This window comes from Humulus lupulus, chromosome 2, assembly GCF_963169125.1.
Source record: "Humulus lupulus chromosome 2, drHumLupu1.1, whole genome shotgun sequence".
Taxonomy (NCBI): Eukaryota; Viridiplantae; Streptophyta; class Magnoliopsida; order Rosales; family Cannabaceae; genus Humulus; species Humulus lupulus.
Window position 1 is genome coordinate 278,191,322 of NC_084794.1, and position 72,089 is coordinate 278,263,410.

General features: G+C 37.3%; 1 protein-coding gene, 2 long non-coding RNA genes and 1 other non-coding gene across 4 annotated transcripts; 2 read left to right on the forward strand and 2 right to left on the reverse strand.

Annotated features, from left to right (window-relative positions):
• Positions 1–5,753: 5,753 nt before the first annotated feature.
• On the reverse strand, positions 5,754–5,860 carry LOC133820571 (small nucleolar RNA R71). The gene has a single exon (XR_009886976.1). It is a non-coding gene; the product is annotated as a small nucleolar RNA R71 (small nucleolar RNA).
• Positions 5,861–13,285: 7,425 nt separating this feature from the next.
• LOC133815541 (uncharacterized) lies at positions 13,286–27,627 on the reverse strand. Its single transcript, XM_062248372.1, has 5 exons — positions 27,317–27,627; positions 16,874–17,150; positions 16,354–16,785; positions 15,926–16,273; positions 13,286–13,351 (listed from the first exon to the last, which is right to left on the reverse strand). The coding sequence occupies exons 1-5, from the start codon at positions 27,625–27,627 to the stop codon at positions 13,286–13,288; spliced, it is 1,434 nt and encodes a 477-aa protein (XP_062104356.1).
• Positions 27,628–37,000: 9,373 nt separating this feature from the next.
• LOC133816710 (uncharacterized) lies at positions 37,001–38,283 on the forward strand. Its single transcript, XR_009885425.1, has 2 exons — positions 37,001–37,283; positions 37,971–38,283. It is a non-coding gene; the product is annotated as an uncharacterized LOC133816710 (long non-coding RNA).
• A 52-nt stretch (positions 38,284–38,335) lies between these two features.
• LOC133816711 (uncharacterized) lies at positions 38,336–41,038 on the forward strand. Its single transcript, XR_009885426.1, has 2 exons — positions 38,336–38,413; positions 40,748–41,038. It is a non-coding gene; the product is annotated as an uncharacterized LOC133816711 (long non-coding RNA).
• Positions 41,039–72,089: the final 31,051 nt, after the last annotated feature.

Sequence of the window (72,089 nt, forward strand, 5' to 3'; positions counted from 1 at the left end):
AAATTGTTAATTTAATCCTATAAGATTTCTAAATCTACTTCTTCACATGCATATATATATATATTGAATCAAAGACATGAATAGAAAATTACCTGAAGTCCTTCCTTGCTGCTATCTTTTTGTATGGAAAAATTCCTTGAGATCTCACACCAAGATCTTCCAAAATGTTCGCAGCACACAAAGAACGAGTGTGGGCTCGCTATACAAAATAATAGGCAAAATCTATTTATCAGATGTTCTCAACACATGAGATCTGATAAAGTTTTGGACCTAAGTTTGTGAAGAACAGTGACCTCTGCTTGTATCACTGTTCTCTTTTTCTTAGAGAGATTTCACGATATTTTTCTATCATTGAAAAGTTACGTTCTAAAAAACTGATATCCTATATTTAATATATCCAATATATTAAAAATAAAATATTAGTTATTTTAAAAAATTTTGAAAATAACTAATCAGTTATCAGATTATGATTAAATAATAATATTTTAATCATATTACAATATCTCATTATTTATTTAATAGTTAAATAACTAAAATTTTGGAACCAAGAAACTACTCGGAGTCTCTTATGCGTGTAGCACAGTGACTGTGCTCTGTGCTACACATGTACCACATGCCAGGGATGGCATGTGATTTTTCCTAATTTTTATTATTATTTAAATACCAAAAATCCCAAAAATAAATTAATTATATTTTTGTTAAATCAAATAATTAATTAATTAATTACACATAATTATACAATAATTATGTTTGATGCATAGAAAAATATTTTACTTATCAAATAAGTCCTTCTGCCCATTTTTGTATTTACCTTTGCCAGTGTTTGTTTGAGCCATTTCGGGGACCATGGACTTATAACATTAAGTTTCAATAAATTGAAACTAAATAATTAACCTCTTTAATTATAATAGTTAATTTATTAATTCTGATATTTCTCCACTATAAATTCAGAATTGCACTCTTTATGTTATAGATATACTTTTACTGAAATCTTTTCTTAAGTCGTCCATTAATATAACCATCTTACAATAGTTCAACCCTCTAATTAATTAGTTCATAAATTAGAATGGAAGAATTACCATTTTACCTTTCTAATTTACTTCTTATTCCTTAAGTACCATTAATTCACTAGTGAATAATTAATCTAGAATCTAATTATAGATTTGAGCTCAAAATCATTCAGTTCCAGAATTAACCCTTATGGGAACTAATATACGACCTGTTAGGAAAGATTAGATTCCGTGTTGTTGATACATGTTCCCAGCCATCCATGATATTAAATCTCCAAAACAAAAGTCATTAGCCTCATTCTATGAAGAGACCTTAAAGAATGAATCAAAAGATTTAATAAACATGAACAAGAGTTCATGAACACTCAGGATTTAGGTTGATCTATAAATGATCATCATTTATGATATGAATTACAAGTCTTTATTGTTAAATGGATTTTGGATAAAGATTTTTATTCATATCGGTCAATGTCATATATAATCATATTATATAAAGCACCTTTACCGAGATGTCCTACCACATCAATAATCCGAATCTAGATTATTTGTATCAACATGATACTCAGCAAACTGTACTTACAACCCCAATTAAAGAATTCCATAACTTTAATTTGTTGTTGTTGACTATTTTTATTCATTCATGTGATCTTAATTCTCTCGTACTAATACAAGATCACATCCTCAATAATGAATATGGAATTTTTCTGATATTTACAAAATTATTCAAACAATAATTTAATAATCTAAATATAACAATAATAATAAACCATTGTATTTATTTATTCACAGAAATAACAAATTTATTTTACATGCTTTTAGGACACACTCCTAACACAATGTTTTTATCTTGTTCATTTTTAAGTTCTTCAATGATTTTCTCTAATTTCTTCAAACGTTCATCTTCATTCTCTTCACGTTTGGATGATAACTGGGTTGACATCTTCTTTCTGGGTATAGGACCAAAACCTAGTAACCAACCATATTTTTCTTCACCTAAAACTTGCTTGTATATAGCATCCTCATCCACTACTAGTAACAATCCATCTTCAAATTGAATGAGTTTCTCTTTTCGTAACTCTACCATTTCCTTCTACAGTAACAACAAAATAATAGTGTAATAGTTTTAGAAAATTTAGAAGGTAAAAATTCACAACATTTAAAAGTCAAACATACATATTTGTCCTCGGCTATTCTGTGGGTCCATTCATTCTTAATTGTACAATGAATTTTTCAAAACATTTCAATCTCTCCAAACTTCATTGTTTCTTGTTGTTCTTTTTCATCCATTGTTTGTTTTGATTTCTGTAATACATTTAAATCATTTATAACATTAATTATAATAAAATTACAATGATATTATGTCAAAAATATGTTTACCTCCTCATGTAAATACTGAATAAATGACTTAGTTCCACCAGAATGCATAATTTAAACGCTTGATCTATTTTTTGACCTTGCAATTGACTTTTTCTACAAAATACTTTTCATGTAAGTTTTAGGAATTAAAAATTACGAAATGTATGTACAAATTCAAGAAAGATATAATACCTTCCATTCTTCATTAGAGAAGCATTCATTGCACATCCATTCCCAATCTTCATCTCTTAGCACCAACTTCACAAGACGATTTTCTAAAGGATTTTTACCTTCTTTGATGATATTTTTGTATTGTGTATGACAATTGTTACGATAGTATTTATAGCGCTCTGAACAATAGTGATTGCAAATAGTTTCTAGATATGGATCTTTTTTAAAATCCATTTCGAATGTGACCTATAAAAAGAATTTAATAAAATAAATAAATTATTCAAAATTATAAAATAAATTTTTTTTATGTAAAAATAATATTATAAAATACATATACAAACATAAACATACCATGATATGAGCATATATAACTTTCTTATCTTCTGGGGGAATTTTGGCCCAGTCACTATACTGAAGTGGACCATGATCGCGTACTTTTACACCAACAGTGTTTGCAAATGTACTAGCACGTAACCCATGAACTCGAAGTTCACCTTTTTTATAGGAAATATTTAACTTACTTGTATCATCCTTTAATAAACGTCTAACACCATCTCCATGAGTAGAGCCACGAGTTCTCTTCTTTGATTCTGTACAATAATTATAATATTACTTGTAATCAAAACTATTTTCATAAATTTTTAATGTATATATTATCATAAGCCATGCATGAAGGCTTTGTACCTTCTAAGGATTCTCGTGTTCCAACATTTAGTGGTATTGCTGATTCATCATTTGGAGAACATGACAAAGGAGAAGGAGACTATGTAGACGAGGAAGAGTTAATATGCGTCCTTTTACAACCAAAAAACCTTCTACTAGTTAATGGTGGATTGAGAGACTTCTTATTTGGCATGATTAAAGAGTTGAGAATATGTAATTAGTATTAGCACATAATAAATTTGCATAATAAAAAATTTACAAAAAAATAATAATAATAACACACTTTATGATTGTAGAGTCCCAGAACTTTACTTAGCTAGTTAGATAGTAGTAGTAGTAGTAGTAGTAGTAGTAGTAGTAGTAGTAGTAGTAGTAATAGTAGTAGTAGTAGTAGTAGTAGAAGTAGTAGTAGTAGTAGTAGTAGTAGTAGTAGTAGTAGTAGTAGTAGTAGTAATAGCTAGTAGTAGTTATAGTATGTTTATTACTGTGGATTTTGGCTCAAGCCGGGACTTAGTTGATCACTCGTAGCAACACTTATAGATTTTATAAGTTTAACGTATAGTTTAAGAATATTAATTATAACATAAGGTTTGATTAATATAGTTGATTATTGTTAGGTTTATTTCTAGGTTGTTTTTGAGTCTAGTTTAAGGTTTATTTTTATTGTGTTTTATGTTTTGTTGTTCGGTTTTACGCTTGTTTTTGTTTCTTTGTTAGTTTCAGGTTTTAAATGAAGACACTTTTGCCTTTTGGAGTAAACTTGGTGTTTTGCGGGTTTCTTGGTGCTGGAATTATCCAATTTGGTGGAAAGGAACCGTGGGATCAAATCTCTTGGCTCGGTGCAAGTCGGAAGTTTCAAAATAATTTAGCTTTTGAAGTTTCAGAGTCAAAGGTCGCGACCTTCCCATGAAGGTCGCGGCTATGCAAAAGATATAGAAGCAGCGTTCTAGAAATTATTCAAGAGCCGCGACCTCGCGCCGCTTGATTAAAACAGGAAATTTCCTATTTTGACCTAAAATCGTGATGAGCTAGGTTGGGGTGGATTAATTCGACTTGGAAAAATTCAGAACAGAGGGAGACGACGGCTGAGAGTGGAGAATACCATTGGAGGATCCATTCTTGAGTTTTTCATCATCTATCTTCAATTTTTATGTTTGTAATTGAATTCTATGATTGCTAGAATGCATATTATGGGCTAATTTCTCCTTTAGGGCTATTATGTGAATCTTTTGGAAACCCTTTTTATGGATTAATGCAGAATTCTTCTTCTTCTTCATCTCTTTCAAGTCCTTACAATCCGTGTCACTTGTGCAATTATTGATTGATCACCTCTAATTGTTATTTCATGAATCATATTGAAATCTGAAAAGTGAAATTTGATATGCTTTGATTGTTTGGATGCAAATTCAATTTAGAACGAAAGTATCTAAATTGTTGGCCTATTTTTCTGAGTTGCGTGTTTAATGCCTTCTTCATGATTCAACTTACCATAGAAATATAGGAAGTTGTCATCTAGATTGAATTCTATAAATCTTAACTAGATTATGAATTGTTTTTGCAACTTGTTCTTGAATAGGGAAAAGGGGATATAATTCTTGCATTAGGAAATAAAAGTGTGGAAAATAGATGATCATAATTGTCCTAATTTCATTTTCTCTGTTATTTTTGTTTAAATTTTCATTGTGCTTCGTTAGTATTCTTCTTTGTTTGAAATCTCTGAAATTGTTTAATCAAATAGAATTAAAAAGATTGATTGATTGGTAATTGATAAATCAGTCCTTGAGGACGATACTTGGTTTTTACCATTTTATTACGAATTGCGACTGTGTGCACTTGCATAGCATATAAATATCGCAACAAGTTTTTGGCGCTGTTGCCGGGGACTGAAAATAATTATCAATATCAGTCTAATTAATTTTTATTCTAATTTGATTTTAATCTCTATTGTTTCTAATCTGTTTAGTTGCTTAATCTATCTATCTTAGGTGAACTGTGTTATATGCGTAGCAGAAGAGGAGTAGACAATCTTGTTCCTTTGAATCCTGAGATTGAAAAGTCCTGCAAGCAAAACAGAAGAACAAGAGGGAGGCCCATAAATCTATGAAGATGGCACTGAATGAAGGGGATGGCAGGAATGCTTTAATTCCTAGAATTGTATAAGGGGGTCAAGCTCAGAACAATGCTGAGAGGAGCCTGAGAGATTATGTACTGCCCACTTTGACGGGAGTACAAAACAGTATAAGCCCACCAGCTGTAGAGGCCAACAATTTTGAAATCAAGCCAGCTATTCTACAAATGGTGCAATCCTCTGTGCAATTTAATGGGTTGCCTTCTGAAGATCCTCACACCCATTTGTCTAATTTTCTGGAATTGTGTGGAACCTTCAGATACAATGGGGTGAGTGATGATGCAATTAAACTTAGGCTTTTCCCATTTTCTCTGAGGGATAGGGCTAAAAGTTGGCTGAACTCGTTGCAACCAAACTTTATTATCACCTGGCAAGATCTAGCTCAGAAGTTTTTGTTAAAATTCTTCCCTCCGTCCAAAGCTGCTAAATTAAGGGGAGAGATCAATAACTTTTGCCAGGATGATGGAGAGTCATTGTATGAAGCTTGGGAACGGTTTAAGGAACTCTTGAGAAGATGTCCTCATCATGGCATTGAACAGTGGATGCTAGTACAGAATTTTTACAATGGTTTATGTCCTACAACCAGAACTATTATTGATGCTGCAGCGGGTTGTACTTTTATGAGCAAGAGTGCAACTGGTGCTTATGAGCCGCTAGAGGACATGGCCACAAACAATCATCAGTGGTCAGAAGAAAGATCATCAGGAGTCAGAAAGGTAGCTGGGGTGCATGAGCTGGATGCAATCACTGCTCTAACAACACAAGTAGCCTCCTTGACAAAACAGTTACAACAGAGCACTGTATCTGCTAATGCGGTTCAAATGGCAGCCAGGTGTGAAATCTGTGGTGGTCCTCACTTTTTTGATCAGTGTCCTACCAATATTAATAATAACATTCCGATGGATCAAGCTCAGGTTCAAGCGGTGGGAAACTTTCAAAGGTCAGTAAATAATCCATTTGCCAATACTTACAATCCTGGGTGGTGAAATCATCCTAATTTTTCTTGGAGGAATAATCAGGGCCAGCAACCTCAGTTTCAGGGTCAATTTCAGAATAATATGCCTCAGCCACCAATGCATCAAGGCTCTTCATCACAACAGCCTATGCCTTAACAGTCAATGAATCAAGCTCCACCTGAAAGGCCTAATGAATTGCAAGCTGCATTATTAACTCTCACCAACACTCAAACACAGTTTATGACAAAAACTCGCTCTTCCATCAGGAATCTTGAGATGCAAGTTGGTCAATTGGCAAATATGTTACAAAGTAGGCCTCAAGGAAATTTTCCAAGTAATACAGAGTTGAATCCTAAAGAGCAGTGCAATGCAATCTCTTTGAGGAGTGGGAAGAAGTTGGAAGAGCCAGTCAAGAAGTCTACACCTGCACCAAAAGTTGAAGTTGAGAATGAGGGTAAGGTAGAAGAAGAGGTTATTGAAGACCTTGAGAAGAATCAGTCACCAGTGAGTTATGAGCACCACATCAAGATTCCATATCCTCAGCGACTTCAAAAGAAGACACTTGACAAACAATTTTCGAAGTTTCTAGATATTTTTTGAAAACTTCACATTAACATACCTTTTGCCGAGGCACTTGAGAAAATGCCAAGTTATGTGAAGTTTATGAAGGAAATACTGTCCAAGAAGAGGAAGATGGAAGATTATGAGACAGTGGCACTCACTGAAGAGTGCAGCGCCATTCTGCAAAGGAAGCTTCCTCAGAAACTAAGAGATCATGGGAGTTTCACAATACCCTGCACTATTGGGAATTTTGAGAGCATGAATTCTCCATGTGATTTGGGGGCAAGCATTAATCTAATGCCACTTTCTGTGTTCAGAAGATTGAAGCTTGGGGAAGCAAGACCTACAACAGTGACTCTTCAGTTGGCAAACAGATCAATAGCACATCCTCGGGGTATTATTGAAGATGTTTTGGTAAAAGTGGACAAGTTCATCTTCCCAGCAGACTTTATTGCACTTGATATGGAGGAGGATGCCAACGTCCCAATCATTCTTGGAAGACCATTCTTAGCCACAGGACGAGCTTTAATCGACGTACAAAAGGGGGAGTTAAGGTTGCGAGTCCAAAATGAGGAAATAAGTTTTAATGTTCTTACAGCAACTGAAATTCCTACCTGTTGTAGAGTTGACGTGGTGAATAATTGTCAAGATTCAATTGGTAAAAAGAAGAATAAGACCAAAGAACGATTTCGAACAGTTCGACGTCGTATGAAAAGATTATTGTGTGGCATGTTTGAAGGTTTCGATGACATTGGGGATAGTTTCAATATTCTCAATAGTAGAAGGGAATCCCCCTCGTATGACACGATGGCTCTCAAGGATGCAAGGGGTGGACTTGACCCAAGTTAAAGGTGTAGAGAGTTCAGCGTCCGGCTAAAAGACGTTAAAGATAGCACTTTGAGGAGGCATTTCTCAGTTTTAATTTTTATTTTTGTATTTGTTTGGTTTGGAACAATGTTTAGGAAATTTGTTTTAGTTGTCATTTTTATTTTAATGTATTGTATGAACCGTGAAAATCATGAAAAAAAAAAAAAAAGAGGGTTGTTGAAGTCAGGTCTGGAGTAAGAGCTGCGACCTTCTCTAGAGAGTCGCGGCCCTTACCATTTTACGAGACGGTGATTTCGGAAAAAAAATTTAAGAGCCACGACCTTCCCTAGAGAGTCGCGGCGCTTGAGACTCTTCCTGATTTTAAAGGGTCGTGACCCAATGACCCAAAATCCCACCTTCTTCTCCGGCTAACCCTCTTCCACACCTCCCCCATACCTCCATAACCACCATAAACCCTCCTCCTAACCCTCTTCCACCCATATCTATCCAAAACCTCCATTTTTTTTCCTCTTTTTCTCTCCATATTTAAAGAATCAACCATACAATCCCTAATTTCATCCCCAATCCGAAAATACTCAATTATTGGCCTTGGATTTTCAATGTTCTTCATGCAAGTGGGATATAGGCGTTTGGGCTTCCAATTTCATCGTTAAGGGTATGTGATTCTTGCTTTTTCTTGTGAAATATTTGCGAGATTGGAATTAATTTCTGAAATTTTGGCGGCGTTTTGCTATTGGGTTGTGGAAAAGTTGATTGTTGGGTGTGATTTCTTGAAATTTCTTGGCTGCCAAAGGCTTGTGGTTGATTTCCATTGCTTGTTGAGTGTTTTTGATATTTTGGGAAGTCAAGCATTTAAGGGGAGGTGCTGCCCGATTTTCTAGTGATTAAATGTCTTCAAGGAGAGCTCAAACTAGGGCCGCTTCTCGCCCATCCTCTTCAAGGCAGCCACCACCGGATTGTGATGTTGATAAATTTAAAAATAAGGACGCTGCCTTGTACTACAAAAAGTTGTTTGGGAGGTCGGTGTAGAGTCCACGAACTTTACTTAGCTAAGATAGATAGTAGTATGATAGTATTTATAGCATTATCTTTGTTACTGTGGATTTTTGGTTCAGACCGGGAATTATTTGGACACTCATAGTAGTACTTATAGATTTTCTAAGTTTAATCTATAGTTTAAGAATATTACGTATAACCTAAGGTTTGATTAAAGTGACTGATATTAAGGATTATATTTATTATATTATAAGGTTTAGACATCAACCAATAGGATTTTAAACACATGTTATGAATGGTGATTAAGGATTAAGTATTTTTGGGGATTAAATCTAATAAGGAGTAAAGTTTGAATGTTATAGGGTCAGTCAGCAGCTTTGAGTACGTTGAGGGCTTAGTCAAGGCTGTTTACTCCACTCAAACTTAGCTAAAAATGTGTAATTTCGTGTTTAAATATTCAGCGTGTGCCGATATATCGCAGCTATAGGGGGCGATATATCGCAGCACGTAGATACGGAAAACACGAAACGATGCACGGTCGCCTCGGGCATACTGGCCCAGGCGATATATCGCCTACAGGGGGCGATATATCGCCTCCTTCAGCATAAATTCAAACTCTTTTGAATTCATTTCCTTTCAGCCATTCAAACTCCTTCAACAGTCCAGCATCTTTTGAACGAGTCTTCAGCCTCTGCTGAACGATTATTCAAATGATTTTCACCTAAAAGGCCATTATTTTTATTCAAGTAAAATCAAGATATTTTCATTCCCAAACTCTATAAATAGGACCTAGTACCCAGCCATTATTGACCATTTGCTCTAAGTTCAGAAGCTGCTAGTGTTAAGTGAGTGTGAGAGTGTAAACACCTAGTTTGGGGAAAAACTATAAGCTTAAACATCATAAGCTTATCAAACACTTTGGGAAGGGAGTTCTATAGTATTTCGGTGGAGGTTAGATTGATCTTGCAAATCTTTGAGGTAAACCCGAAACTTTGTTTCATTTATTTCATGTTATTTCCTTTCTCAAAACCTTCTACTCAGTCCCCTAACCTCATTCTTATTTTGGTTAGGGAATCCAAGTTCTTAAGCATATAAGTCGGTAAGTATGTTTTTTATGGTTTTGTCTTTCCATCCTTTTTATTTCTTCTTCTTCTTTCAACTCACTCTTTCTTATGGTTTTAGGAGTGTTCCAAAAAGTCCCAACTCAGTCCATTATATCCCGGTAACTTTGGTAAGGAAAATAGGCTAGAATCAATATGTTATGTGCTTGTGTTATCTATATGTTTTATGTTATTAAATGTGTTATGATATGTATGTATGTTTGTAGGCTTGGGCATATGACCCATATGGCTAACAAGACCCCAAATGGGTTATGGGCATATGACCTACTTAGCTAGTAGGACCCCACTAACTCCATGGGCATATGCTTGTTTAGTCTATGGGACCCCAAGAATAATGGCCATTATAATAAGTGTATGTTATATGTATTATGTTAAGTCTTTATGTTTCTTATGAAATTATGTATATGATTAAGTGTTAGATTTTTCCTTGCTGGGCATTAGGCTCATTCCTTTCTGTTTATGTGCAGGAAATAAGCTTTAGAGGTGGAAAGATTCGTGACGCTTAGAGGATGTGTATCGATGGTGAATGGAGTCAAGGGGTCGAGCGTTATTCGATTCGAGGATGTAGTCTTGTTTATGTTTTTATGGTTTTAAATGTATTTTCCGCATTTTCTATGTAACTCTTTTTAGTTTTTAAGTTATTTTTGTTTTAAAGACAATGGGTACCCATATCCTACTTATTTTATGAAAGTAAACTTTGTTTCTACAAGTTTCTGATAAATTATGGTATTTTCGCAAAAATGTAAGTTTTATGTATAGTTTCGTTAACGGTCCAAAAAGTCTAGAGTAGTGGGTCATTACAGTCGGTAATTCCCGAACGAGGCATTGAATTTCAAGAGGAGCCTTTTGTGGATCCCACTATGGAAGCTATTCGGGTTGAGATCATTCGAAGAGGTTGGGAAAATTTTGTACACAAGAAGCCAACCAAGCCAAATTTGTCCTTGTTGTACGAATTTTATGCCAATTTCACTCAAAGGGGTGATTCGGAAAAGGTATTTGTACGTGGCGTAGAGGTACCTTTTTCGTCGGAAGAAATTAATGCATTATATGGGTTGCCAAATTTTCGGTTGTTTATTGATGAAGACCTGAATATGTTGATTAATGAAGACAAGCTCACTTGGTGGGAAATAGCTGATACAGTTGCATATGAAGGGGCGCAGTGGATCATGGCTGGATCTTATGAGAAGAGTTTATGGAGATGACAATTGGCTCCTTATGCTAGAGCTTGGGCCCATTTTGTGAGTGCAAAGTTGTTTCCTAACTCTCATATGTCTGATTTTTGTCGGGAGCGCCTTCGATGTGTGTATGGTATCATGAAACAAATCAACATTGATGTGGGATGTTTGGTACACCAGAGCAGAGCTGATTTGTCTCGTTTGACAACATCTTCTGGTCTGGGGCATGGTTCCGTGATTACTGATTTATGCCGCAAGTACAATGTTCCTGAGAATCAATATGATGCCCCCGGAAAAATCCAAGGCCCAATAACACAGAATTATGTGAGCAAGTTTCCGAAGCCCATTCCTCATCCTTTGCCTGCTGAAGCTCGCCCAAAAAGGGCCAGACGCACTCCAGATGTTGTGCAAGATGAAGAAGAAGCTGTCAATATGGAGTTGGGTGCGCAAGGAGAAGCAGGAGGTAGTGCACCAGCGGCTCCTGTGTCTGGTGAGAGTAGTGGACCTGATCCTTACATTCGTTATCTCATTGCTCAGAATCAGTATATGATTGATGCCTAGCGAGGCCTTAGTGACCATCACAATAAATTCATGGAGATGAGGCATGAGGATGAGCGTATTCAAGTGGATCAGTTGAATGATCTCATCCAGCGGCTTGTGGTGAGTCAGGATGTGGAGAACTTTTTCCCATATCCTACGTAGTACTCTCCATACCAGTGGCCACCACCGCCACCTCCTCCGCCATACTGATGTGGCGTCAGGTAAGTTCTCTTCCTTTGTTCTTTTCTTTATCACATTGGGGACAATGTGCATCTTAAGTTTGGGGGGGAGCTTATTTTTTTTATTTTTTATTTTGTGTGTTGTTTAGTTTAGTATTTTAGTTTCTTGTGTTATTTTCTGTTGTTTGTTTAGTGTAACTGTTAAGCCATCATTCTTGTCTGTTGTTGCTTTGTCTTTTCTCGTGAAAAGGAAATTGAATTCAACTGTGTGCTTGGTTCAATTGTTTTAGAGTTTAATTTAAAGGTTTTGTGGGAAATTTTTAGTATGTTTTGAAAATGCAACATTTTGGATTTTATTATATATGTTTGACTAGGGTTGGTGGTATGACAATTTAAATTTGATAGAACTTGCATTATTTGGCCTTTGAGGCGAAATCCTTGATGTCATGTGTTTTGAAAAGTGATTTAGGCAATTTTATTGGATCGATTGTGCTTTTCAAGCCAACCTTGATTTAATTTTCCCTAGATACCCTCTTTGAGCCTAAAAGTCTACCTTTTATTGTTAAACACTTGTTTTGAGCTTAACCGAATACTTTATTATTTTTCAGTTCCTAGATTTGTACCATGAGCTTATAAAATATAAGAGGGGATTGATTTATAATGGGTGTTACTCTTGTGTATTGGTGTTGGCAATAGAAAAATTCAAGAAAAGATTGAGAAAGAAGAAAAAAAAGAAAAAGAAAAGAGATTTGAGAGAAACTACTTTTCTTTTGATGTTCCCATTAAAATTCATAAGTTTGGGGGAAATGTAGTATATAAAAAAAAATCTAGTGTTTAAATTTCTCGATCTTTGGAAATAAAGAGGATCTTTGGGTTGTGTTAAATTATGTTGTGAATATCAAGATTGGGTGTAAAGTTTATATGCTTATGGTAATTGTGAGCCTAAATGACAATTTCATCTACCCTTGCCTAAGCCTAACGCTATAACCCGTGAAAGTCCTTTTGATTTCAAAACACGTGTTATTGACATTAGTGGAGAAGGTCAAGTAATGCAAGCATATTGAAAAATTGGTTTGTGGAATTGTCTGGAATGAGTTGAGCATATATGATAGAGTCCAAGTGTTGTAGTCATTTTCGTGATATATTATTGATTTCCCTAATTGAACTTTACAAATTGAACTTTAATGTAATTGAGCTGAAGTTCTGGTTATTATTATTGCAATTGAGATTTCATGAGTTTTGGCAAAGCAGTGTAGATGGTAATGATGGTTTAGCTTGTTCGTTTTGTGTTTGTTTCTTTTTGTTAGTTTAACTTGGTCTTTACTCGAGGGCGAGTAAAGGTTAAGTTTGGGGGAATTTGTTAGGTTTATTTCTAGGTTGTTTTTGAGTCTAGTTTAAGGTTTATTTTTATTGATTTTATGTTTTGTTGTTCGGTTTTACGCTTGTTTTTGTTTCTTTGTTAGTTTTAGGTTTTAAATGAAGACACTTTCGCTTTTTGGAGTAAACTTGGTGTTTTGCGGGTTTCTTGGTGCTAGAATTATCCAATTTGGCGGAAAGGAACCGTGGGATCAAATTTCTTGGCTCGGTGCAAGTCAGAAGTTTCAAAATAATTTAGCTTTTGAAGTTTCAGAGTCAAAGGTCGCGACCTTCCCATGAAGGTCGCGGCTCTGCAAAAGATACAGAAGCAGCGTTCTAGAAATTAGTCAAGAGCCGCGACCTCGCACTACAACAAAATAGATGTTTTATGACTTTAATTGTGAGACATTGGAAGTCTACAATGTCTCCCACTTAGTGAGACGTTGTTGCTAGGGTCATTGTAGGTATATATCCCACGTCTCCCGTTGGGAGACGTGCCTCACTTCCCACGTCTCCCACTGGGAGAGGTAGAAAGTCAAACGTTGACTTTCCACCTCTCCCATTGGGAGACGTGGGAAGTCACTCACCTCTCCCAATGGGAGACGTGGGAAGTCCCTAGGAGACATCCCACGTCTCCCATTGGGAGAGGTGAGTGACTTCCCACGTCTCCCAATGGGAGAGGTGGAAAGTCAAATGTTGACTTTCCACCTCTCCCATTGGGAGACGTGGGAAGTCTCCCACCTCTCCCATTGGGAGACATTGAAAGTCTCCCACCTCTCCTAATGGGAGACATTGAAACTCTCCCACATTTAAAAAAAATAAATTAAATAAATTTATAATTAATATTATTAATTTAAATTGAATAATTAATATTAATTAATTTAATATTATTAAATTAATTTAATAATTAATTAAATTGAAATAATATTAATTTAAATTTAAATTATTTTAATCTAAATTTAAATTAATTTAATAATCAATTAAATTGGAAGAAAAAAATATATTTGTTAGATATATACAAGAAATACAATATTTGTTAGAAATATTCAAAATGAACAAATATTGCATTGTGTATGAAGAAAGAGTTAAAAAATTAAAAAAAAAAAACTATCAACGAGGTCGGTAACTTTGGATTATCGGCAACATATATGTCGCCCATTCTTGTCGCAACTCATCAATTTGTGCCTCTGTATATGATGTGCTTGTTAGCTGCAAGAAATATAAAGTAAAATATATTAATTAATTATTTGATTACATTTATAGTTTCAAAAATAATTTGTAAATTTTAATTAATAATACCGTTCTCAAGTAATGCCCAGGACTCGCATGCTCAATCAAATCCTTCAACATCCTCATTAAGTAGTATCCACATGCCACATTGTCCGGTTGGTGTGGACACTAATTATTTAAAAATATGAGTAATTTATTATTAAATTGAAACTTTTAAAAAAATGCATACATATTATTCTACTTAATTATTATAAATGTTCAAAAATTTCTGCTAAAGTTACTTACCTGAGGTTGCTTAATGCGTAGAGTATCAGGGATCTCGACATCAGGAAGATTCATAGAGAAAAAAAGATTGAAAGCGTTGACGATCACTGATACAATCTCCTCACGGTTATTTAGCTCTGAATTCACTGGATCACAACAATAAACATGATATGCATATGGTGCCAAAATAAGCAACATCCAATGTTCACTGTATAAGAAAAACAAAAAAATTATAGCTCAAATGTTAAACAAAGAAATTATTAATATGGGTCGGAAAAATGACAAGCTTTAAACTTACCCATGGTTCCAAGGGACAAGCATAACTTGTTCTTTTGATTTTACGTCATTGCAACGTCTGAACAGATTCTGAACACGATCGTCGAATGAACTCCCTTGAGTGGCGACGATATTAGGATTGACAAATAAAAACTTATTTTGGCGACCTTGTTGTACCACATATCTGTAAATGAACCTAATACAAAAATATGAAAAATTGTTATATGAATGAATAAATCAAATTAGAAAATTAAATGAACAAACTTATTTGTCAGATATATACCTCATGTAGCTGACGAGTACTGCTTGTCCAATCTTCTCCTTTCGAGCAAACTGAAGTATGTCATCCTTAAATATATAACAGTGAGACATATCCTGATCAAAAACTTCAGACTCTATGTCTAGATTGACACACTCGCCATCATCCCAATGAGATACGATATTCTGTAATCGTTCCAATGGAGTTTGGGCCAATTGTGTTGGAGGAGTTTGTTGTCGTCTTCTTTCTCGAGGTTGTTGTGTTGATGGAGCTCTTGGTCGTTGTGATCTGGTCCTACTTGTAGAGGGAGTCTGTATACAATTATATCAACAATTAAAAAAATTACAAACAAATATAGAATTGTAAAGATAATTATGTAAAAACATGGCATCACCTCATGAGTTACATCTTCAGATATAATGACAAAATCCTTAGGCCACGCTATTGGCGTCCCAATGGCCTGAGCAACTATGTACATGTCCAAATCAGGATATGCAAAAGGGAGAGGACAGGTTGGCTTAAGAACACTCGTAATCATAACTTGGAAGTTGTTGCCTGCCTCTCTTTCAATGAGTGTACCTGATGCAACAATGTTTGAAACCGAACCAATTGCTAATTGGCATGCTCGGCCCTGCATAAGAAACATATTATATACAAATAATCATGTTGAAGCAGTAAAGAAATTTATTTGGTTTCAGAATATTCAAGAAAGTTTAATTACCTCATGCAAAAGCGGTTGTAGTGCAACAATGTGGTGTTCTGCTTGAGGCACTACTGGGTCCGGAGTATAGTAGGACGCCTGCGCTGGTGGCACTGGTGGGTCGGGCACATAGTATGATGATGGCACTGGTGGGACTCCAACGTTAGATCCTGACCCGCTCTGTTGGGCCAATAATTTTCTCAAGAGCTCATCTTGTTGTTGACGGCGCTCTTCTAGGCGTTGTGCTTGTTGACGATGCTCTTCTTCTTGTTTTCGAAATCTTTCTTCAAATTCCTTTCTAATGTCGTCATTCGAAGAAGAGGCTTTTGATTTATTTTTCGTTGAGGTAGGTGTTGGAGTATTCCAATATACTGAGCGGGACACACCGTGTCCTCCAGCCCTAACACGTCCTCGAGGCTCAGGAGTGCCCAACGCCCTCGTCAGCACATCATCAGGGCCATCAGGTGCCCATTTACCCTCAGCTTGGAGTTGCCGGTAATGATCCTGTGAAACAATATTCACAAAAAGTTATATATATAAGCTAATAATTTGACATATCAACATTATTAAATATGAGCACTTACAATATTTTTTTGAATCTCAGAGGCCTCTCCAATTAGCTCTCCTTTTGCATTCCGACGACCCATGCTCCATAAATCTGCCCTATCAAGTTCAGTCAGACTTTTCCCACTTTGTTCCATTAACATCTCTTCAATACGCACATAGCCTCCTCTAGAGAGGTTGTGATTGTATTTATTCAGTGCTCGATAATTTTGCATCTCCTCTCTCTTTCTTTGCCACTCGGGAGTTAATCTTGAGTTCACAAACGCTAACCATTCATCCGGAGTTATGACATTCTCAAATCCAAATGGCAAAGCTGGCGGGAACTCATTTGGGTATTTTTTCAAAGCGTCGTAAACGTGTACCCTAGTAAGATTAGTCTTCCAATTTCGGAAGTACTTTCCCGCATCCTTCAACATCTGTTGCTTTTGTTTGGGGTCCAAATCATAAGTTTTCTGCAAGTTTGAAAGTAATAAGAAGCATATTATCAAAATAATATATATTTTAAAAACATTAAATGAAATATAATTAATAAAAATATACCTTCATTGTGTCCCATATTTTATTTTTATCCACCACACTAACATCTTTCCAACTGTTAATGTTGATGGACACAGTTGCTCGAACAACTGATCCAAGCTGTGATGAAACATTACTTCTAGATCCACCCACTAGTTGACCATACTCATTGTATTCAACAGGAGTAAGATGTCCTTCACTCCTTTTTTTGGTGTTTCTAGACATCCATGTACGTCCTCTCACAGATTTATTTTCTTGCTCCACTGACTGAGAATTAGGGCGTTGCTCTCCCTCATCAGAACTACCACCAAAAGGATCAGCCTCCATTTGTGAAACATAAATATCATTATCATAACAATTTTGGACACTCATAATCAAAAGATGAAACACATTGTGATAACAACTAAGAATTTCACATATCATAAACATATGAAACCTATTAAATGGTACCTCAAGACCCATTATCATCAACCCACAATCCTTCACCATTTTCACGGAAACAAATACAATCATCATCAACTTCGTCATTATCTTCTATTGCGGTGAATGTGACAAGTTCTTCTCCGAGAGGTATATCATGTAAATCACCATCTTTAATGTTCCATTCTCTTGTTTGCGTTGGAAGAACAATTGACCATTGGTTGTCTGAAGGATCATTCACATAAAATACTTGTTTCGCTTGTGAAGCTAATATAAATCGATCAGATTTGTGCCCAATTCGATTTAGATTAACTAATGTGAAACCAAAATCTTCATATATTATGCCGCTGTCACTTTTCACCCAATCACAAAAGAAAATAGGTACTCGAGTTGTGATATAATCTAACTCCCAAATTTCATTAACTACTCCATAAAAAGTCATATCACATTCAACTGGATTTTTATCTTTTGCACTAGAGACTTGCACAGTTTTAGCAACAAGGCTAACACCACTGTTTTGTGTGTTTATGTTGTTATCGCGCTCCCTAGTGTTAAATATAGTACCGTTAATCATGTATGATGGAAACTTGATGACATTAACTGAAGGTCCTCGAGAAATCCACTTAACAATGTCTGAAACCTTATTTGATGTGTTTTGTAATTCTGACACAACCTATCAAATCAACATACCAAAAACAACAAAAAATGTCACCTTGTAATTAAGTACTAATTAATGACAACTTTCAATAATCAACACAATTTACCTTTTGTTCTATCCAACTACTAAAAGTTCGATAATGTTCGTCTTGTAACCATTTTGAGTTCCTTGACTTGGATGGAAATTTGGTCTTTATCCAATTAAAATGTTCCCTTCAATTATAAATATGTTGTTAAACAATTGAATATACGAAATTACACAACTTAAACTTAATGTATTATATGAGTATCACTCACTCGATATAAGGTTGAATTTCACTTATATTCTGCAACACAAGACGATGCGCTTCATCTAGAAGATCTCGACTTACTGTGCATACAACGCTACCACGACGACTCTGAATCTCAACATTTTCAACATCATTTAACCCAATTTTCTGTACACCAGTCATGTATTCAGAACAAAATTCAACTGCCTCTTCTGCAAAATAACATTCGACGATGCATCCTTCTGGCCGACTTCTATTCCTAACATACCCCTTAAGAATCTTCATATATTGCTCAAATGGATACATCCATCTTAAATAAACTGGGCCACAATATCTTAGTTCTCTAACCAAGTGAACTGTCAAATGGATCATTAAATCAAAAAATGCCGGCGGGAAATATTTCTCCAACTCACACAATACCTCAACAATTTCATCTCTTAACTTAGGTAACTTTAGCGGATCAATCACCTTACAACACAGTGACTTGAAAAACAAGCATAACCTTGTGATTACATCTCGAACTCTCCTAGGCAACACAGATCGAATGGCCACTGGTAGCAAATGTTGCATTAGAATATGACAATCGTGAGATTTCATGCCAGTCAGAATACAACTTTTCATGTCTACCAATGACCTTATATTTGAGGAATATCCGTCTGGAACTTTTATATTAAACAAACATCTGCAAATTTCCATTCTTTCCTCTTTAGTAAGAGTGTAAGCTGCAGGAGGTAAATATGTTCGTCTCTTATCTGGTTTTGGAGTCAATTCATCCCTTATACCCATTGCAACCAAGTCTTGTCTAGCCTTAATTCCATCCTTAGTTTTCCCAGGAATATTCAACAAAGTGCCAATCAAACTATCACATACATTTTTCTCTATGTGCATAACATCTAAATTATGACGTATAAGTAAGAAAGGCCAATATTCAAGTTCAAAGAAAACAGATTTCTTTTTATAACACCCTTTTGGCTCTTCCACAACCTTGGCCTTGCGACTACGTTTCATCTTTGTAGGTGTACGAACTTTGGGCTTCCCTAACTTGAACACAATTTTAGACATCTTCTCAAGTACTTGGATCCCATTCAATGGCTCAGGAGCCTCTTCAAACTCTTGTTTACCATTGAATGCCTTCTTCCAAGTCCGAAGTTTATGCGTATTAGGCAAGAACTTCCTATGTCCCATATAACATATTTTCCGAGAGTGTTTCAAGTATTCAGAACATGTTTTTTCTTGACAAACGAGGCAAGCTTTATATCCTTTCACACTAAACCCAGATAAATTTCCATAAGCAGGAAAGTCATTAATTGTCCACAATAAGACCGCTCTAAGATTAAATTCTTCCTGCCTATATGCATCATAAACCTTAACCCCTTCATCCCACAAAGTTTTCAAGTCATCTATAAGAGGAGCTAGATAGACGTCAATATCATTACCAGGTTGTTTAGGTCCTGATATCAACAAGGTCAAAATTGTAAACTTTCTCTTCATACACAACCATGGGGGTAGATTGTAAATAACAAGCATAACAGGCCAACAACTATACTTACTGCTAAGGGATGCGTGTGGATTAAACCCATCAGTCGAAAGACCTAGACGAATATTACGAGATTCATTTCCAAAAGAAGGCCACTTCAAATCAACTCTCTTCCAAGCAAGGGTGTCAGCTGGATGTCTTAATTTACCATCCTTTATTCTTTCATTAGCATGCCACGACAAACTTTTAGCATGTTCGGCATTTCTAAACAATCGGATGAAACGAGGAATTGGCGGAAGGTACCACAAAACTTTGGCAGGTACTCCTTCCTTGACATCGTCACCATTTCTTTTCATTTGCCATCGTGACTCACCACAAGTAGGACACGATTTTGCGTCTGCAAAACTATTTCGATACAATATGCAATCATTAGGACATGCATGAATTTTTTCGTACTGCATGCCTAATGAGCATAATGTCTTCTTTGCCTCATAAAATGAAATTGGAATTTCATTAACTTCAGGCAATAACTCCTTCAAGAAACCAAATAACTCAGTAATGCTTTTATCACTCCAGCCATGTTTAGCTTTTAGATTGTACAACCTAAGCAGCGCAGATAATTTTGTAAATCTTGTACAACCAGGGTAAATTGGTTTCTCGGCATCATTAAGGAGTGTCTCAAACTTATTTGGGTCTACTCCTGATCCATAATGTGCGTCGTCAATCATTTCATCTAATGGATCCCAGTTCTCCTCCAATATATTCCTCCTCACTCCTTTTGGTCTACTTGGCAGAGTTGGAGCAATCGGAGCTATCTCCCCATGGTAATACCAAATTGTGTAACTCTTGTCGATCCCATTGAAATATAAGTGTTCTTTAATATTTTTAAGATCCATCTTTTTAACATTTCCACACTTAAGACATGGACAATAAGTAAAATTTGGGTCTTTCACATTTTCCGAACAAAACCTTAAGAACAAATCGACCCCGTTCCTAAATTTCGCAGATAACCTATTCGCTGACATCCACTGTTTATCCATATATTCTCTTATGTCTATGGAAAAGAAAAGAAACAACACTAAATAAGCACGTGATAAAGTTGTATGTCTATATAAAACTATTTTTTTATTATCCTAGATAAAATCGGGCACCATTTCCCCTATAATAGTGACCTAACCATCTGCATGTGAATATCAAAACAAACAATTCAAACAACATACAATAAGTTTCTTCCTTATAGAATGTCTATATAAAACTAATTGTTTATTATCCTAGATAAAATCGGGCAGCATTTCCCCTATAATAGTGACCTAACCATCTGCATGTGAATAGCAAAACAAACAATTCAAACAACACACAATAAGTTTATTCCTTATAGCTCCGCAGCACACAGTAAAATTTATCAGAACCTACTTCACTAATACACACAAGTTCTCAGCCTTCCGTTATCACCGCAGCACACAATTTTAATCTCAGAACCTACTTCACTATGGATGAATATTTAAGATATTCAAACTCCTCTAACATTTGTTTAATAATATTAAAAGTAGAAGTAAGAGAATATATATGTACCTCTTGCAATCTTTAATCCAAAAGCTAGCAAAGTTACTTCACTTAGTAATCAAATTCGCTATTAAATCCACAAACCAATAAAATTAAATTAATAAATAATAAATAAAACATCACTAAATATCTAGCAATATATAACGTATTATTGTAATTTTAGAAACTTAATTACCTCAAATGTGTGATTGATATTGGAATTTTGATGCAAAATACTCTCTAAAATCTCACCACAAAAATCACAACCTATGAAATTAAATTAATTAATATGTTAAACATTACTAAACAAATATCACTAAATATCTAATAATAGTAAATGATATTGGTAAACAAATAAAAAAAATCTCAATGTGCCGCTAATTATAACCTCAACAAAAAATCAATATAAAATTTCATAACCTAAAAACTTAATAATAAACAAAAACATAAAAATTTTAATATATTTCTATTTTATAAATTATTTAAAAAATTTATTTTAACATAACTATATATATAACAAAATAGTTACAATTTAAAAAAAAATTCAAATATACAAAAATATATCTAAATTTCGAAATAAAAATTGATAAAAATTTAAAAAAATCATGAACATATATACTCTAATGAAATATATACAATGTGATAGGTTAAATTAAAAAAAAACTATAAAATCATAAATCCCTAAAAACTTCCATTGAAAAACCACAAAAACATACAATGTATATAAAAAAATGCATAAAAATGTAAAACTAACACAAAATCATGTATATTACTCATCCTAATGCAAAACCTATGATTTATTTGCAAAATAATTAACTAAAAATCAAGAAAATAAAAAAAAACTTACCTTAAAACCCTAAAAACGCAGCCCCAAATCGCCCAATTCTTCTATGGTTTGTGCTCTCGGGTTCGTGTGAGGAAGAAGAAGGCTGATTTGGTAGTGATTTATAAGAGGAGACATCCAACGTCTCCCACTCGGAGACGTGGGACACGTGGCACGTCTCCCAGTGGGAGACGTTGGATGTACTCCCATGCACATCCAACGTCTCCCACTGGGAGACGTGCCACGTGTCCCACGTCTCCTAGTGGGAGACGTTGGATGTACCCATAAATCACTACCAGCCTATTTCCAACGTCTTCCACTATTTTTAATGTCTTCCAATTGTAACCATTAATATGCACTTTCAATGTCTTACACCATTAGCCATTTAAAATCCCTTCTAATTTTTAATGTCTTACACCAATGGTGTAAGACATTGTAGGGAGTCATTGAAAGTAGAATTTGTTGTAGTGTCGCAGCACTTGATTAAAACAGGAAATTTCCTATTTTGACCTAAAATCGTGATGAGCTAGGTTTGGGTGGATTAATTCGATTTGGAAAAATTCAGAACAGAGGGAGACGACGGATGAGAGTGGAGAATACCATTGGAGGATCCATTCTTGAGTTTTTCATCATCTATCTTCAATTTTTATGTTTGTAATTGAATTCTATGATTGCTAGAATGCATATTATGGGCTAATTTCTCCTTTAGGGCTATTATGTAAATCTTTTGGAAACCATTTTTATGGATTAATGCAGAATTCTTCTTCTTCTTCATCTCTTTCAAGTCCTTACAATCTGTGTCACTTGTGCAATTATTGATTGATCACCTCTAATTGTTATTTCATGAATCAAATTGAAATCTGAAAAGTGAAATTTGATATGCTTTGATTGTTTGGATGAAAATTCAATTTAGAACGAAAGTATCTAAATTGTTTGCCTATTTTTCTGAGTTGCGTGTTTAATGCCTTCTTCATGATTCAACTTACCATAGAAATATAGGAAGTTGTCATTTAGATTGAATTTTATAAATCTTAACCAGATTATGAATTGTTTTTGCAACTTGTTCTTGAATAGGGAAAAGGGGATATAATTCTTGCATTAGGAAATAAAAGGGTGGAAAATAGATGATCATAATTGTCCTAATTTCATTTTCTCTGTTATTTTTGTTTAAATTTTCATTGTGCTTCGTTAGTATTCTTCTTTGTTTGAAATCTCTGAAATTGTTTAATCAAATAGAATTAAAAAGATTGATTGATTGGTAATTGATAAATCAGTCCTTGAGGACGATACTTGGTTTTTACCATTTTATTACGAATTGCGACTGTGTGCACTTGCATAGCATATAAATATCGCAACAATTATAAAGATGTTATTTATTATACTATAAGGTTAGAACTAATAAGATAATGACACTTGTTGTGTACATGTTTATTAAGAAATTAAGCATTTTGATGAATAGTTTTATAAGAGAAATATTTGAAAACCCCATAACCTACCAGCAACTTTAAAATCGTTTTTTGACCCAGTCAAAGCAATTTTCCCAATTCAAATTAAGCTGAAAAAGTGCAATTATGTGTATAATATTTCAGCGTATGCTAATATACCGTAGCTCTAGGGGCGATATATTGCCACATGGGGAATACGAAAAACACGTGAACTTCGCACAAATGCCTTGACGAGCCTCGGGATATAGGCCCAGGCAATATATCGCCCATCGAGCTTGTAGTGCACCAAAACTTTTTTTTAGATTATTTAAATTTTGTGATTTATTTTATTTAAATATTAAGTGTGATGAATTGTTTTAATTAAATGTTTATTTTATTTTATTTAGTTGTTGTTTGTTTTATTTGATTGTTTGTTTAATTGTTAGAATTGTTTGGTATAATCTTTTGAATTTAAATTTGTTAATTGTTTGTTTGGTTAATTAATTTAATAAGTGAATAATTGTGTAACATGTTTATTTTCCTATTAGTGTTACATTTTAATAAGTGTGACAATTGAGGTAATTATGGGAGTTATGGTTGAATGCACTAAGGTGCATGGTAGATAGAGATGCACCCTAGTGATTTAGTATGTGCTAGTGCATGGTAGCATGGTACACATGTGTAGATTTTCTACACACTCTTTTCTTTATTGGATTTATTTTAGTTAAATAAAAAAAAAAGGGAAAGGAAGGTGCTTGGACGTGTAGTGTGTAGTGGGAAAGGGATTGATCTTTCCATTTATTTTTCTAAGGCAATAAAATCAAATATTGGATGAAACTATCTATTTCAGGATAGGATGTGTTGACCCAGATTTTGGCCAACTGACACGGAGTCAAAATACGCTTGACGTGGATAAAACGTTGAAAAGAATGTGATGACGAAAATAATAAAGACACAAGATTTTATAGTGGTTCGGCCCCAGGATATGGTAATAACCTACGCCCACTTGAATTGTTATTGAAATAAGATCCAGAGGGGTGATCAAAGAACTGGGGTCCAATGAGTTTCACTAACCTCTAAAGAAGAAAATACAATTATTCTAGTGTAATCTCTCTCTAATTTCAAATGACCTTTTTGGCTCAAAAGAAAAAGATCGGATCCCTCTTCGCTGAGCCCTCTTCTTATATTTATAAGCTCAGGGAAGATTTACATTGATTTGTTATAGATATTCTTTCCTAAATAATCGGATACTCAGGAAATCATGGGAGATAATTTTGGATTCCATCATAACTGCCTAATATTTCCTCCGCATATATTGTTCGTATGACCAGTCTGGTCGTATGAAGAAACCGATCGCATGATACTGGATGTCTTCCTGGTCGATAGTTGAACATAGATTCTGAAAGGTGTCAGCCACGTGTAATTAATGCCTGCCATGTCATTCATTTCTTATTTTAGGGATAACATTTGCCCCCCAAGTTTGTTTAGTGTGACCAGCAATAAAGAAACTTAAAGGAACAACCGTTCACATTCCCATGATATCTGTCAGAATCCCCGTGCATTTTCGAAATCTGTGACATAATTATGTCTAATCAAGCCTTCTCAGTTTCCAAGAAGGCAATTTGACGGCTTATACACTTCCCCACGTTTCAAAAGTGGGAGGTGATGATTACTGCCTTTTGGCCATCCCTTCGATCCCTATAAGTAGGCTTTTCTTCCCCTTTAAGAAATTTTTACTCACCATCTTTGCCAAAATTTGCAAGAACTTGCACCAGAGTTTAGAGCTTCAAAAACCAGTCTGACGCTTAGCTAAAGGTCTTCCGGTTCAAGTTTTCATCTTCTTCCGAATCTCCATCTTCGCCCAGGTAAGAACTTCGTTCCTTAAACTTTCTGCTACGCCATGCATGTCGTTTTTATGCTCTGCGACTTCTGTGCTCTTGAATAGGGTTTTAAGGGTTTTTTGGTATAAACCGCCTATCGCTTGGTAAGAGTGCGTTTTTATTCTTTGTATAGGTCAGGACTATAGTTTGATAGTTAGGATCTCTGGTTTGGGACGTTAGGTTGACGAAAGATTCAACCTTTAAGCAAGGTGAAAAAATCAAAAAAATTTCCCGCCCTTCAGGAGTCAAAAAAGTTCTCTTTTCAGAAAACAGTTTACTTTCCTTTTTGTTTTTATCTGTTTTTCAAACTACCCACGTTGAAATTAGTGTAGGATTAGGATGCTGCTGGTTATCTAGGCACAAGCAACGTTATCCCAATCTTCCACACTACTTCGCATATTCTTTGATCTCCTCCATAGTCTGTTTGCAGTTCATATGCAAGACCCTTGGGGGGGGGGGAGAAAAACCTATTGAAGACGAACTCTTGGCCCAAATGCTCGAATGCGAAGAGAATCCACACACACTGATTCCAAAAATCCCCTTTTCACGTCCTAACCCAAATCCTCCACTAGTTCCCAACAAGAAAATGGCCAGAACTAAAACCAATGCTAGAAAAAGACATAACCTTAACTCTCCAAGTCAGCCTTCTGTTGATTCCCCCTCAACCAGTGATCGAGGTGTATTCCCTCCTGAAACCGAAGTTCAGAGGCGTGCCCGTCCTCGTCATGCCGACCAGCCGGCTGTCGAGTGGCACGTCGTTTCCCCAAGTTCGGTGACTATTCATATGGTCGCTAACTATTTAAACAAATACAATCTGACAGGGGTGACCCTGGTCAGACCTTCCATCGACCAACGAGCCAACCTGCCAGGGGGGGCTTATAGTGCCTGGTCGAGGTACCATATCGAGGCGGGCGCCACCCTGCCTCTTCATTCGTTCTTTCAAGGGGTGGCAAACTACTTTGGGGTGGCCCCTTTTCAAATCACCCCAAATGGGTATAGGATGCTGACCGCGCTCGATATCCTCTATAAGCTCAAGAAATGGCCAGCTCCTTCTCCTCATGAGGTCAATTTTCTGTTCGACCTTAAGTCCAACCCCAACCAGGATGGTATGGGGTTCTTTCATTTCTGCCACCAGGAGACCGGACACACCTTTCTGTCCGATACCACTCATATCTCCAACGTGGGGAAGTACCATCAAGAGTACTTCCTTACGCCTGACATTGCCGTGGAAAATCTGGCCTTCACTTGAGGAGGTAAAGAGAATAATAATCCTTGAACCAGTAGTTTTCGTACTTTGATCTTTTCTTGTCATAATACTTCGTTGTTCCAATGTGTTCCAGGTCACGTCCGACCCCCACTCCAGGAATGGAGTCGAGGGCAACACTCTTAGCCAGCATGCCAAGTGCTGTTAAGAGTGTTAAGAACTTAATTAATGAGGCTAACCTTAGGTTGGCTGGCCTTCGGGGCTCCCAACCTGCGACTAACGAACCCGCGGCGGGTGGTGTCAATGCCGATGTGGAACCTGAGCAGGGACCCGAGCAATAACCTCAGGCATCCCCTCCTCGGAGGAGGCCAACTGGGGTTACAATCAGGGAATCTGTTGTTTCCCATCGAGCAGTGGAATCATCGGTCCCCAAGGGCAAGGGGAAACAAAAGGCTGCTGAGCCTACCGAACTATCTGACGACTTGTCGGATGTAAACGGTACATCATTCTCGTTTTTGAATAATCTGCCAATCCCTTCTCATCTATTTGATGGGGATGGCAACTTTAGAAATGCCCCTTCTTTAAATTCAGATTTCTTCCAGGAACTAGGTAGTCCAGTAGATAATGTTATGACCAGTAGGTGTAGCTCGGGTACCTTACTTTTGTAATCCTTCTACTCTAATCTCTGTTTTCTCTCGACCCTTTAATCTCATTGTTTGAATTGTTTCTCTTTGTGGAGGTATGGACTCCGGGGACTTCTTTGACCACTACCAAGTTGCCGCTGACTCTTCTGTCCAGAAGTAGGACAGTAAAAGGGCTCGAGGGGAAAGTAGCAAGACCCCTTCAAAGAAGTCTCGGACAGAAGATGCTCCTGCCACAACCCCTTCCAAGGAGGACTTACCACCTCCACCCACCTTTGAGCAGACAACCCCCGCGCCCGTCAATCCATGGCCCTCCTCAAAGGCCACAGACAAAGAGACTTTGGGCCACTCATCCGAAGGCTCCTTGTCCAGCCACATACCTTGCATGGCCAGGGAGAGAATATATCGGCTCTCGAAGCACAAACGCATCCAGACCGCCATCAATGACACTGCCACAATGGACATCGACCAGATCATTAACAGAGGGTTGAATGAGATAGCCAGCGTAAGTCGTCTTTTTCTGCTTTGTCGTTTATGCTAGACTTCCCTTCCTAACTCTCATTTTTTCTTTAGGGGTTTTTGTCTTTGACTGCTAGTTGGCGCCGTGCTGGGGCAATGGTCTCTCGAGAGAATAACTTCGACTCCAGGCTTGCCCAGGCTAAGCAAGTGCTTGAGGTTGATAACAACAAGCTGCTCGTGGAGAACCAGGAGTTGTCTAAGCTGAATGAGCAACTTTGCGAGGACCAAGCCACTCTCACCCAGGAGCTTCTGGAGAGTCAAGGGTCGTTGAAGAAAGCCAACGAGGAGCGGAATAAATGGAGGGAAAATGCTGTACTCAACACCCAAGAGTGTAAGCAGCTCAATCTTGATCTGATCGCCAGCAAAGATGAGGCGAGGAGGCTCGAGGGACGAGTGCAGGAACTTGAGGGGCGTGTTCAAGAGCTTGAAGGGCGCACTCAGGAGCTTGAGGAGGATGTGGCCAGAAATCTGAAGAAGTACAAGGAAGCCACCTTCCTCAGTTTCTATGATTTCTGGAAGCACAACCGAGGGGCCAAAATTAACTTTCTCTCCGAGCGGTTGCAAAGAACGCTGATGGCGCAGTGCACTGCTCGGTTGGAGGCAGAGGAGAGAGCTAAGGCCAAGGCCCCTGCTGCTGATGCTAAGGTTGATCCTCCGACTGACAAGAGCGCTCCTAATCCAGAAGACTCTCCTGCTCCCCAGTAATTTTCTTTTAATTTTTCACAGTTTTTATGGCCCACGGGCCTACTTGTAAAGATAATTTATCTTTCATTGCTGTGAGGGCAGCTTTTTACTTATACTTGAACGATTACATCCGAGCAGTACTGCTCGCGGTGTAAAAGGTTTTTTTTCCTTTTAATTTCATATTTACATCCGAGCACTAATGCTCGCGGTGTAAACGATTGCCTTGCTGATATTACAATAGTTCTTTTATTATAATACCTGTTCACATGACTGAACTTAGCATAGTACTTTGGTTTGATTTTTCAAAACATAAATTTTTAAAAATGCTCTAAGTACCGTAGCATGCTTTCACTTATTTTGTTCATGTGTTTACATACCTTATGGTACGCTTTGCTATCGATGTACCTTATATGCCCCCCAAGTGATCGAGGAGCTTTAGGTCCTTGGTCACTTGCCTTGACCATGACCTGTTCGAACATTGCTGCTCGTAATAGAATTCAACACTTGTAATACAGCAAAACAACACACGTAATGAACAAATACTTGTAAAAATAAATTTACAAAGGTTGGCAAGAATGACTGGCTGCGCACAGTCCCTTATAATCTCGTATTAAAATGGACTAAACATGTCTGTACGAGGGATCTTAAAAAAGATCTTACACTTATAAGCGATTAGCCATACAACGTGGCTAACCCTTTTTTGAAACTTGTAAAAAGTAAGAATTAATACAAGCTAGTCCTTTAAGAAGGACTGTTCATTAGTAGTACTTGCGCAGGTGTTCGCCATTCTAGTAACGTGGAACGAGATCTCCATTTAAGCGTGCAAGTTTATAGGTGCCCGGGTGAAGGACTTCTTTGATCTGGTACATTCCTTCCCAGTTTGGTCCGAGTACTCCAGCAGTGGGGTCATGGGTATTCAAGAAAACTCGTCATAGCCCTAGATCTCCGACGTTGAATTTTCTTTCTTTTACTTTTGAATTAAAGTACCGGGCGACTTTTTGCTGGTACGCAGCTACTCGGAGTTGGGCTTTCTCTTGTTTTTCTTCTATTGAGTCAAGGGACTCCATCATCAATTGGCTATTTTGGCCCTGGTCGTATGTAATTCGTCGATGCGAGGGCGGATCTAACTCGACTGGAAACATGGCTTCATATCCGTATGTTAAGGAAAACGGAATATGACCTGTCGCTGTTCGGTGAGAAGTTCTATACGACCATAGGACTTTCAGGTAGCTTTTCTGGCCACGCTCCCTTAGAATCTTCAAGTCTTTTCTTCAGGGTGTCCTTAATCATTTTATTTACTGCTTCGACCTGCCCGTTCGCTTGTGGATGAGCAACTGAAGAACAGCTTTTGATAATCCTATGTCTTTTGCAGAAGTCGGTGAACAGATCACTATCAAATTGGGTGCCATTGTTTGAGACGATTTTTCGAGGCAAACCATATCGGCAAATGATGTTCTTGATGACAAAGTCAAGAACTTTCTTGGTCGTTATGGTAGCGAGTGGTTCAACTTCGGCCCATTTGGTGAAGTAGTCAACTGCTACGACTGCATACTTTACTCCACCTTTCCCTGTTGGAAATGATCCAACTCCGAAGGAACATTTGAGAGGATTTAGTTTCATCTGGTACTTGTTCAATACATTGAAACATTCCTGCAAATCCTTCACATGTCCTTCCGCTTTTTTCGACTTTACCAGCATGTCTTCCACGTATACCTCCTTGTTTACGCCGATCAACTCTTTAAACATGTGGTTAACTAGTTGCTGGTAAGTCGCACCTGTGTTTTTCAATCCGAAGGGAATTACTTTATAACAGTATAATCCCGCATCAGTCCGAAAGCTGGTGTGATCCTCGTCAGAGGGATGCATGCTAATCTGATTGTAGCCCGAATATGCATCCATGAAATAGAGAATCTCGTGTCCTGCAGTAGCATCGACCAACTAGTCGATCCTTGGGAGTGGGAAACAATCCTTCGGGCAGGCTTTATTGAGGTCTATAAAATCCACACAGGTTCGCCACTTGTCGTTAGGCTTGGGAACCAGTACTGGATTGGAGACCCACGATGGATAAAACGCCACCCTGATGAACCCATTCTCCTTTAATCTCTCCACTTCTTCTTTTAAGGCTCTCGACCGATCCTTATCGAGAAGCCTTCTTTTCTGTTGCACGGGCCGAAAACTCTTGTCTACATTCAGGACATGGCTTATGACTGCAGGATCTATCCTAGCCATGTCTTTGTGCGACCAGTCAAAGACTTCCTGATTCTTCCGCAAAAATTCCACCAGTGCATGTTTCGTAGTGGGTTCTAAGTTTTTCCCGACCTTTACGACTTTGGTCGAGTCCTTCTCGTCAAGTTGGACCTCTTCCAGGTCCTCGACGGGTCTAACATTTTCCTCAAAATCCCCAAAGCGAGGATCTAAATCTCTATCCTCACTTTGGGCAACACCCTATTTGGTGATTCCTTCACCGGATGGGGCTTGCGTATCAATTTCCATCTACAACCTTTCAGAGGGAGTGCTTTTTGATGTTCCCTTCTTCGCCTTTGTGACCGAGGCGTTGTACCACTCCCTGGCCTTCCTCTGGTTTCCCAACACGCGTCCTACCCCTGCGTCTGTCGAGAATTTCATGGCTATGTGCCATATGGAGGTGACGGCCTGTAGGTCTACCAGTATAGGTCTTCCAATGACGGCATTGTACGACGAGGGACAATCGACCGCTATGAAAGTAGCGAGTAATGTCCTGGTAGCAGGGGTTGTACCTGCTGTCACTGGAAGTCTGATTGACCCTGTGGGGGCGAGTCCCTCACCGGAGAAGCCGTATATTGTTTGGTTGCAAGGCTCCAAGTCCTTAACGGACAACTTCATGCGTTCCAGAGAAGACTTGTACAGGATGTTCATTGAACTTCCTGTATCGACTAGCACTCTCTTCACCATCATATTGGCCATTTGGATGTCTACGACTAGTGGATCGGAGTGTGGGAACCGGACATGCTGGGCATCGCTATCAGAGAAGGCTATCTCGCCTTCTTCTGATCGAGCCTTTTTCAGCGCGCGGTCCTCCACAGCCATCATCTCAATGTCCTGGTCATGGCACAGGTTCCGAGCATATCGTTCCCTAGCCATGCCGCTATTTCTTGCGAGGTGCGGGCCTCCGCAGATGGTTAAGAGGGTGCCGGCTACGGGATCGGGTTGCAAAGGTGGCGAGCGTTGGCGTGTGGGCGCTTGCTCGTTGCCACCTGGAGCTTCTCGTTGGGAATTTCCCGAGGCCCGTAGATATCTTTTCAAGTGTTCTTGTCTGATAAGGAACTCGATCTCATCCTTCAATTGGTTGCACTCATTGGTGTCATGCCCGTAGTCGTTGTGATAACGACAGAACTTGGTGGTGTCTCTCCTAGAAATGTCCTTACGAATGGGGGCAGGCTTCTTGTAAGGCACACTGGAACTCGTGGCCTGATATACCTCTCCCCGAGATTCAATAAGGGAAGTATAGTTAGTGAACCGGGGTTCATAACGATTACCCTTGGTCCTTTTATTGTCAGAGGTGGAAGGCTCATTGTGTGGCCGTTTTCCACCATTCTTGCCATTGCCGTTGTCGATGCCGTTGCCATTGGGTTTCGACCCTTTGGCGGGTTCGGCCGTCTCCTTATCTCTGCCTGGGGGTTTTCCTTCATTAGCAATAGCGTCTTCGAGCTTGATATAACGATCAGCTCGATCTAGAAATTCCTGGGTCGTCCTAACCCCATGCTTTCTGAGGCTCTCCCAGAGAGGGGTACGACGTTTAACTCCTGCCGTTATGGCCATCATTTTGCCTTTATCACCCATCATTTTTGCTCCGGCGGCTGCTCGCATAAAATGCTGAACATAGTCTTTCAACGATTCTCCATTTTGCTGGCGTATCTCGACCAGCTGATTTGCCTCGGTAGGGTGCACGCGACTCGCATAGAATTGTCCGTAAAAATCCTTCATGAACATTTCCCAGGAAATTATACTTGTAGGATGGAATTTAAAAAGCACTCCTGTGCAGCGTCATAAAGTGTTGCAGGGAAGATCCTGCACCGTGCCTCTTCGGAATCCTTCTGAATGTCCATTTGTATCTCAAATTTGTTGACATGAGATACCGGGTCACCATACCCATCAAAGTTTGGAAGCATAGGCATCTTAAACTTACTAGGAGATTCCGCCATGGCTATCCTCTGGATGAAAGGAGTACCTTTTCTCCTATCATGGTCGATATAAGATGTTCTTCCCCCAACCAGCTACTGCACTGCCTGGTTTAGGGCATCTATCTAGGCATGCACAGCGCTAGGGATTGCCCTGGCCTCTGGTGCTGGGGGGACGTACTCGTCGTGCCGCTTGCGGCGATCATTGAGTATATCTCTTAAATCTTCATCTCTTTTCCGCTGCTCGCTAGCTCTGAGCCGGTTGAAGACATTATTTTGTCTGGGCTGCCCCTCAGCGTCCCGTCTGTCGGGTTGGTCGCCCTGAAGTGGCTGGCTTCTGCCTCCACCTCTTTCTTCATCCCTCCGACTAGCATTCCCTCTACCCGAGTTGAATTCATTATAACCATGGCCATCTCTAAATCTTCATTGGCTATGGTGGGATCGGCTATTCCCTCGATGGCCCTCCCGGGCTGGAACCTCCCGAGTGTTAGAGGGTGGTCTGCGTTGGTCGTTAGGTCCCCATGCATTATCATGCCGTAGAGGGCCTCGGACCGTAGAGCCTAACTCTGAATTCCTCCTGTTACCAGGAGGATGATGTCCTCTGTTAAGAAGATTTGGCTCATCGGTCCTACGGCGTCTAGGACTACGAGGCTGCTGCTCGTTCCTATTCTGCCTCTGCTACGAGGGATTGCGGCGAACAGCTTGGGATGGAGGCTGCTCCTCAGGGTCCATCAGCGGGACATCGTAATGGGACACCTGTGGCTGCTCGGGCCTTTGTGGGCTTGAGGGCTGGACAGGCGGGCTAGGATTGGGACCCCTGTGGGGTGGCCCATTTGCGAGTTGATCAGGCTGCGAGGCAGGTGCAGCCTGATTCCTGGCCTATTGCAAAGCTGCCTCGAGGGCTGCCATGGCCTCCCTCTGGCGACGATCCATCTCCGCCTGCCTTTCACTCAGCTCCAGGCGCTGCTGCTCAATTTCTTGTTGTTGTCGCGCCATGGTTTCGACAGCACCTTCCTGGCTGGCCCTCAGATTGGCCAGCTTTTCATGCAGCGCCCCTATGATACTCTTCAGCGTTGCGTCGTCCATTTCTTCCTCATCAAAATCTAAATGTGGCTCATCCTCAGCCACGTTTGCAGGAGGAGGAGGAAGCGGGTTAGATGGTGCAGCGGCGGCCGCCTGTCTAGTTTTCCTGGTAGTTTTCGCCATTGGTTTTCTCAATGATGCTATATCAAGCTCTCAATGAGAGCACCAGAATGTTGACCCAGATTTTGGCCAACTGACACGGAGTCAAAATACGCTTGACGTGGATAAAAACGTTGAAAAGAATGTGATAACGAAAATAATAAAGACACAAGATTTTATAGTGGTTCGGCCCCAGGATATGGTAATAACCTACGTCCACTTGAATTGTTATTGAAATAAGATCTAGAGGGGTGATCAAAGAACTGGGGTTCAATGAGTTTCACTAACCTCTGAAGAAGAAAATACAATTATTCTAGTGTAATCTCTCTTTAATTTTAAATGACCTCTTTTGCTCAAAAGAAAAAGATCGGATCCCTCTCCCCTGAGCCCTCTTCTTATTATTATAAGCTTAGGGAAGATTTACATTGATTTGTTATAGATATTCTTTCCTAAATAATCGGATACTCAGGAAATCATGGGAGATAATTTCGGATTCCATCATAACTGCATAAGATTTACTCCGCATATAATGTTCGTATGACCAGTCTGGTCTTATGAAGAAACCGATCGCATGATACTGGATGTCTTCCTGGTCGATAGTCGAACAAAGATTCTAACAGGTATCAGCCACGTGTAATTAATGCCTGCCATGTCATTCATTTCTTATTTTAGGGATAACAGGATGTGATCACCCTTTATTCCTTATATCTATTATCATAAAAGAAAATTAAGAGAAAATAAAATAGAAATAGGAAACTTACCATTTTGTGTTCGTGAGGCTTTATTGACAGAGTTGAATAAAGGGGAAAGGAAAGGAAGAGAGGAGCATTTCTTGTGGCTGTCGTGACCTAGAGAGAGATAGAGAGAGTGAGAGAGTGGCGTGTAGAGAGAGAGAGGGAGAAGAAGAAAGAAAGGAAGAAAGAAGAAGAAGGTGAAGAGGAACTAAGTCTAGAGTATGTTTTCTTGTATTTTTGTTTGTCTAATCTTTTTTTTTTTCTTGATTATATGATATTGACTTTGTTTATTTTTTGTGTGTGTGATTGGATTCTTTCTCCTCCTCATGGTGGTTTTAAAAAATAAAACCCTAGGCTTGAACAAGGGGTGTGAAGTTTGGGTGTTGATCATATTGTGTTCTTAATTTTACAATCAAGAGATGTAATGGTCTTTCTTAGCCTATATTGGTTTTGATGGGTTTATCTTTGAGGTTGTTGATGGTGATGCTAATGGTTTGATTATTGTAGGATTGATGATTATGATTTGTATTTTTTTTAAGAGAATATGTTTTGTTTAAGAAGGGCTCATGGGTATGATTGAGAAAATGGATTTGCTAGGGTTTATAATGAGGATTATATTTTATGTTTATATTGCTATGGTTATTTTTTTTAATCTTTGATTTATGAAAAAAATGGCAAATGATGATTTTAGAAATATGATAAGAAGTATGTGATTTTTGTACCAATGAATCTTGATATGCATAAAAGGAGGAATGATAGAAATATGTTAGGGTTATTATAAAGGCATGTATATGAAATATGGTGTTTATGAATTTATGTATGTTATTTGCCATTGTCATTGTTGTTGGATTTCATGTGTAGATTCAATGGAATAGAAAAATGGGTTTTATAAGATTTCATGTGAATATGTTAGTAATATTCTTAGAATTATGTATATGATAAGAGTATGATGAGATTTTGGACATGTATGATTTTATGTGAAATTTTTGGGATAAATGATGAATCTCATGAGAAATTAAGCTTGCTGATTTTTGTAAATAATTGGGTAAAAGTTTGATAAAAAAAATTATTTGCGTGCATAAGTAATGTCCTCGATGTTATGTTAATTTTATGAAATTAAAAAGGGTATTTTAAGTCCCATTAAAATGATATTTTACTCAAATAATTACCTACATAATTTTTATTGAATTTTTGAGAAAATATGAGATTTTAAATTGAATATGGTGATTTTTAAAGATAAAAATAGTTGCTGGAATCTTTGTAAGAAAATGTGAAGTGAGTTTCACTAAAATAAATTTGATGAGTTTTTGGAACAAATTATTATCCTAAGTTATGGTAATATTGAAATATGGTATTTTAAAATGGTATGAATGCATATTTTGATAAGTTATGATTTTCCTTTATTTTGATTGAGAAAAATATTTAGATTCTATTTATTTGTGATTTTTTAAGAAAATAAATAGTGGCTGAAAGTTCGGTTTAAAAAGGTTATTTAATTGTCACATATGGATTTATGTTACACAAAATTAAGTCTTAAATAATTTAAATAAAAATATATTTTCCACACTTAAAAATATATTTTCTCACATCATTTATGTAACACAATGATAAAATTTATTTTTCTAAAGAAACATATTAAAAATAGGTATTTTAATTAATTCCAAGTTTTTGGTTAATTCTTTGTAATTTGAGATTAATGAATGAAATTGTCACATATCTTATTTTTAAGCCAAATCGAATTATTTTATAAAATAAAATCATGTTTTGAGAAATTTAATCAACATAGAAATTTTAAGAAAAATAAAGCATGTTATATGTCTATTGATTTTTAAAACAATAAAAGTAAGAAATGTAGAATTATCATTTTTTTTTAAAAACGTCACAATTACGTAATGCTCCCACGCATGCATGTTACATGCAACTCCACTTTTACGTCCAAAATTATGTTTATTATTCAACTATGTGATTTTTATAAAATGATCATGCATGTAACATAGATAAAATGAGCATTATTCTTTTATAGCTTTATGTGTAGTTAAGAATACACTACAAAAAATCTGATCTTTACCTACCAATATATATTGGTAGGGAAAGTAATGTTTTGCCTACCAATATTTATTGGTAGATAATATTAGTAGGTAAATGCTAGTCCATTATATTATATTTCGGAACATAGCTTTACCTACCAATAATATCAGTAGGTAATGATCTTTACCTACGTATATTATGGAGGGAAATTTTTTAACCATTCCCGCTCAATTTTCCCCCCATTTTTTATTTTCATTATATTATTTTATTATTATAAATGCTTATTTGGAAGCTTATGTGGAGTAAATAATATGATGTGTAGACATTGTATAACATGTGGCATGCCACGTGTGTACATAGTTGGAAAAAATATAAATAAAATATATTTATAATAAATTTGTATTTAAAATTAAAATAAAAACTAAAAATTCTACCTACCCACGTTTTTTTCTTTTCCCCTAAACCCTATCTCTCTATCTTTCTCACTTCTCAGTCGCAACACTCACTCTCTCAACTCCCTCTCCCTCACGCTCGGCGAACAACATGAACGACTTCACAGTTTGTTGAAACCTCTCTCCCTGTGACCTCGCCACCTGACGCGCCGGAGATCGCCGCAGGAGGAGCTTGGAAGTCGCACCGCAGTTGTGGGTTTCGAAGCTTTTTTGGACCTCCACCGTCGTCCAAACTAGATTCCAAGGGAATGATTGTGCTCCGGACACCGAGAGGATGAAAAGCCACCAAAGAATCTGGGTAATTATGAAATCTCTTAAATCTAAAGACGTCAAATCGCAAGGTTTGCTTTCTATCTCGTTTCATTTTCAGAGCTTTTAGTTATTCAAGCTTTGATGGATTTTTCTTATTTGTTCAATTATGCTAGTGGGACATAGATAGGTACTTGGATATGATGGTTTTTGTTTAATATAATGAGTCGATTGAAATTTTGGAAGCAAAATCTAGTTCTCAGTTTCTATTTTTTTTTGCAAAACTGGTTATATACTATTGATTTTGTGGGAATTCATCTTGGGTTTATTCAGAGATTAATGGGGACTTGAACTTCATTTAGTTGATTCCTATTATATGATTGATTTAACTAAACCTGAATTACTTGTTTATCTTTTCCAATTTGCTTTCTGCATCTAAATCTCATTTGTCATGCTTGGCTTATGTGTTTTGATCCCATGACAGCTCGGGTTGGAACTTGTTGGTGAAAGCCTCATCTTTTTTCTTTGTTTTGTTTGCAAAAAGGTTAGGTTCTGATTATTACATATTTGTCGAGCTTTTTTTTTTATGTAAACCCAGTTTTCTTCTTTCCACTTGATGCTGAAACTGAATTTTTTTCAATGGTTTTGTGTTAGTAATATAGGTTGCCAATTAAGAGACGTGTTTTGGGGTTGAAAGAGATTTCATTGTTTGCTTAGAGAAAGATTGTCCTAATATAGTATTTATATGAAGGATTTAATTTAATGCATTACTTTTGTAGGGTCTTGAGTATAAATCTTAGCAACAAAGCAAAGTAGTGTTCAATTACTTGGTGCAATGGCCTATTGTGCTCCTGAGCAATTGTCCCAGTGTCTCCATAAGATTGTACCAAAACTGACAGAGGTCTCTCTTTGTGTTTATGAATTTTTAATTTATTATGTAAAATATGTCATGCTCATACTTAATTTTGTTTATCTTTGTCTTCTTTAAACTCTTAGGAATGTAGGTTTTAACTAATGTCCATCCAAGTTTTTGCTGGTTATGCAGAAGCATAGTAAATATATGTGAAACTTGGCTTTTTATGTGTGTCCAGTTCATTAAAAAAATTTATTTAAATTGTATTGTTCTTCTACCTCTCTTTATTATAGGATATATTGGTGAGTTTGAATATATTGATGACCACCATTCTGGGAAAATTGTGGTGGAGCTCAAGGGTGTTGACAGGTGAGACTCTTGACATCTATAGTTTATTGTTATTTATAAGAAATTGCTAGTTGAATATTAAATGGCAACTCATTCTTACATTATATTTGGCTGGGAGGACATCAAAACTTGATTAAGTAAAATTATAATACAATGATAGGGACACACAATTTTTTCTTACTGTCATTGAATTATAATTTTTTTTGGTTAACCGTGAGACTTGTTCTTGAATAATAAGAATATTGTTGGTTTAATTTGTTTTTTGAGTCATCCAATATGTCTAATTTTCTCTGAAGTAGTGGCTATTTCATATTGAGTTTTACAATTAGTTAAGAATGTTGGTTATGCAAAATAGTGAATAAATTGACTTTGAAGTCTAAAGATGTGTTCTTTGCTCCTGTTTTAAATATTTATTGTTTAAATTGTTCTCAATGCATACTCTATCTGCATTTTGATTCTCTCTCTCTCTCTCCACTATTTTGGAAAAAAATAGAATTTTTTTTGCATCTAAAGAAATTCTTATAGTACTTAATTGAGGATATTTCTTTGTTTTTTTTTTCAACTAATTACAATCTATAGTTATATTATGAGTTATCTTTTTATGTTGTTCATTTAATTATAATGATATATGAGAGGATGATTCTTCATATTTATTCTCTTTTTGTCTTTGGAGATATTTTTAATCTAAAAAAAATTGTTTGTTTTTAGTTTTGTTTTTCTATTGAAATATGACATTAGTTAACAAAAAAAAAAAATGAAAGTGTACCTTTTGAAAAGTGTTAGCTAGTTTTTAATTCTAAATTGTTTGACTTAATTATACTATATATATTTTTGAAAGTGTTTTTCTAAAGCATAAATGAAATTTTCAATCTGTTTTTTAATCCAATTGGAGTGTGTTTTACAATTTATTTCATTGTTACTTTAATTTTTTTTTTTTGCCTATGATGTTCAAGAATAAGTGTACTTATTGTATATTAGTAGTTTTTCTGAGTTGGAAGTTAGTCACACTGAAGCAGAAGCTTAAAGTTTATGCAAACAAACTAAGAATTGGTATTATGTTTCATATTGATATTAAGAAAAGGCTCGAATTTGGTTTAATTTTGTTGTAGTTATCTTAGATCGATCTCATATAGTTTCTTACTATTCTGTGTTTATCTTCTTTGTTCCATTTAAAGTTTGTTAGTTGGAATTTTGAGTTTAATTATTGTGAGATTTATACAAGTTTGAATATGACTTGTCAATTTGTTTCAGTATTATTTATGATATATTTTGAAAAGCTTGTTATTATGTTGTTGTGAAATATCTTTGTTTGTATCTATTTGACGAGTCTTTATAATAATAAACAATGTGTATATAAACATGTTTTGAATCTGATTTTTAGCTTGTTGGTTGGTGTTATGAGGATAAGGGTAAGATATTTGTGTGTCTGGTCTATTTTTTAATCGCTTTGGAGTATGGTTTATGATCTATTTTGAAGATTTATATGTTTTTTTAGATATTTGAATAATAAGTATGATTAGTTTATGTTGGCGATTATGAGACTTGGTGTGCTCGTGTGAATATATGTTGCTAACCAAGTGTTGTAAATGCCCATAAAAATTCATATTACTTTCTTTTTTCTGAAATCCTTATGATGATTAAATTTAAGGATATTTTATTAATTAAATTTTGTAACACCGTTGGCCTCTAGCTTTCTCCATTTATTGAGCCAATCTGCCTATTCAGCCATCGCCACTGCTCAATCCAAAGATGCTTGTCATCTGTTTTGAGGCTTTGAGTTGTATTTTCCTATTTTGTTTTTGTCTAAGGTCATAGACTGGTTTTGTCTTAGTTCATGATCTTGTTTGTTTAGTAAGTTCTTTGATTTTATTGTGCGATTAAATTTACTTGTGGTGGCTTTAAGAGTTAATTTCAAATTTGTGGCTTTATGAGTTTTGGATTGTTGGCTTGGTGGTTTTGATGTAACTTTTATGATTTATGTTGATTAAATCCCTAATAATTTGAAGGGTTTATGTTGATTGATTGTTCTGAGGCAATTTTTTTTATGCTCCGTTTGAGGTAATTTTTTATAATATGTATCGATCCTTTTTTGTTGCTCTGGTTTGTTGTTAGGCAATCTGTTGTGGTAGGTGTCATTGTTACTTTGAATTATTTTGGCCTATGATGTTCAAGAATAAATATACTTATTTTATGTTGGTGATTATGACACTTGATGTGCCCATATTTTATTTTTATTTTTAATATATGTTGGTATCTCAAGTGTCGTAAATGCTCATAATAATAAGTCATATATTTTCTGAAATCCTTATGATGATTAAATTGGGGATATTTATTTTGCTTAAATTAATTATAAAGTCCTTCTCACTGGCGCCAATTCGAACCCCACCTCCGGCCATTGTCGGTGTCCACCTCCCAAAGTCATCATCGACATTCACAATAAGTTCAGTCAGAGAAAAGGAGGCTCTCATGCAATGATCCCAAAGTGAAGAATAGGAAGAATGTCAAGAAAAATGACATTATTGAGTTTTCAATGACCTAAAAATAATGTATAGATATTTTTTTATGAAATGTGCTTCTTAATAAGCAATGAATATTGTATAATATATGTTTGCTTATTTTTTTATTAAAGTTAAATAATTTATTTGATTAATAATGTGAAATATTTTTCAAATTAATTACTTTCATTTATTATTTATATTAAATAAAATTTATATATAATTAAAATTACCTACATAGAAATATTATATTTAATCACAAATAAATAAGTGTAGGTAAAAATAAGTATAATACAACATTTAGTGTCACATAACCGATAAAAAGGGGATAAGTAACACAATCATTCGAATTTCTCGTAGCACGTGGACAAATTATTGTCTGACACATGGAGCAACCACAAGATGCCAAGTGGTGGTTTTGATGTATGCCACGTAGGATACCACTTCATCAGACACATAAACTATGGACACCATGTCAGCAGACATGTAGGATGCCACATCATCAAACACGTCATCTGCTGACTCATCAATTGATTTATAACTTAGTGGGGTCCACTGATTCTTTTACCTACCAGTATTAATAAGTGTAGGTAAAGACTCTTTCCCCATTAACCTTTACCTACCAATCTCGACCAATTCAATATTGGTAGGTAAACCATATTACCCACCATTGGACTAGTTTTACCTACACTTACAATTGGTAGGTAAAGACCCCATTTTCTTGTAGTGATAATTGCGTGTTATGTGTAACTGTTATCATGCGTGCATGGCCCATGCACACATGAGTTGTATGGAAGAGCAAAATAGTAATTTTATGAACCAAAGAAATGTTGTTTTGATTATGATATAGGCTCGTTGAAAGATTGTGAAAATTTCTTGGCTTGGACCTGAGGTAAGGAAGTTAGATAGATTCTATGATTTTATGCTATGAATGGTAAGATTGTTGTATGAATGAATTGTTATGAAATATGAATGCCATAATGTGATGATATGTTGAATATGATATGTGTATGGATGTTAGATACATCAAACAAGTTATGATGTTAGATACATCAAACAAGTTACGATGTTAGATACATCAAACAAATTACGATGTTAGATACATCGAACGAGTTACTATAGCTAAAGACGTAACTCCTAGGGCGGACGCGCCGAGGTTATTCAAGGACCAGAGACTCCTGTTTACCTCATAGGGTGACATGGACAACTAGTGAGCCATGCTCATCATGTATGCTGTATGATTGTGATATGATGACATGTTACGATTACGTTATGATATGCAACGATGATATGTTATGATATGCCATGATGTTTTAGATGAACGTTAGTGTTTGTATTGTTGTATTCTTACTTGCTTATTGTTTGTACTTCCTTACTGGACTTTTAGCTCTCCTCCTTACTTTCCTCCCAGGTAGCAAATAGGATTTCTTTATGGCACGCGTGGTGACGTGAGGAGTTCTATCATCGTGGGGTGTATGGCGTGGGGTAATCCTATGGACGGAAAAATGATCATCGTAGAACGCCATTTAAATTATGTTTTATTTTAGGAGACTTTCCTAAATTATCAGTGGGACTCAGTTATTTAATTTTTGTTTCTTTGAACTTTGCATAAAAATCTATGTTTTCTTTTAAAACTTATGGCGCCAACTTGCATGGTTTTAAGCAAGTCCCCAATGAGACTTTGATAATGAGTGGTATTCTTTTATAAACTATGTTATGCGAATGTTCTGTAAGTATTAGTCTAGGGCATTCTTTACAGAGCTCAATTCAACACTCAACCTCTTAGCAAGCCTCTGAACGTTTTGACTGAGTCTTAAGCCTCTGCTGAACGATTATTCAAATGTTTTTCAAGAAATATTCATTATTTTTATTCAACCTAAAAGAAGATCTTTTCATTCCTTGAACTCTATAAATAGGACCTAGTACCCAGCCATTTCTCTCATTCTTCAAGCTGTGTTCAGAGCCTTCAAGTTGCTAGGTTTACTTTAGAGTGATAAACACTTGGGTTGGGTTATAAGCTTTATCATTTTAAGCTTTAAAAACACTTGGGAAGTAAGGTTAATAGTGTGTTTTTCGATATCGAGGTGTATTTTGGTTCTAGTATATTCAAAGGTATTCCTAATCTTAAGTTCATTTCAGTTTAATTCGTTAAGTTTTCTTTAATTTTCATTCAGATCCTAACTTATTGTTTTCAAATCTTGGTTAGGTATTTAAGTTCTTTGAACTTAAGGTTTCTTTCGGTAAGCTCTTCTTCTCGGTAGTTTAGTTGATTTCTTGATCATCTCTTTCTTTAGAATACTCACATTTTATTGTTGGATTATTGTTGGTTTTAGGAGTGTTCCAAATCTTGTCCTTATTCTCGCATGCCGGTTTTGGTAAGGAAAATAGGATAGAATTTTATATGTTTATATGATATGTTTATATGTTATCTTATGTGATGATATGTTATGTAATATGTATAGTATGTTTATAGCCTTGGGCATAGGACTTGTCTAGCTAGCAAGCCCCAATGATTTCTGGGCATTTGACTTGCTTAGCTAGCAAGCCCCACAAATCTATTCGGCATATGACTTTTTTAGTTAACAAGCCCCAAGAGGTATGATGACCATTGTAGTAGTATATGACATATATTTATAATATATGTTTATGATATGTTTTATGTTATGAGTAGATTTTCCTTGCTGGACATTAGGCTCATTCCTTTATTTTTATGTATGCAGGAAAATAGTTATGGCGGCGGAAGGATTCTTGGTAGCTTGGGGTTGTGTATTGAGGAGGAATGGATTCAATGAACTGCATGAACGATTCGACAACGACGTTATTTTCAGTCTTTTTAATTATGTTTCAATGTATTTTCCGCACTTGGTTTTGCAAACAATTTTAATTAAGTTAAAGATATGTTTTATTTTCAAACAATAGGATCCCATACCCCGTCTTTATGTATTTCAACTTTTACTTTATAGTTTTTAATAAAGTTATGAATGTTTCGTATGTATATTTTTCTTAAGAATGGTGTCTATGTATAAGTAGTTTTAATGGTCCAAGGTCTAAAATTAGTTGGGTCATTACAATGATTAATCACTTTCATCACTCAAAATTGTTTCTTCAGAATCATTAAGTAAAGCTTCTTCATCATTGTCATCACTATTTATTTCGTTTTGAACTTGAACATTATAATCTATTAGAAGATCATTGAACAATCCACCATCACATTCTATATCTGCAATATCACATCGAATAAGATTAGTATCACTTGTCATTGAATCAAAATTTACGTCAATGTCATTCGACGATTCTTCTTGATATGCTTCGGAATTGATGATAGTGGGATCTTCATCATCAACTTCACCATCCTCTGGCTTTGATGGTATGTCTCAAATGTGACGATGATTTATTTTCTGCACCACTTTCCAATCTTTATTTTGTTTAAGGTCGTCCAAAAAACAAACTAAACTTACGTGATTGGCAATAACAAATGATTCATCTTCAAACCATTTTGAGCTGGTGTTTATACTAGTAAAATGATATTCAGTGTACATTCTATTTTCACTTTTGTTGGTATTGTACCAAGAACATTTGAACAATATAACTTTGTTCCAATATAGGTAATGCACTTCCGAAATTTCATCGATGACACCGTAAAAATCACATATTTTTCCATCATATTCAGCTTCAACCTTAATACCGTAGTTTTGAGTTAAACGTTTTTCGTCTTGACTTTTTGTATGGTATCGAACTCCCTTAACAATACAACCAGCATATGTACAAACCAAATAATATAATTGCATTGCAATTGCTTACAAATCTTCTTGTGCTTCACCGGATGATGTTTCATTCCTTTTTTTATTTGTGATGACAATAACATATTGTAAATGTAAGATGAAGGCGCATAATAAATTTAAAATATCAAACATGGATATTTTAAACTTACTTTATTTTCAAACCAAGTTGAAAATTCATTCTTTTGCACTTGATCAATATCCAAAATTCCTTGCGATTGTAAGAATAATCTATGTTCATTGTTTTCATAAGAAGCACTTGAAAGATTAATTTTATGCTAAAACATAAATGTGTTAGAATTAGGAAAATAAAAAGCAACAAACTTACGTTAAGTATGGTTCTAATTCACGACAATTATTCAAAATGTACCATTGAACTTGATTTCATTGATCTTGAGACAATGTGATAGATGATTGTCTTCCAAATGGTCTTGTAGGCACGTTGAATATAGGCAGGGTAAATTGTTTTCTAATTCCAAGGTGTTCAGGATTATGATCCGGAAGATTAAAGTGTGTTTCTATTCCACGAAGATACATTGAACAGAAATTTAATGCCTCAGTAATAACGTATCTTTCAGCAATGGAACCTTCAGGTCGGGCTTTATTCTTTTCATATTTTTTTCAAATGACCTAATTCCCTGAAAATTATTATATTCTTCATAAATAGTAATAAAAATATTGTCTTCAATGATTATAAAATAATTTGAGCTATAATTTATATTACCTTTCGATCGAATACATCCATCTCATTTGTACTAGACCGCCTAACTTAGCTTCGAATGGCAGGTGCACCACAAGATGTATCATCACATCGAAGAAAGCAGGAGGAAAAATACTTTCTAATTTACATAGCACGAAAATCTAGGAGTTTTGTTAATCATGTGGTTTGATTTCAGTTATGTGGTCTTTTCAAGTTTTTTTTTTTTTCTTCTATTTATGTTATAGGTTACTCCACCTAAAGAAAATAAGCAATAAAAAAACATTTTTATAAATTTTATTAGAGATTTATGTGTTTTATAGTATCTTTTCAGGGCAATAAATCACAGAGAATGTCCAATATAGATTTATGGCCACTCTCTTCACAAATTATATTGCTATGCATATCACCAAACAATTATATTCATAAATATAAATTTTTATTTACATACCTTTCTTAATTATTCCTAATAAATCTTTAAGAAAGAATATCTAAATGCATAGAAAAAAAATGAGATTAACAACTTGAATATTCATTATTAAAAAGTAAAAAAAAAAGGGAGATAATGTAATATTGGATTGATATATATATATATATATATAAAATGATATTCAATTTGAATTAATATATATGTCCATGATGGATGCTTATAATTTAGACGCAATTTTTCATAGTGATTTGTGGTAGAGAATTCGAACCTCTTTTCCAATAGTACCTCCTTCTATCTATATCATAGTTTAAGCATTGAGCGAGCTCCTTCTATATCGCAATAGAACCCAATAAATGAATTTAAAAAAAAGTTAAGTGTGAATGACCTTTTTTTTGCTGGAAAGAGTGAATGAGTTAAGAAAGTTAATGACTTTTTTTTTTTTTTTGCTGGAAATAATGAATGAGTTAAGAAAATTAATAGGAGTTATTTAGTATATATATAGATTTTTTCCGTATGTTTTAGAATGTATCTTTTAACAAATTCATATTTGAATTTCAAAATATTTGTTTGTCATTTTTTAGTTAAATCTTGTTATTTCCAAGATTTGTGGTTATAGTTTCTTAGATAAGATTTTAAAAAATTTAAATTTAAATTAAATTTTTTTTTATAATTCTATAATTAATTTTGGTTATTTCCTAGATGTGTGCTAATACATTTATATTTTCTAATAAATTTATTGTTATTTCCTAAATTTTTGCATATAATTATCTTCAGTAATTTATTTATATTTTTAAAAGACATGAAATATATTTTTCACTAATATATTTTAGGTATTATATTATATTCTTTTAAAGATTTATTGATACATATAAGAATTATAGTTTTGATGAGTTGTCAAACCACTCCACACATTAGATATAACTTCTATCCCACTTTACAAGCTTTTCACCATCTCATCATTTACTGCTATAAAGATTGATTCTTATGATTCTTATCATCTCACGAAATGCTCCAAGGTCTATTCAAATATCTACAAATTTTTACTCGAATGCTACAATTACAAAATAACAAGAACCTGGACACTTTGTATAGAGGTATCTTCACATTATCCTTTGACTTCCTGCTATATTTTTTAGTGAAATATTGAATGCTTATTTATTTGTTTCAAGGATTTAGTGGCTGGAGAAAGAAGGGATTTAGTGGCTAAAGAAAGGTGTGAGCGGAGCCTTGGACAATTAGGGTTAGAGATCTTACAACCATAAATTTATTGAAATTCAGTTAAAGTTGTTCATTGATTGGCTTTTTACTATGTAAATGTATGTGTATTGATTGATGTCCTTCTCTATGTTGCTCAGCTACCCCCCCCCCCCCCCCCCCCCCATACATTGCATTCTATTTGTAAAATCATTTATTGGCATATTTGATAAAATTGACAAAATTAATTATGGAATGTATTTTCGAAATATATTGAGTGGTATTTTCAAAATGGGTAGTTTCCTGTTTTGTTGAAATGTGTCTTTCTATATTCAGATTTTTATTTATGTGTTAATAAAATAAATATATATTTTCCTATAAAAGAATATCTTTTTCTTGAATTGGAAATTATTGATATTTATTTTTATGTGTTGATCTGATTTGGTTGCCTAGAAATCATGTACAACTTGCTGTGATAATGTAGATATTGTTTCCTTATTTATTTAAGGAAACTGGGTTGAAAAACTGTCCAGGTTCAATGAATCTGTTTGAACGGATTGCCAGTCTGTTTGAACAGATTCTAACTTTCCTGTTTTGGAAGATTTTTCATTTATTGGCTGTTTGATTTCTGATTTGTTTTCCACGACCTAAAGAGATTCTAAAAAGTATATAATCATCCTTAGGTCGCTGGTTTTTTATCAACTCTCTTGGTGTATTATTTTCCAAATATTTTTCAAGTTTTAGAGAGACTTTTTATTATGTGAAGAACTTGAGTCCATCAAGTTCTTAGTGGTTTATTACAGTGTACTTCTGTATTGTTTTCTTTGTGTTAATTGTGCAGGTTGAACACACTTGGACATTGGTCATCCAGCTTCGGGAGAAGTCTTATTCGTGAGTCACTTTTCGGGAGGAAAAGTGCAAGTGTTATAATTTGAAGGGAGTTCAAGATCTTAGCACTTCAGAAATTTGATTAAGAGTTTAGATTACAACAGTTGCGACAAATTCAAGAGGGAGTCTTTATTTGTATAAGTCAATTTGGTTTTGTAATCGTTTAGATATTCTTCTAATAAATTTCATTCTCTGGGCGTGGCCTCGTGGACTAGTAGCAATCTGCAAAGATTGCTGATACCACGTAAAAATTCGTGTGTTCTTTACTTTATGTTCGTTTTTATCTTCTGGTCACAAACTGTTTAAACATATCTGGTTTCTGTTCAAACAGTCTTTGTATCTATTTAAACATTTCTGTAACAGTTCAACAATTAATTATTTAATTTGAATAATTAAGTTGGTAATCATAAAAAATGGAATTTCAATTGGTATCAGAGCGGTTCACTAAACTCTTAGTGAGATCTTGTGGTTATTTTCCGTTTGATTTGTTTTGTGTGAAATGTCTTTCTTTGCAGAAGGTAGTTCGGTGTCTCGACCTCCATTTCTTAATGACTCAAACTATCCATATTGGAAAGTTAGGATGAGAGCTTTCATAAAAGCTCAAGATGAGAAAGCATGGAGAGCAATTTTGTCTGGATGGTCACCTCCTACCGAAAAAGGTGAAGATGGAGGCACAAAGGTAAAATCTGAACTTGTTTGGGATACAGAAGAAGAAAAATTATCTAGTTATAATAATAAAGCTCTTCACGCCATTTTCAATGGTGTTGGAGAAAGTTTTATTAAACTTGTTTCCACATGTGTCTCGGCTAAAGATGCTTGGAAAATTCTTCAAACTCAGTTTGAAGGAACTGTAGATGTCAAAAGATCTAGATTTATTATGTTACAAACTAGGTTTGATGACCTTAGGATGTCTGATTCTAAAACACTTTCTGAATTTTATGAGAGATTATCTGATATTTCTAATGAGTATTTTGCACTTGGTGAGAAACTTGATGATTCTGTTCTTGTTAGAAAAATAGTTCGAGTTCTTCCTGACAGGTTTTATGTTAAGCTCACTGCTATGGAAGAGGCAAAAAATTTCAGTACTATGAAAGTAGAAGAATTGATGGGGTCACTTCGTACCTTTGGGTTAAATCAAAAGATTCGTCAAAAAGACAAGCCAAGTACTTCCAAAGAGAAAGAGAAGACCATAGCTTTCAAAAGTACTGAAAAAGAAGCATCAGATGATGAAGAAGGTGATAATGAAATGGAAATGCTTGCAAAGAATTTTCAAAATTATATGAAAAAGATAGGAAATAAGAAGTTCAATGGCAAGCCGTCAAAAGGTAATCATTCTTCTCTTAATCATTTTCAAACTAATAAAAAGGGTATTCAGTGCAGGGAATGTGATGGATTTGGCCACATCCAGTCTGAATGTGCAAACACCTTCAAAAAGAACAAAAAAGGTATGATTACTACTTGGAGTGATAATGACTCAGAAAGTAGTGAAGATGAGGAAGGTAATGTTGCTTTCACTTCTATTTTACCTGTTTCTAAATCTGAAAATGAAAAAATTGTTTGCTTGAATAATGTTTCAAAAGATGAAGAAAATTATGATAGTGATGAATCTAAATTGAATGATGAGTCTTTGAGTGAATCTTACAAAAAGATGTATGGTTCATGGGTGAAAGTGTGTTCTGAAAATCGGTCATTGGTAAGCAAAAATAAAGAATTATCCTTTGAAATTAAACAACTTACTGACTTAAATGAAAATTTTGAAAAAGAAATAATTTCAAAAAATGTTGAAATTACTAAGTTGTCTAAAGATTTGGATACTCTTGAGAAAAATGTTGGAATGCTTAACCCCGGTTCAACTGTTTTTGAGAATATACAGAATGCATGTCAAAGAAGTCATGTGGGACTTGGTGCTTCAAGTTCTCAAAAATCAAAGAAAACTGTCTTTATCTCGGCTAGGATGCTATCGTCTGATGTTCCTATGTCATCCTCATTGAAATCTGTTGTTCCAACAGAAAGGACACAGTCAGCAGGTAAATCCAATGGTAAGTTTGAAAAATTCATTCCAATCTGTCATTTTTGTGGTAGGAAGGGTCATATTCGACCTAAGTGTTTTACTCTTATGAATTTTTCGAAAAATGAATATTTTGAGAAATTCAATTATTTTGATAATTTCAAAAGAGTAAAAAATAAAAATATTCAATCAAGGAAAATATGGATAAAAAAGAATAATTGTTTTGCTGGTTTTACTAGTAAATATGATAGATCTGCTTCTTCATATTTTTGGTATTTTGACAGTGGTTGTTCAAGACATATGACAGGTGACAGGTCTATTCTTACAAACATAAAACCTATGCATTGTGGATCTATTACTTTTGGGAATGGAATTGAAGGTAATGCTCTTGGAATGGGTACTCTTAACTTTGAAGGGTTACCTACAATCAAAAGAGTGTTACTTGTGGAAGGACTTAAAGCTAACTTGCTTAGCATAAGTCAAATTTGTGATCAAGGTTATACTGTTAACTTTGATAAAGAGAATTGTTTTGTTTTAAACAAGAATGGTGAGAATGTTCTTGAAGGTTTTAGATCTAGTGACAATTGCTATACTATTTTGCCTTCTATTATGTGTCAATCTATTGTGAGAAATAACACTGATGTGTGGCATGCTAAACTTGGTCACATAAATTTCAAAGCCTTGAAAAAATTGTCACATGCAGGGATTGTTCGTGGTTTACCTAAGCTAGGTAAAGAATCTGATGGTAAGTGCAAGAGTTGTTAACTTGGAAAGCAATTAAAAATTACACATAAAAGTGTGTCTGACATAAACACTTCGAAAGTTTTAGAATTGCTTCACATGGATCTTATGGGTCCAATTCAAATTGAGAGTTTAAATGGGAAAAGGTATATTTTTGTTTGTGTGGATGATTTTTCTAGATATACTTGGGTGGATTTCTTGAAAGAAAAATCTGATACTTTTGATGCATTTAAAACTCTTTGCTTGAAATTAAAAGTTGAAAAAGATTGCAACATTGGAAAAATTGTTCGTATAAGAAGTGATCATGGTAAAGAGTTTGGGAATTCTGTCTATGATGATTTTTGTAAGTCTGCAGGTATTTCTCATGAGTTTTCAGCTCCCAAAACTCCTCAACAGAATGGAGTTGTAGAAAGGAAAAACTGCACTCTTCAAGAAATGGCTAGAGTGATGCTAAATAGCAAAAAATTGACCAAACGATTATGGACAGAAGCAATTAACACTGCTTGCTATATCATAAACCGTGTTTTTCTCCGTCCAGGTACATCTAAAACATCTTATGAAATTTGGAAAGGTAAGAAACCAAGTGTGGCTTATTTTCATGTTTTTGGATGTGTTTGTTACATTTTGAGAGATAGAGAAAATCTTGGTAAGTTTGATGCTAAGAGTGATGAAGGTGTTTTTATTGGATACTCCACTAATAGTAGGGCTTATCGTGTGTATAACATGAGAACCCAAACTGTAATGGAGTCGGCTAACGTTGTTATTGATGATGCCAGGGATTTTTGTGAGTTTTCTACTGAGGAAGAAATTGATAGGTTTACTGATGAACCTATTGAAAAACACGAAGAAGTTTCTGTCAGTGATACTACTGTTGCAACATCTGGTCCATCTGTTCCAATAGATCGCGAACCCGATGAAACAAATGTTGGACAGATAGAAAAGAAAATTCCAGATATTATTTTGGATGAAGTCCAAAAGGAGCCATCAACCAGAGTTAAGTTAAATCATCCAGCATATTTAATACTTGGAAATCCAAAAGACAGTATGGTAACACGAAGAAGGTTTAGTAATGTTGTTCAATTTTTTTGTTTCTTATCTCTAATTGAGCCTAAAAATGTGAAAGAAGCTTTAACTAATGAAAATTGGATTAAAGCTATGTAGGAGGAATTGGAACAATTTTTTAGAAACAAAGTGTGGATTCTTGTGCCAAGACCATTAAATACCAATATTATTGGTACAAAATGGATTTTCAAGAATAAATCTGATGAATTTGGTACAATTGTGTGAAATAAAGCATGATTAGTGGCACAGGGGTACACACAAGTGGAAGGAATAGACTTTGATGAAACATTTGCACCTGTTGCAAGTCTTGAATCAATTAGATTATTATTGTCTATTGCTTGTTTGATTGGTTTCAGGTTGTTCCAAATGGATGTCAAATCCGCATTTCTCAATGGGATCTTGAATGAAGAGGTATATGTTGAACAACCCAAAGGGTTTGAAGATCCTCATGCACCTGATCATGTTTACAAATTGGAGAAAGCTCTTTATGGTTTGAAGCAAGCCCCTCGGGCTTGGTATGAGAGACTCTCTCAATTTCTTGTTTCTCATGGATACAAAAGGGGAGGAGTAGATAAAACTTTGTTTATCAAAAATATTAAATCTAACAACTTTTGTGGATGAAGCAAATGATGATGGATTATGGGTTTGATCTTGACACTTTAACTATTTTTTGTGATAATACAAGTGCAATTAATATTTCAAAAAATCCTGTGTAACATTCTCGTACTAAACATATTGATATCCGTCATCATTTCATAAGCGAATTAGTTGAAAATAAAGTTCTTGTCTTGGAATATATTGAAACACATAAACAAATTGCAGATATTTTCACTAAAGCTCTTGATTCAGTTCGCTTTGATTTCCTCCGAAAATCTTTGGGGGTTTGTTCTCTTTAAATTTTCTTGTAATGGTGTTGTCCGCTTGATCAATTGTGTGTTATTTTAGGTTAAGAAAATTGTCAATCAATTTGAAAATTTTGTTTTGTGTCAAGCTGGATAATCTGACTTGTGTCTATGAACCTTTGGTTGTATATTCTTGAGAGAAATTTAATCAATTCCTCCTAGGCATATTCGAGTAAATTAATCAATGTTTAATGTTTGAGCTTCCTTTTGTGTAGCATTGTTTCAAGCTCCTGTGAAAGAATAGAGCTACCTACATCAGTGTGTGAAAGCCGTCTTTTGAGTAAGTTGGAACTTTGTAATTTAGAGTTATGAAGAGGATACACTACCATAGAAAAGGGCTACCACTGGTGTAGTGTGACAACGTCTTCATGGGTTACAATTATTTTCAATTTCGAAAAAGACTTATTTGTCATTGGGCAATGTTCCCTTGCATACACTGTCACACACTTATGCTTGAAACAATGCAATAAAAAATTGTACACAGTTTATAAAAAAAAAACATGTGTGTAAGACTCATACATGTTGATTGATTCACTTAAGAATATGTTCTTGTGACTAAATGGTGGTCTATTTATCTCGAATATTCTTTCTATTTTTTTATTTTCACAAGTGTTCTTATCCATGGTATACACTAACACTTATTTTCATTTGTTTGATTTTATTCTTATCAGGATGACTCACATTGATCAAAGCAGATTTTTTTTTTTTTGGGTTGAGTTTTTATTTTTGTGCATATATATAAAATGAAAATAAAAATAATAATAATAAAAAATTTTGACAAGGAAATTCATGGTGGACCGAATCATTGTAGTAATTATGTGAAATTATGCATTTATTTTGTGTGATTTAATATATTCTTTGTCTCTAAGGAATTTATTTTTGTCATCTTTCTCAATTTGGAATACCATGATTTGTATCTTTATTGTCTTGTACCTTGTTTAGAATTGTTAAAAAAAAAAGGGGGAAAAGGTCAATAAGAAGAACGTGTGGGTATTTTTTTTTTGGTTACCTTTTCTGGATTGTCATTTTATATCTATTTCCTTTTAAAACATAAAAAAGGGTAAGGTTTTATGTAGATCGTGTGTCTTCAAGATTGTTTCCTTTTCTTGTTTAACTAAAACAACTTTTTAATAAAAAAAAAGGAAACCTCTTTTTGCCGTGGGTGTCCAAATTGTGTAAGTGTTGTGTTTAAAAAGCTTGCCATTACCCTCTTCTCACCCATGATCTCTCCAAGTCACTTCTTCTTCTTCTATTTTGTTTTTCTCTCATTATTTTTTGTAAGTGTTTGCTACTTTTCAGGGAAGGAAAAATGGTGAAAACTCGTGGAGCTTCTTCTAATAAGAAGACCCCTGCTACTCAATCTCTGATGTTTGCCTCAGATGACATTCCTCCTGAATTCTCATCTGTTCCTCCAGATTCAGGAACTGTTGCTACAGAACTAGCTGTTGTTCGAGCCTCTCTTGTTTCTTTGGCTTCTTTGAAAGACACAAAGGGGGAGAGTTTCCAAAAACCTGTTTGTTTGTTGTTTTGTTTAACTTTGGACCTTCTTATTTTGAGGGGGAGTTAAGTCTAGTTTCTTTACATGTTTGTTATAAGTTAATGCATGTTTGGAGGGGGAGTTCTTTCTCTTTACTTATCACTAACATTTGTGTTGCAGGTTTTTGGATTAATTTTGTCTATCAAATTGCCAAAGGGGGAGATTGTAAAATCCTTTATTGGCATATTTGATAAAATTGACAAAATTAATTATGGAATGTATTTTCGAAATATACTGAGTGGTATTTTCAAAATGGGTAGTTTCCTGTGTTTGTTGAAATGTGTCTTTCTATATTCAGATTTTTATTTATGTGTTAATAAAATAAATATATATTTTCCTATAAAAGAATATCTTTTTCTTGAATTGGAAATTATTGATATTTATTTTTATGTGTTGATCTGATTTGGTTGCCCAAAAATCATGTACAACTTGCTGTGATAATGTAGATATTGTTTCCTTATTTATTTAAGGAAACTGGGTTGAAAAACTGTCCAGGTTCAATGAATCTGTTTGAACGGATTGCGAGTCTGTTTGAACAGATTCTGACTTTCCTGTTTTGGAATATTTTTCATTTATTGGCTGTTTGATTTCTGATTTTTTTTCCACGACCGAAAGGGATTCTAAAAAGTATATAATCATCCTTAGGTCGCTGGTTTTTTATCATCTCTCTTGGTGTATTATTTTCCAAATATTTTTCAAGTTTTAGAGAGACTTTTTATTATGTGAAGAACTTGAGTCCAGCAAGTTCTTAGTGGTTTATTACAGTGTACTTCTGTATTGTTTTCTTTGTGTTAATTGTGCAGGTTGATTACACTTGGACATTGGTCATCAAGCTTCGGGAGAAGTCTTGTTCGTGAGTCACTTTTCGGGAGGAAAAGTGCAAGTGTTATAATTTGAAGGGAGTTCAAGATCTTAGCACTTCAAAAATTTGATTAGGAGTTTAGATTACAACAGTTGCGACAAATTCAAGAGGGAGTCTTTATTTGTATAAGTCAATTTAGTTTTGAAATCGTTTAGATATTCTTCTAATAAATTTCATTCTCTAGGCGTGGCCTCGTGGACTAGTAGCAATCTGCAAAGATTGCGGATACCACGTAAAAATTCGTGTGTTCTTTACTTTATGTTCATTTTTATCTTCTGGTCACAAACTGTTTAAACATCAATGGTTTCTATTCAAACAGTCTTTGTATCTGTTTAATCATTTCTGTAACAGTTCAACAATTAATTATTTAATTTGAATAATTAAGTTGGTAATCATGAAAAACAGAATTTCACTATTTATGAGTTTGGCTCCCTTTTTTAGTTACTGTCTAGAAATACTTATAGTAGCCATAAACAATCTTAATGTTATATGTATATATATCCTTGATTTGAATGATGTTTTTAAATTTGGAACCATATTTGGACAAAATGATAACTTGTACTAACGTAAGATATCATATATATATTGTTTACCGAGATTTTCAGAAACTACACTAATGAATATTAGCAAAGACTAATGCATGGAATTTAGAAGATTGACAAAGGATTTTTACGTGTTTGGGGCGTTAATAAGCCTTAGTCCACGAGTTAGTTGTATTAGAGCTTGGAAAGTCTTTTACAATGGAGTTTCTCTCTATGTTTTGACAGAGTAACTATATACAAGTCGAAGAGAGATCCTTTTTCCAGTGCTCTATCGCCTGTATTTATAGGCTCATAGGAACACTGGACCTGGGTCGGGTATGACCCATGCCCATGTGGATACTCTTGGCTTCTCTGGTAGAAGCCCAATACAAAAGATAAAAATACACAGGTCCAAGAATAATTAAGGCCCAATAGGGCGGCCCAAGAACTATATTTCGCCCGACAAAATGGTGCTTTTGGTCTGGGCACTTCGAGTTACGAGGCAGATTCAGGGGACAAAGCCAGACAGAGTACTTGGCAGCGCAGATCTGAAACAGCGGCGTTCAATCCCGAGGTGGCCTTTTCTGCAGGTGAAAAGAAGGGACAACCCCCACGCATCGTTGGGCGGCTTCAGGGTCACAGATGCCTTTCCTTGCCAAACTAGGAGGACCTGATCCGGGTTCGTTTACCTCTGTCCCTCTTCGTTTGCCATAGGCCCGAACCGTTACCAGGCTCCGGGATCATTCTACGTATACTTCAACTATAATCCTAGCTGTCAATACATCTCCTGGACATTTGTCCTGGATCACCATCCCGGACGCCATCCGGGTCCAGAATCATGCTTGGGCCATAGCATGCGGGCTTGGGCCGGGCCCATATCCGAACGCCCAGACCATGGGCTTGGACCATCATCCTGGGCCCTTGACAAGAAATGGGGATAACATTTACCCCCCAAGCCTTCGCCTGGGGCCGGCTGGTGGAGGCTTGCCTTGTTCCCGGACAATCCACGGTTGCCTTCCCAGTTCCTGCTTGGAATCGTGGGTCTGTGACAAAGGGCAATGATGCTGGCTGTATACTGGGCCCGGACCATTTACCAGTGTCCGGGTACGTTTACCTAGGTCTCGCTTCGTGGCAGGGGTACACATGTCACCAGGCGACTGCTACATGGATGGATCTCGACCTCGAAAGGTCACCTAGCCACCTTAAAGGTCGCTAGGCCTAGGCTAGTGCGTCAGCACAGATCCCGAAGCATCCCATTCACATGGGGGTTCTTCAATAATGCTCCTGTACTGATGTGGACCGTCGGATGGGGTGACCTTTGACATTCGCCTCACCTGGGCCGTAAGATCTGAGATGGCGAGGATCCAGCTTTAGAGTGCTCATAAATGCCCCTGCACGATCTTGGACCGTTCGATGGGGAGATTTCTATCCGTTGGATCAGAGGCCAGGATTTGGGCCTTCATAAATACTCCTTAGACATTCATTTGACATTTTTACACTCTTGAACCATTTCAAGAACGAATAAGCTTTGCATTTCCGATATCTCCAACAACATCCTTCATCGCCTGCTTACTCTACACCGTCGTCTATTTCCGACTGTCCCAGCGTCTGCCCATCTGCCCGAGAGTACATCTTGGGTCTGCCCTATCGACGAGTCGCTGAATCGACTTCACCAGTTCAAGAATGAAGTTCTGTCGTTCTTACCATCGGACAACTACCATCTTCAACGGCCAACAATTCACAGTAAGTCCTTCTGACCTTCTTGATGAATATATTAACTTAGGTTGTTCTTTTAATTCGTATGCTTAGGCTGCTAGAATCTAATTACACTTAGGAGCACTGTTAGGAAGGCCGCCTGGTCAGGGTTGCTCCGGGTCTAGATGCTTCCCGGACAGATGGTGGAACCTACTTAGTAGCCTTTTTTCCGTTCCCAATCTGGGTCTCGTGGTTCCTTGGTGATCTCGGACCCGATCCAGAGGGGACTCCAAGCAGTCCTTAGGAGACCCTCCGTACCTTGACCGACTTTCTTGGGTTTAGGTACTGACTACTTGGCTTCTTTTCTTTGTTCCCAGATCATCAACTATGGCAACGGGCGTCACCCTTCACTCTGAGGAAGAAGTCAACAGGGCCCTCGTTGTCCTCTCCGGGTCCCAGAACCCCAAGGGCAACAGATGGGAGATGGACGTGGTGGCCAACTTGTTTCGGAACTACTAGATGATGTAGATCCTGGAGAAGCGCTTGGGCAAAGATTCCACTCCTGGACTATTCCACAACCGCATGGCCAGGATCGAGGAGCGGGCGTACACGTCCATAGAAGGGTTCGGGGCCTGGAGCGCCGGCCATATCAGTGCGGGAGCCACACTCCTGCTTCACGATTACTTCGTGCGGTTCCTGACGTATGTGGGGATCGCACCGTTCCAGCTCCTGCCACAAGCGTACCGATTACTCGCGGGATGGCGAGTGTTCTGCATCGCGAAGGAGATCGCTGAGCCGACCCCTGCAGAAATCTTGTATTTCTACAAGATGGAGCCGCAGGACAATGCCAAGGACAGAACCTTGGACGACTTCTAAAGACTGAAGCCGCGAGGTAGCTATCCCGCTCCCACCAGCTCTTGGAAGCATCCCCCGGACGTCCGTCACTACTGGATTATGACGTTCGGGTTCCTCGTGGAGAAGAACCCCACGCTGCTGCTGGACTTCCAGCGAGTGGGTAAGTGTCTCCCCGAACCTTGTCCCCTTTTTGTTTTATTTTTTCTTTTTTTTTCTTCGTTTCTCATCATCTTCCTCTGGGTGGCAAGACCTTTCGCTCAAACTCCCCTCACCCCGTTCATTATGGAACGGAGGAAGTTTTACTTCGGGATGAGCGCGAAGGACCTGGACGTAGGAGGCTACGTCACCATGGAAAACCTCCGACTGGTCGGGATTCTCGCGGCCACCCAAACTATTTTCATTCCGAACCTTCGGGGAATCCAGTGGGAGAAGAATGTCGCCATCAGGGAACAGCTAGCCTTGGACCACATTGCAGAAGTGGAGAAGGCGGCGCGAGCTGATGTGGCCAAGCGAAAAAGGGACCAGGCCCAGACGGAGGCGGCCACTTCGGAGGAGCTCTTCGAGGACGCCCTACCGAACACGGGGACTCCCGGGGCTAGTGTATTGGGGCGAGGTAACTCCCCTTTAATCTGGACTTATACTCCCCAAGTCGGGGACTTAGCTAGGTATAGGCTAGTACTCTGAGGCCCCACGTTCGGGGCTGACAGGGAGATGAGACCTTCGTCTCCCGTCCCCGTAGGCTCGGATGTTCTTATGTTCTTATCAGGGTTCCTTCAGTACGGGAATTTCCTGAACTCGGACGACATGGGGGATCAAGTCCATTCCTTTGCTTTAGAGGAGTTGAGTCACGCCTGCGGCATAGATGAGGGTTCGTCCCGGGTCATTATTAGTTTTGATGTTATTTCTTTTGGTTTTCCATACTAATTCTCTTTTCTGTGCTTTTACAAGAGACTCCGGCATGTCTACCCCCGCAAGTGAAATGAGACAACTCCTCAAGGACATAGCAGTCAGGAAAGCTGCCAGAATGGCAAACGAGGCGACGACCCGGACCCAAACCTCAACAAGGAAGCGCCCGGGGCAGAACTTCGACCCAGCGGAGGAGCCCTTGACGTGGTCCCCATTCAGGCCGTGGACCCGGCTGCAATCTTCGGCTCCACCCAACACCTAGTGATTGACTTGGAGACAGGTGCAGCGGCCATACAAAGTTCTGGGAAAAGGGTTCTGGACGTTGGCGTTGAGGAGGCCAACACTGGGAAGAAGAGGCCCCAGACGAGGCGGACTAGCTCGGCTGACGAGTTGCACAGCGAGAGTCGGCTTGCCGTGAAAGAGATTCCCGCACTGCCGGTTCTCCCCATACGTCTGGCACTACTCGTGGAGGGGGAAGACGTTGTGCGGGATGAGCAGTCCCGGCTGATTAACCGAACCTGGGAGAATGGTCAGGGCTGGAGAGACGAAACATACAAGGCCCTGACGATCCGCCGTCACGTCGAGTTCGCGGAGTGTCTGGCGGCATTCAGCGCCCCTCAGCCGATCGTGGATCGACCAGCTGCCGAGACGAGCTTCTGTCCTAAGCTTGGGCAGGACATAGCCCCCCTGGTACGCCACAATAGCCAATCAGGATGTGTTGTTTATCTCCCAGGCTCTCCGTCACCAGGCCACCGCAGTAAGTTTTACTTGTCTTTTTCTTCCCTCTTCTTATTTGTTAATAAGGATTTCTCCTAACTTTTCTTTGCTCCAGGTTCATTTGTTGTCTCATCAGAGTGTCGATCTGGTGGACGAATTGGCCATGAAGATGGAGACAGTTAAGCTGGAGCTGGAGGCGGCCGTGAACCAAAGGGAGGCCGCCAAGGAGGCCCTTGCCAGGGAGACGGCCTAGGCTCGGGCGGACCGTGAGGAGTTCGACTGTGTCAAGGTCGGGCTGGAAGAGGCTTTGTCCCGGAAGGGAAACGAGGCCAATGAGAGGGCAACCCTTCTAGAGGCGGCCGCGGCTCAGTCTGCCCAGGACAAGGAGGAGATCCAGACCTTGACTGCACGGGTCCGTGAACTGGACGATTCTCTCCGCGAGGAGAAGACGGCGCACGAAGAGGCCCACCGCAAGAAGGAGGAGGCAGACGACATGCTGGAGGTCACCTTCGAGGAGGCCATTTACATGGCTTGGCGTAAGGACAAGAGCATGAACCTCCTGGTCTTCCCCGATCCGGAATCGAAGAGGGCCTAGTTCGAGGCCAAGGAAAAGGAAGACGCGGAGCTTCTGGGGGATGAAGGGTAGGCCCGGATCTTCACCTTGTCTCTTCTCTATCTTTTTGTTAATTTGTAAAAACTTTTCCGGATGCATATGCGTCCAAAACACGTTGTATTACATTCTCCGGTATCTATATGTTTTTTTTTTGTTATTCCTTGAGTAGAAATTTTATTTTATTACCGTGTATGACTGATTCAGAGGGTTTGGTCCCGGTTCCAATGGCCTGGACTAGACCAACTGACTAACTTGTCGAGTTTCCAATCCCGGCTCCAACGGTCCAGGCTAATCGTGGCTGAAATAGTTTATTTTGGAACCTTATTATCCCTTTACCAGTTGTAGGTCACGGCTTTTCCCTGGGGCATACCGGATTCTTCTCTCTCCCGGACATCACTCGTCCGGAGTGGGACCAGCCTTAGGCTCGGTCCTTTTAACTTACACCCTCGGACATCGTTCGTCTGGAGTGGGACCAGCCTTGGGCTCGGTCCTCTTTACTTTATACCCCCGGACATCGCTCGTCCGGGGTGGGACCAACCTTGGGCTTGGTCCTCTTTAATGTATACCCCCGGACATCGTTCGTCCGGGGTGGGACCGGCCTTAGGCTTGGTCCCTTTAATTTATACCCCTGGACATCGCTCATCCAGGGTGGGACCAGCCTTAGGCTTGGTCCTCTTTAATGTATAGCCCCGGACATCGCTCGTCCGGGGTGGGACTAGCCTTGGGCTCGGTCCTCTTTACTTTATACCCCTGGACATCGCTCGTCCGGGGTGGGACCAGCCTTGGGCATGGTCCTCTTTAATGTATGCCCCCAGACATCATTCGTCCGGGGTGGGAACGGCCTTGGGCTTGGTCCCTTTAATTTATACCCCCCGGACATCGCTCGTCCAGGGTGGGACCACCCTCGGGCTTGGTCCTCTTTAATGTATACCCCCGGACATCGCTCGTCCGGGGTGGGACCAGCCTTGGGCTCGGTCCTCTTTACTTTATACCCTCGAACATTGCTCCTCCGGGGTAGGACCAGCCTTGGGCTTAGTCCCACGGGGTTTGTATCACCTGGACATCGTTGGACAGAGCCAGGACTAGCCTTAGCTTGTGCCCTGCCGGGTATTTGCTCATACCCGGGATACCCCCCGCAAGTGAGCGGAGACTGGTCTTGGGTCACTTGAGGAAGATTCTCATTGTTCGACAATATTTCTTTATTATGTTTTGTACACGCCATTTTTATTATTCGAAGGGGGTCGCCCTGAGGCATACATTGTTTACAATGAAAATACAAAATTGGAACACGCTCTCCTGATTACTGATAGTATTGACGGAGATCTTCCGCGTTCTAGGCTTGTGGGACTTCCGAGTCATCGAGTCGCTTCAAGCGGTATGTCCCGGGGCACACTTCATGCTGGATTTCGTACGACCCTTGCCAATTCGGGCCCAGAGCCCCTACTCCCGGATCTTAAGTAGCAAGGAAGACTCTTCACAAGACCAAGTCACCAGTTCCAAACTTTTGGCTTTTTACTTTGGAGTTGAAATGTCGTGCGATCTTCCCTTGGTATATCTTCAGCTACACTTGCGACTCCTCCCGGATCTCCTCCATGAGATCCAGCGATTCCTGGAGTAAGACGTGGTTCTGGACGGGGTCATACGTGTCTCTTTTGTGAGACGGGATGGACATTTCGATGGGGATGACGGCTTCGCATCCATAGACCATGGAGTAAGGAGTGTGGCCGGTTGATGTCCTCTCGGTCGTCTAGTAAGCCCACATCACGCGGGACAGCTCTTCGGGCAATTTGCTCTTGCAGGCCTGGAGCTTTTTCTTCAGCGTCCCTTTTAGGATTTTATTCATGGCTTCTGCCTGACCATTTGCTTGGGGCCTGGTGACCGCAGAGAAGCTCTTTATGATACCATGTCTCTCACAAAAATCTGTGAAATAGGCGCTGTCGAACTGCTTCCCGTTATTAGATACAATTTTGTAGGGGAGGCTGCACCGACACACTATGTTGTTGATGACAAAATCCAAGGCCTTCTTCGAAGTGATTGTGTTCATGGGCTCTGCCTCAACCCACTTGGTGTAGTAGACCACGACCACGATGGCATACTTCACTCCTCCTTTCCCGGTTGGGAGTGATCCTACTAAATCGACCCCCCACACCGCGAAGGGCCAAGGGTTAGTCATCAAGGTTATTTCTGTCGGGGGGGGCCCGTGGGACCTTTGCGTATCTCTGGCACTGTTCGCATTTATGGACGTAATCGATACAATCTTTTTTCATGGTCGGCCAGAAGTATCCTTGGCGCAGGATCTTTTTGGATAGACTGGGCCTGCCTGTATGATCTCCGCAAAAGCCTTCATGCACTTCATGCATGATGGTGCTTAGCTCGGTCTCGGACACACACCTGAGGTAAGGCATGGACAACCCCCGATGATAGAGTTTTCCGTCCATCATGACATATCGGTGGACCTGGTATTGAAACTTCCTGGCTACGGCCTTGTCTGCTGGCACTTCCCCGGCTGTCAGATAGCGGATAAGTGGTCCCATCCAAGATGTGGAGTGGTCGACGGTGTGGACTGCGGGGGCCCTGTTGCTTGGGACAGGGAGATGGTTGACGGGGACTAGCCTGGCCAATTCTGCTTCGGCATCGGTGGCCAGCTTTGCTAGTGTGTCCGCGAAGACATTTTGCTATCTGGGGATCTGGCGGATGGAGTGCTTTGTGAACGCCTGCAGCATCTCTCTCTTCTGGTTTACATAAGTCGCCATTCTTTATCCTTTAGTTTGATATTCCCCCGAGATTTTCCTGACAAACAGCTGGGAATCGCTATAGATTTCCAAGTTCGCTGCCCCTACTTCTTGGGCCAAACGCAGCTCGGCTAAGAAAGCTTCATGCTCTGCTTCGTTGTGCGATGCCTTGAACTAGAAACCAAGGGAATTTTGTAACTGGTGTCCCTGTGGTGATACCAAGATGATCCCGGCCCCGGCACCGTTCTCATTCAAGGCCCTATCCACGAAGACCTTCCATACGGTCGCCGCGGGGACCTCGGGATCAGCATCTTCCTAAGATACCCCAGAACACTCAACGATGAAATCGGCCAGGGCTTGCCCCTTGATGGACACTCTAGGGACGTAAGATATATCGAACTGACTTAGTTCCATGGCCCACTTTAGGAGTCTTCCTGAGGACTCGGGCTTCTGTAACACTTGCCGCAGGGGGTGGATGGTCAGGACCTTTATGGCGTGGGCCTGGAAATAAGGCCGGAGCTTCCGAGATGCCATCAGCAGGCAAAAGGTCAGCTTCTCGATTAGTGGATACCTAGACTCAGCGTCGAACAATCGCTTACTAACGTAGTACACCGGGAGCTGCGTCCTTTCCTCCTCCTATACCAGCGCGGCGCTGATCGCATGCACGGTCACTGCCAGATAGAGGTATAGAGGCTCCCCGTCCACCAGCTTTGCCAGGATTGGAGCTAGGGCTAGGTGTTCTTTCAGTTTACAAAAGGTTTCTTCGCACTCAACTGACCATTCGAACAGCTGGCTTCCGCGAAGGACGTTAAAGACGGGATGCACTTGTCCGTAGCTTTGGAAACGAAACGGCTTAAGGCGGTTATATGCCCGGTTAGGCTTTGCACGTCCTTATGCTCCAGTGAGAGGGCATATCAATCAGTGCCTTAATCTTATCCAGATTGGCCTCTATTCCCCGGAAGCTCACTATGAAGCCCAAGAACTTCTCGGAGGCCACGCCAAAAGTGCACTTCTTGGGATTCAGGTTCATCCTGTACTTCCAAATAACTGCGAAAGCTTCAGCCAGGTCGTCCGAATTCTTCCTAGATGTCTTGGACTTGACCACCATGTCATCGATATAGACTTCCATGATTCATCCTAGCTGGGCCCGGAACATTCGATTGACAAGCCTTTGATAGGTTGCCCCGGCGTTTTTCAGTCTGAAGGGCATGACTATGTAGCAGTATACCCCTTTGTCGGTTTGGAAACTGGTGTGCTCCTGATCTACCACATGCATAGAGATCTGATTGTAGCCGGAGTAAGCATCCATGAAGCTTAAGATCTCGTACCCGGACGTAGCATCAACCATTTGGTCGATCTTGGGCAGCGGGAAACAATCCTTCGGACAAGCTTTATTGAGATCAGTGAAGTCGATGCACATTCTCCATGTCCCGTTTGGTTTCGGCACCAGAACGGGATTGGCCAGCCACACGGGGCTTACAACCTCGCGTATGAAGTTGATTGAAGACAGCTTCTCAACTTCCAGCTTAAGGGCCTCGGCCCTCTCCGTCCCCAAAGGCTTGCGTGTTTGGCGGACCAGGGTCGCGTTTGGGTCAATACTCAATGCGTTGCATATGATGTTGCGGTCGATCCCCGTCATGTCCGAGTGAGACCAGGCCAAGATATACTGGTTCTCCTTAACTTGGGCGATGATGGCGGCCCGAACATCAGCCGGCAGATTTTTCCCGACTTGGATGACCCGGGTCGGATTGGTGTCGCTGATGGAAATTTATCAGGTTTTAGTGTGAAAAGCTATAAAGCTTGTCCCATTTGTGAAGAAGAAACATGCTCTCAGTACTTGAAACAATCCCGTAAATTTTGTTATATGGGACACAAGAAGTTATTGAATAGTAGTCATATACTTCGAACTTGGAAGAAGGCATTTAATGGTGAACAAGAGTTTGGGGAGGCTCCCCGACCTTTAAGTGGAAACCAATTACTCGAGAAGATGTCTAAAATATTTTTCATGATGGGGAAGTCTAAAGTACGTATAGTTAAGAAGTGGAAGGGTCATGGAAAGGCGAAGGTTGTGGAGGAACCAAAAAGTTGTTACAAAAAGAAGTTGATATTTTTTGAGCTTGAATATTGGGAACTTTTACATGTGCGTCATAATTTAGAGGTCATGCACGTAGAGAAAAATGTATGTGATAGTTTGATTAGAACTTTGTTGAATATTTCTGGAAAGAGTAAGGATGGAATTAAGGCGAGAGAAGACTTGACTGCAATGAAAATATGTAATGAATTAGCTCCAAAGCCAGGCAATGGTCGGACATTTTTTCCACCTGCTTGTTACACATTGACTAAAGATGAAAAAATGGAAGTTATAAAAGTTTGTTTAATATAAAAGTCCCTGACAGATATTGTTCAAATATAAGGTCATTTGTAGACTTGAAAACTTGTCCTTTTACTGGCATGAAATATCATGATTGTCATATTCTAATGCAACATTTACTACCAATAGCTATTCGATCAGTTTTACCTAAAAACGTTCGAGAGATAATCACAAGGTTGTGTTGTTTTTCAAGTCACTTTGTTCCAAGGAGATTGATGTGTATACGCTAGACAAGCTACAACATGAAATCGCTTATATTTTATGTATACTGGAGCATTTCTTCCCACCTGCCTTCTTTGATATAATGATTCATCTCACTGTCCACTTAGTTAGAGAGGTACAATTTTTTGATCCAGTTTACTTCAGATGGATGTATCCATTTGAGAGATATATGAAGATTCTTAAAGGATATGTAAGGAATAGAAGTCGGCCCGAAAGGTGCATCATTGAATGTTATATTGTTGAAGAGGCAATTAAATTTTGTTTTGAATACATGTCTGGTGTACAAAGAATTAGGCTTAATGAAGTAATTAATGCTGACATTCAGAGTCATCGAGGTAGTGTTGTATGCACAGTTACGTGAGATTAACTAAATGAAGCACATCGTCTTGTGTTACAGAATACTAATAAAATTCAACCTTACATTGAGTAAGTTTATCTTCATATAATGCATGTATTGTGTATGTTGTAAGATATCACAATTATCTTACTAATAACACGTAAATTTGTGTTTATACAACATTTCAACTAGATCAAGACAAAATTTCCATCTAGGTCTAAGAACAAAAAATTGTTACAAGACGAACATTATCGTACTTTTAGTAGTTGGCTAGAGCAGAAGGTATTTTATTTTCAATATTTCTTGAGTTTAGTTTAATGTTTGTTTGTTTTGTATGTTTTTTTGATAAATGTTTTTTTTTCAATTGGTTGTGAATGATTAGAGAAACCCATCAAATAATGTGTCAGACATTATTAAGTGGATTTGTCGAGGTCCTTCTCTTAATATCACTAAATTTTCATCATATACGATGAATGGTACTAAGTTTACTACTATGGAGCGTGATAAAAATAGAAACACACAAAATAGTGGTGTTAATCTTATTGCTACAACTTTCTAAGTATCTACATCGAAAGACCGAAATCCTATTGAATGTGATGTCTTTTTATGGTGTAATTAAAGAAATATGGGAGTTATACTATATCATAACTCAAGTACCTATTTTCTTTTGTGATTGGGTGAAGAGTGATAGTGGAGTCAAAAAAGAAGATTTAGGTTTCACATTAGTAAATCTAAATCTATTAGGGCACAAAACTGATTGATTCATAATTGCTACCCAAGCCACACAAGTATTTTATGTGGATGATCCAGCAAATAAACAGTGGTCTGTCGTGCTCACAACACAATCAAGAAATTGGAATAGTAATGACAGTGATTTGCACGATATACCTCTTGTTGGACAACATGTCACATACACTTTATTTGAAAATGATGATCGAATTGATGGTGATAGTTCTTGTTGTCGTGAAAATGGAGGAGGTATATGGATTGATTTATAAGATTTGAGGTATGAGTTTGTTGTGACATTTATAAGTTGTTCTTGTTTGAAGAGAGCATTATTATTTGTTTGTTTATTAATTCATTTATTTCATTTTTTAATCACAAATGTCTTCATATGATCCTTTGGCTGATGATTCCAATGAGGAGGAAAATGAAGAGGAGGTTACAGAAGAAGAGCATATGGAGGAGGGTGATATACCGAGTAGGGGCAATCCTTTTTGAAAAAAATTAGCAAATTGAGAAGTGAAGGGAAGCAAGTTAAGGTTGAGTATAATGAGTTTGGTCAAGCAATCGGTGACGGGAGGGTAGACTTGGCATCAAAGCTAGGGTCTGTTGTACGAACAACTATATCAATAGAGTATATAGATTGGGCAGCAATACCTCAAGAAAAGAAAAGACAAATATGGGAGATAATGAAGATATGTAAACTACTAGATTTTTTTGTTTTCAATAGTAGATAAATACTTTCAAGTGAAGAATCAACCGATACAAAGTTATACTGATTTCATACATACGTTTAATATCATTACAGTTTTTTCCCTTAAAACTTTTTTAGAGCGTGAAAACAAGAATTAGACCATGCACATATATCTAATCAGCACATGCACATAAATTAAAATAGCTGATGAGCTTTAAAGTGACGGCTGCCAGCCAAATCAATATAAATATATATGTATATAATTATTTAACTTTATTATTCTGAGTTTGTTTGGTTATGTTTGTTTCCCACTTACAAGTCATATATTCTTTTACCTTTATTCATTATTATCTTATTCAACTTTCAGCTACTTCATAGTTTTAAGTACTAATTTAACTTAGAAGCTCATGACTTTGCAAGATTGGTGTATATTATGGAAATCCAGAAGTGCAAGTAAAATTTTTATAATATGCTTCACATTTTAAACTTGTAGGAAACATTTGGGTTAGACCATACACACAAAAAAGGATTGTTGTCTAAAGCAGCTAGGCGATTTAGAAGTTGGAGAACTTATCTAACCAAAAGATTCTTTGTTGACCAAATGGAAAAATTTCCAAATGAGTTCCCTCCTCGAAGACCTAGAGGATATGAGTCTATTATCTCCCCAGAAGTTTGGCTTGATTTTGTTAATAAGAGATTCAGTAATGATTGGAAAATTATAAGAGAGAAGATGCAAGCTTTACGAGCAAAGAATGAATACAACCACAAACTCTGTAGAGGAGTATATTAGCGTGCTCGAGAGGTTCTCGGGAACCAAGTGTTTGAATTAGATAGGGCTGATTTGTGGGCCTTAGCTAGGAAGAACAAGAAAGGAGAGCTTGTTGGGGGTGCAACAGAGATACAAAAGAGAATTGTAAGTGTATAATTATATGTTTCGTGGTTGTCAATACTAATACTCATTGACAAAGGATGAATATTATTATCTAATGTATCTCATTTCACAGGATCATTACCGACAACTCTAAACAGAAGGTAAATGGGAGCCTAATGGCCCTAATGATGTGTTGACAATGGCGTTGGGCACCCCTGAGGCCTGAGGGCGTTTTCGTGGTTTAGGTCTAGTTGTGACTCCCACACAATTCTTTGACACTCCGAGGCCAACGTCAAGGAAAACGGAAGAGAACCAAAAAGATGATTTTGAGCAACGTCTTCGCGAACAAGATGAACACCTTAATCGTCAACAAGAAGAAAAATATCATGAAATGGATGAACGATATCGTAAACAAGAAGAACTTATCAATAAGTTGATTGAAGCTAACAAAGACCAGCAAAGTTGGCATGGATCTTGTTCGAATCCATCGGGAGTACCATTTGAGGGGACTGACGTACCAGACCCACCACAATCTACTACTCATGACGTAGAAAGAGGGGACTTTAACGTATCAAACCCACCTACACAACCTCCTATGGATGAGGTAGCAGGAGTGGACTATTATGTACCCGACCCACCTCTACAAGAACCACCTTTCTATGAAACGCCTTCTATACTGGTAATAATTGTTTAGATAAAGAATATTAACCTTTCTTACTATTACATCATCACTTATATGTATAACATGTATATTTTGTATTATAGGAACGTAAATATCGTTTAGCTGTTAAGTGACTTGAAAATATTGTTGCCTTGGGAGTCGTTTTTGAGACTGGGAAAACTAATCTCCATTGCGTACCACTAGGAGACACAAATTATCATGTGGTGATCAAATACACTCTTAAGGAACTGGCTAGACTCCCTAACCCAATTCCTCACATTGAGACTTTTACAGTTTTTCAAGTTGTTAATGTTCCAATAGCGTGGCCTAGAAATTTAGTTATATTTTCTGATTGGGATGAACATATAATATCGTGCTTATATTATATTTATTAATTTTTTATTTTACAATTTATATGTTCATTAATTGATTATTTATATGTTTATAGGATGGTTTAAGAGCCAAAGGAAAATCAAAGCAACCATTAGGACCTGAAGCCCAACAACGAAGAGAACGTTTAAGACGTCCATAAGAACCTCTAACACAAGAGGTTCAACAAGAGCTTCAGTTACCACCTTACTTGAGAGAAATTTATAATATAGTATCAAAGTGGCCTGACGGTGAGTGTGTAAATGCATGCATTGACTATGATGTATTCACTATGGATATGTCAGGCTTGTATATATTGAAGAGCGACATACTTGAGTTCGTTAGAGGTGAAAAAATTGGTCAAACTATTATAGCCTCTTACATTAGGTATTGTAATGACCCAACTACTCTAGACTTTTCGACCATTAACGAAAACTATACATAAACACTAATTCTTAATAACACGTACAAGTGACAAGATCATAACTTTATTAAAACTTAAAAAAAATAACAAAAGTCAAACTTATATAAAATTGAAGTTAGGATATGGGATCCCATTGTTTTATAATCAAAACATGACATAATGATAATTAAAAAGAGATTACATAACAAAATGCAGAAAAATACATATAAAAACCATAAGAAACAAAAACTACATCCTCAAATCGAAACTCTCGGTTCTTTGAATCCATTCCGCCTCAATACATGTTCCCCAAGCTTCCAAGAACCTTTCCTGCCATTAGAACTATTTTCCTGCACATATAAACTAAAAGGAGTGAGCCTAATGCCCAGCAAGGAAAATCTAACATATAGCCATATACATAAAAATTCATAATGCAACATAAAAACATACCATAACACTTATGTCACATACATACTATAATGGCCATTAGTACTTGGGGTCCCATAAACTAAACAAGTCATATGCCCATTAGATTAGTGGGGTCTTGCTAGCTAAGCAAGTCATATGCCCATAATATATTTGGGGCTTGTTAGTTGTATAGGTTATATGCCCAAGTCTACAAGCATACTTAACATATCATATTTCATAACACAAAGTCATAAGATAACATATAAAATCATATAACACATAAATCCTATCCTATTTTCCTTACCAAAATAACCGGGATATGAGGACTGATTTGGGACCTTGGAACACTCCTAAAACCATTTAAAATATGGTGAGTATATTGAAGAAAAGGGATGAAAGTGTAGAAGGAACTATACTTATCAAAATATATATTACCAAAAACCTTGTGCTTAAGAACTTGGATTTCCTAACCAAGAATAAGAATAAGGTTAGAATGAGTAGAAGACTATGAGAATTTTTAAAGAACATAATACAAAAATGGACTAGAGTTTGGAAATACCTTGAAGACTTATATGACCAATCTAAACCTTGAACCGAAATGTGAATAAACCTCACTTCCCTAAGTGTTTGATAAACTTATAATGATCAAGCTTATAATTCCCAACCCAAGTGTTTACACTCTCACACTCACCTAGCAACTTGCAGCCTCTAAACATAGAGTAATAGATGAATAAATGGCTGGGTACTAGGTCCTATTTATAGAGTTTAGGAATGAAAAGATCTCATTTAACTTGAATAAAAAATAATGGCTTTTTAAGTGAAAATAATTTGAATTATCGTTCAGCAGAGGCTGAAGACTCGTTCAAAAAGGTGCTGGACTTATCAAGAGGTTGAAGGTTTGAATGGAAAACGTTTTTGAAGACTTTCAAAATATGCTGAGGGAGGCGATATATCGCCCCCTATAGGCGATATATCGCCTGGACCATTATGCCCGAGGCAATCGTGCATCGTTTTGTGTTTTTCGTATCTTCGTACTGCTATATATCGCCCCCTATAGCTGCGATATATCGACATACGCTGAATATTTAAACACGAAATTACACATTTTTAGCTTAATTTGAATTGAGTAAACAGCCTTGACTAAGCCCTTTAACGTTTTCAAAGCTGCTGATTGACCTTAGAGTATTCAAATTTTACCCTTAATAAATTTAATCCTCAAAATACTTAATCATTAATAAACCTATACATAACATGTGCTATTATCTTATTGGTTCTTATCTAAACCGTATAGTATAGTAAATATTATCCTCAATATCAGTCATATTAATCAAACCTTACGTTAAAATTAATATTCCTAAACTATAGGTTAAACTTAGAAAATATACAAGTACTACTGTGAGTGTCCAAATAAATCCCGGTCTGAACCAAAAAACCACAGTTATAAAGATAATACTATTATTACTATTATACTACTATCTAACTAGCTAAGTAAAGTTCTTGGACTCTACATGTATCATTGTACAAATTTAGATTATTTAACTTTATTTATTTGACTAATAAGTCTAGCTAATTATGTTTTCATATACTTTTGTTAGGTGTAGAGTCCAAGAACTTTACTTAGCTAGTTAGATAGTAGTATAATAGTAATAGTAGTAGTATTTTTATGACTATGGATTTTGGTTCAAACCGGGATTTAATTGGACACTCATTGTAGCACTTGTAGATTTTCTAAGTTTAACCTATAGTTTAAAAATATTAATTTTAACCTAAGGTTTGATTAATATTGCTGGTTGTTAATATGATAATTATTATAACCTAAGGTTTAGATAGAGCTAATAAGAATATGACACTTGTCATGAGCATGGTTATTCCTAAGGTTTAGATAGACCCAAAAGGATTATGTCATTTGTCATATGCATGATTATTAAGAAATTATTATTTTAATGATAAAATTAGGGAAATATAAGACTTGTCTTCACCAGAATCTGTTAGGAGCATGACATT

Bases quoted from the DNA above. Each gene is read 5' to 3' on its own strand.
- LOC133815541 (XM_062248372.1), bottom strand. From the start codon at position 27,627: ATGGCGGTCTGGATGCGTTTGTGCTTCGAGAGCCGATATATTCTCTCC. The intron at 16,786-16,873 runs GTATATTTTTAT...TCAAACTTGCAG, and splicing joins AAATATGGGACACAATGAAG to AAAACTTATGATTTGGACCC. The intron at 13,352-15,925 runs GTCCCACCAGTG...TATCTTTTGCAG, and splicing joins GGTCAGGATCTAACGTTGGA to AGCCGCGACCTTCATGGGAA.